The sequence below is a fragment of the Macaca fascicularis genome, chromosome 19 (genome assembly GCF_037993035.2).
Source record: "Macaca fascicularis isolate 582-1 chromosome 19, T2T-MFA8v1.1".
NCBI classification, from domain to species: Eukaryota; Metazoa; Chordata; class Mammalia; order Primates; family Cercopithecidae; genus Macaca; species Macaca fascicularis.
The window spans coordinates 65,330,624-65,399,750 of NC_088393.1; the positions used below are offsets into that span (position 1 = coordinate 65,330,624).

Here is a 69,127-nt window from a genome sequence, read left to right on the forward strand (position 1 = left end):
GGCTTTTGAGCGGGACGTCGAGCCTTAGTTAAAATTCCCTGGGCCGTTTCCTTTTTTTCTGATACATAAAGATTAAATGCCTTCCCTATGAGAAGACTGAGGACTGGTGTTTTAAGTAATACTAGTTTTTGCTGAGACCAGCTCAGTCAGGGAGACCCTAACCCAGCGGCGCTAGAGGAATTAAAGACACACACACATAAATATAGAGGTGTGAAGTGGGAAATCAGGGATCTCACAGCCTTCAGAGCTGAGAGCCCTGAACAGAGATTTACGCACATATTTATTAACAGCAAACCAATCATTAGCATTGTTTCTATAGATATTAAATTAACTAAAAGTATCCCTTATGGGAAACGAAGGAATGGGCTGAATTAAAGGAATAGGTTGGGCTAGTTAACTGCAGCAGGAACATGCCATTAAGGCATAAATCGCTCATGCTATTGTTTGTGACTTAAGAATGGCTTTAAGCAATTTTCTGCCCTGGGTGGGCCAGGTGTTCCTTGCCCTCATTCCTGTAAACCCACAACCTTCAAGCTTGGGTGTTAGGGCCATTATGAATGTGTCACAGTGCTGCAGAGATTTTGTTTATGGCCAGTTTTGCAGCCAGTTTATGGCCAGATTTTGGGGGGCTTGCTCCCAACATGTTTTAGCTGGTTAAAGGCTTTTGAGTTTTAAGTTTCCAAGTTAGGGAGTGAGTATTAGCTGCTTGAGTTTCTTTTATGAGGTGGTACAAAGAGCGAGGTATTTCACCACATCCAGGTATCCACAGTCTGCAAAATTCAGTAATGGCTAAGAATCCCCTTAACTGTTAAAGGAAATTGGCTTAATCCTTTCCTTACCTGGTGCTCTCGTCCCTTCGATAAGACTGGACCTAGGTACTTTACTGAAGTCTGACAGAGCTGAGCTTTAGATTTTGAGGTCCTATATTCCATTTCTGCTAAGAAATTGAGGAGAGCCTCAGTGCCTTCCCGTTACTTCCTTGGTTGGAGCACAGAGGAGGGTGTCATTTACATGCTTCAAAGGTTAAATGTGAGGGTAAGAAAAATTAGAAAAACATTTGGACAGGGCCTGTTTCAGCAACTTGCTTCTGATATCAGGGGGTGCCTGAGTAATAAATGTGCTCTTTATTGAATTGGGAGACAGGGAGTTGTGTTTCCCGAAGGCCTCTCTCAGCCTTTCCATAATGGCTGAGGGATTTTCATCTGGTTTTAATTTAGCATGGATTGTTTAGAGTAATTAAGAAGTTTTGTTTTGTTTTTTTGCTAACCTTTTAAAATGCACATCAGAAAGTGTTTTCCACTCATCTATGGGATATCTAGTCTCCACTTAGAGTTTTCAAGGGGAACTGCTTCTCTTCCTATTGGGAATGGGAATCCTGTCTCTTTTTTACCCTCTTTCCCTTTTTGACTGGGTTTCTTTTTTGACTGGCTATAAGATACATGCTGTTTGTCTCTGAATCTCTCTGCTGCCTTAGGGCTGCCTGTTTCTCAGCAGCAGTTAGAGTTTGGCTTAGGAGTAACATAACATCTCCCCATGCAAGATCAAACATTTGGGTTAGATTTTAGAAGGCCTCTATGTATCTATCAGGGTCATCAGAAAACTTGCCTAAGACCCCCTTTATTTGTCTAAGGTCCTGCAATGATATGGGAAATTGAATTCTAGTAGCACCACATCCATTGGGCATTTCCCAATGACAGTCAACAGTGAAGTTGGGGTTTCTTGTGTGGCACAGCTGGAGGAGCTGATGACTTGGCTATTGGAGGCCCCAGATAAGGCTGGGGAGGTAAAGCATCCAAAAGTTGCATTTGAAGGTTCCCCCAGGGCGTTTTCCGACTTTGGGGTGTTGTCCACTGTGGGCTTGTCTGATATGACTGTTAAGAGGGCAGAGTCAATTTTGTAGTGCTTACAAAGAGGTGGGCTGTTTCACAGGGCAAAGAAGGCTTGCAGATAGCGGACCTTAGAGTTTTTGCCCTCCCATGTACAGAAAAGATCTAGTTGTTGGATATTATTGAAATTAACACCTCCCTCAGCAGTCCAGGCCTATCGATCCTGGAGCTGGTAAGATGACTCTGTCCTTGTACAGAAGAATATAAGCCATTTTACTTTAGTCTCAGGGTTAAGAGAGTCTCGGTGTCTCAGGATGCACTCAAGAGGAGTGCAGACTGAAGATGGTTTGTTACCTGTTTTAAAAAGATTACGAGAAAAGGTGTCCCTTGGTCTTTTTCCTCTTTTTGGAGTGACCCAGGTTGGAGAGAAAGATCGAAAGTGCATCCCACTTCTCTTTCTTCCCATATTCTGGGTCCTAGCCACCATCATAGGCACCACCAATGGATGCAAGCATGACCTTCACTCGTGGATCTGGAAGAGCTCATCGGGTGTAATAGTCACACTTACCTGTATGAGAACCTACCTCTCCACCCTGCTGGTTTCCTAGTCCCACATGGCCCATAAGGCTCCCAGGGTACCCTAGCGATCTGGGAGATACTGTATTTGGGTGAGACCCTTTAATGGAGGGAGTGTTTTAATACTATCTTTGGCTTTCCTTGCTATAGCCCTAGTAAAACATTGAAATCCCAGAGAATGGGACCGATTGACTTCCAAATATGAAATCTCCTTTTTATTTAAATACCAATGTAGTTCAATGCAAAACAGGTGACTCAAAAGAACATAAGGATTGAATGGCTGTTCTCCCAACTGTTAAAAGTACAGCTTTGCTGTTAACAGATGGGACATGGAGCTTAGTCCCTAACAGAGGCACATAGGAGGGAGAGGAATTGGGGAACTAAAGGTTTTGCACAGAGGGCAGACAGGGCTCCTTATGGAGAAAAAATCCTATTTCACTTGGTGATGCTGTAAGATCTGAAATGTTAAATAAGAACTCTGACTCCAAATTCTTTCCAGGAAGAAGTTAGAAAGAGAGGTTTGGGGATTAATAGGTTGTCCCCATTGTATGCCTTCCAGAAGAAGAAAATTAACCTGTCTCATAATGGAACTGTCTAGATTCATTGAGCAGTCCTGAGTTTTTACATGGAGGAAAAACACAACCCAAATGGAGAGGGAAAAGAGCATTCACTCAGGGTGAAATATCCCCCTATACAGTGCCATGAATATCTATCATTAGGGACATAAAGCTCTCACTAGGTGAAAGTTTAGACAGAAATCCTCAAATTGTTCTAATTAGATCAAACCTCTATAGTAAACATTTCAAAAATCATAGTGTCAGGGAATCATCTTCATGGTTGCTGGACTTGTCATCAACATCCCCAGGATCTAGAGTTCCATCTTCTGGCCTATCTGGAAGATCTCACAGCCATCTACCCAGTACTTCTAACTAACCATAGCAATCCCAAAGTACCTAAACCCCTACTTATTCAGTGGAACTCTCCTCCACTTAATGGATTCCACCTGAACGTCCCCTTCCACACTTGCCATTATACCTGGACTTGAAAAGTTGAGTATATCTCCAGTGCATTAACGATTCTTTTGCACCCACTACTGTGTTAATGACACAAAAGCAGACGTTTCCTTGTGATGCTCTGATCTAACTATAGTTACCAAATTTCCAAGGCAAAAGCAAGGTAAATGGCAAGGAGACCATATATGCCGCTTGTAGGCAAGGAGACCATATATGGTGTCTTCTCTCAGACTAGAACACACAGGGAAAAAAACGACTGCCTAATCTAGGAGGGTTTGCTTCTGGAAAACAAGGTTTGTTTGACCACCCCCATTGGAACAGGGGAAGAATATCTCTATAGACCAAACTTGGCAGCAAAGGATAGACATCACACCCTGTAGGGCCTCTATTTATGCTCCAACTGGACTCATTTTTGTTTGTGGCCATGAATGAGAAGTCACCTGCTGTAACTACTCCTGGCTCCCCAGGGAGCCATCTGTTCTTTCAGGAGTAGCTTTCCCTTATATATCTAAAACTTGGAACAAAGATAAATGTATGTTGGCTACCCTTGCCCCTCCAAGGGTCACAGTCTATAACCCAATAAGGCCCAGGAACACCAGAAGTTAACAAGCAATAGGATTGGTTCTGGTGGGAATCAGGGCAGCCATAGGACTAGCAGCACCTTAGGGTGGCTTTGCCTACCACAAATCAACCCTAAAGAACTTGACTCGGCCAGGCGCGGTGGCTCAAGCCTGTAATCCCATCACTTTGGGAGGCCGAGATGGGCGGATCACGAGGTCAGGAGATCGAGACCATCCTGGCTGACACAGTGAAACCCCGTCTCTACTAAAAAATACAAAAAAACTAGCCGGGCGAGGTGGCGGGCGCCTGTAGTCCCAGCTACTCGGGAGGCTGAGGCAGGAGAATGGCGTGAACCCAGGAGGCAGAGCTTGCAGTGAGCCAAGATCACGCCACTGCACTCCAGCCTGGGCGGCAGAGCGAGACTCTGTCTCAAAAAAAAAAAAAAAAAAAAAAAAAAAAAAGAACTTGACTCAAACTCTAGAATCTTTAGCCACCAACACAGGTCAGGCACTACCAGAAATTCAAGAATCTCTAGACTCTGGCAAATGCAGTTCTCGATAACAAACTGGCATTGTATTATCTACTAGCAGAACAAGGTAAAGTCTGTGCAGTTATTAATAAAACCTGCTGCACATATATTAGCAACTCTGGATAGGTTAACATTCAAAAGCCCTATGAGCAAGTGACCCTGTTACATATTTTCTTTGACCCTTGCTTGTTTAACCTCTCAGTAAAGTTTGTGTCTTCTGGATCAACAGTCTCTAACCTTTTTGGCATCAGGGACCAGTTTCATGGAAGGCAATTTTTCCACAGATGGGGTATGTGGGGCTGGGGCTGGGGAGTGGTCTCAGGATGAAACTCTTCCACCTCAGATCATCAGGCACTAGATTCTCATAAGGAGTGTGCAACCCCAGTCCCTCACATGCACAGTTTATGTTAGGGTTAGCACCCCTATGAGAATCTAATGCTGCCACTGATCTGACAAGAGGTAACACAGGCAGTAATGCTCGCTCACTGACCACTCACCTCCTACTGTGCAGCCCAGTTCCTAACAGACCATGGACCAGTATCCACAGCAGAGGGGTTGGTGTATCTAGTTCCAGGTGAAGACAATGCTGGCACAAGTTTTCCAACCCATCTTTATCTACTGTCCCAGAGAATGAAAGTGTTCTGCCTTTGGGCACCTTAGATGTGGTATCCAGGGATCTTTACTCCTTTAGTGCTAGGCAGGGCCTATGCCCATAAAATCAGCAGCAAGCAGTCACAGAAGATGGACCTCTGCCCTTCCTCAGCCCCCTTAAGATTAAAGAGGAGTATCTAATCTCTGATGGGGGAGTGAGATAGGAGGCAGGACTCCATACGAGACTGAAGACTGGCTGAAACAAGGAACAGGCACTGAGAGCATCTCTACATAATACACACCCACCAGTGCCATGGCAGTTTACCATTACCTTGACAACACCTGGAAATTACCATCCCTTTTCTTGAAATTTCTGAATAACCCACCCTTTACTTTGCATGTAGTTAAAAGTGGGTGTAAATATGACTGCAGAGCTGCCCCCTGAGCTGATACTCTGGATGCAATGCCTATGGGGTTGCCCTGCTCTGTAGGAGCAGCCACAGAGCTGTAACCCTGCTGCCTCAACAAAGTTGTTTTCATCTACCACTAGCTTGCTCTTGAATTCTTTCCTGAGTGAAGCTAAGAACCTTCTTGGACTAAGCCCCAATTTGGCGGCTCAACTGCCCTACAACAATGCCACCTGATGTCATACCTCTGTGCTCTCTAAAACCATCTCCCTTACCACTGGACGAGTGTAACAGGCCTCAGGAAGTGAGGACAATTCATGCTGACACAAGGAGCGCTTTAAAAAAATAAGCAACTGGGCATGGTGGCTCACACCTGTAATCCCAGCACTTTGGGAGGCCGAGGCAGGTGGATCACCTGAGGTCAGGAGTTCAAGACAAGCCTGGTCAACATGGCGAAACCCCGTATCTACTAAAAATACAACAATTAGCTGGGCATGGTGGTGCACGCCTATAATCCCAGCTACTCAGGAGACTGAGGCAGGAGAATTGTTTGAACCTGGGAGGTGGAGGTTGTGGTAAGCCAAGATCATGCCACTGCACTCCAGCCTGGGGCGACAGAGTGAGACTCCAAAAAAAAAAAAAAAAAGAAAGAAAAAAAAAGGCAGCATTATATAATAAGATATCTGGGGGATAATGATGGACATGCTACCTTGGCGGTCTGCCTAACTCAGCCCCTTCTTTGAGAACAGTCCACCCTCACAGTCCTGTTAACTGATCTCTGGGGATACCTGACCCAACCAGGCTGGATCAGTAAAGTTTTCTTGCCTGAATTCTGGAATAAGGACCTCAAAGGGCAGAGTGTGCTGGGTACTAGGGTGAGGATTTGTGTTTAAAGGGCCGTTTCTACCCCAGTGATCCCCAGTGCTGACACAGGGAGACCAGGGAAAAGAATGTGAGACCAAAACAGAGAATACAGCAGGACCTGTGGGTAGAGGCAGAAGAGCTTGAGATGCCTTTCTCACCAGGCAGGTGTGCAACAGGATGGAATCAGAGGACTAGGGTCACCCAAATGGGACACAAATAAAGCTTTACCCAGCAAGACCAAGAGCCCACAGTTCTCCAGCCTCCTATCTTGGTGCAACATCCTCTGGGCCAGGCCCAAATATCCACACTTCTACCAGGTGAAGGTCAGAGCCATGACCTTGAAAGGCACCAATGCCTGGCAAGTCAGAGACAGAAAGTTGACCTCAGACTGTTGGATATTAGGACCTATTGCTTGGTCACTAGGAAAGTTGCAGACAGCCAAGACATCTGAGGGTTGAGCTCCAAGTAGGGCACGAGGGCAAAGGACTCTGCCTCTGAAAATGGGGTAACTGTGGCAGAGGGTAAAGCCTATGATGGGGGATGTCATTTCCAAGTTAAGGTTTCTGCTACCCAGGCTCCTTCTGATTCTCTACCTCCTGTGTGTCCTCCTGCACTCACATCGAACCATCCCATGGAAGCCCCCAGGTTGCTTGCCTGGCTCCACGCTCTGACAATCACATGCAGAATGGAGTTGTTCCCTCTAAGCCAGGCTGTGCCTACACTGTCACACCTTGTACAAGAAGATTGTGTTGCGAAAATAAAGACACAGCCAGTTACTAGATGTGTAGATGCACTTTTACCACAGGCACACTTGTCTTTTGCTACGGGCTCCTCCACTTCCTATTAATCATACCCAAAATTTCTGTACCAATTATGTCCAATGCTTAGCTCCCATCAGCTTGAGTCCCGCCATCTATGGAATCGTGGTCATCAGGGCACGTGGTTCCTTTGCAGAAGCTGGGAAAAAATTTTGTCTCAACAGTGCTGGGCATTACAGCCTGTGGGAACAATGCCACAAATCCATCTTATTCTCCAAAGCACAGGAGCCTGTCATAACAGCCGACTTGTCCTCAGAATGACTAGTCCAGAGAAAGTGTAGGGATACAGGCCAGAAATTAGGACAATAAAATTATTGCATTTTTCCCTAGGAGGCCTTGGGCAGCAAGGCAAACTGGACTAAAACCAGAATGAGAACTACTCTCTGTCGTTTTATTTTTCCTTCACAGGCCAACGACATTGGGGCCCCACAAAAGCTGTCCATTCCTTTATGTAAGAGCCCAAGTGTGTTTTCCAGCCACTTTACACAGTAAACCAAACCCTAAGACTACACAGATTTAAAAATAAGGCCTTTATTACCACGCAAACCAGAGCAATGTGAGGCAGCCAGTTACGAGGTGGTGACTTGGAGGCTGGAAAAACTACCAAGTGTCGTGTGAGAACAAGAATTTCCATGAAGGGAAGCCTTCCATATCAGCTTCCAGCAGAACCCAGGCTGGGTCCTTCTGGCCAAAACTGGTCAGATGTATGCTGTAATCAGTCAGAAAAGGAAAGGAATTCCCCTTAAAGGCTCAGACTGCTCAAGGAATTTCCTCCAAGGAATGGGAGCACACAGGTGTATCTCCCTTGCCTTAGTACGCAAGGGTGACTAATGATTTAACTCCTGCAAAGGCCTCCAGCAGTTTAGAACGTGCAAAGGAGCTCCTGCAAGACACATGTGCCTGGAACTCATGAGAGTCTCACCCATCTGGAGGTCTACCAGTATGAGGTTTAACTTTAGGCAGATGGCTCCTTCACAAAGACTCTCTATAGCCGTAACACTGAAGAAAGAGATGGCACATTCCCTGCAGGTCTAAGCCTTTTCTCCAGTGTGGAGTTTTAGGAGTTAAACAATGTTAGCTCTTGGGCTGTAGGATTTTCCGCATTTGCTGCTGTCACGAGGCCTCTCCACAGTGTGAGATTTCCGGTGGAGAATGAGGCCAGAGTGTTGTGTAAAGGACTTCCCACATTTGCCACACTCATATGGCCTTTCTCCCGTGTGAACCACCTGGTGTTGAATGAGGCTAGACTTTTGGATAAAGGATTTCCCGCACTGTCCACAGTCATAAGGCCTTAATCCAGTGTGAATTTTCTGGTGTTCAACAAGGGTATAGCTTTGTCTAAAAAATTTCCCACATTCACTGCACTCGAAAGGCCTTTCTCCAGTGTGAGTTCTCTGGTGACGAACAAGTTTAGATTTGAACATAAAAGCCTTCCCACATTCCCCACATACATAAGGCCTTTCTGCAGTGTGAACTTTGTGGTGTTTATTGAGGGTGGTTCTTTGGCTAAAGGATTTTCCACACTCGTCACACTCAAAGGGCCTAGCTCCACTGTGAATTAACTGGTGCTGAATGAGGCCACACTTTAGGCTAAATGATTTCCCACACTGGCCACACTCATAAGGCCTTGCTGTAGTGTGAATTCTCTGGTGTACAACAAGGCTGAAGCTTTGTCTGAATAATTTCCCACATTCACCACACTCATATGGCTTTTCTCCTGTGTGAGTTCTCTGGTGCCGAACAAGAGTGGATTTGGATCCAAAGGCTTTTCCACATTCATCACACTCATAAGGCCTTTCTCCAGTGTGAATTCTGCAATGTTCAATAAGGTTGGAACTTTGGCTGAAAGATTTCCCACATTTCCCACACTCATAAGGCCTCTCTCCAGTGTGAACTCTGTGATGTTTAATGAGGGTGGCTCTTTGGCTAAATGATTTCCCACACTGATCACACACATAAGGCCTTTCTCCTGTGTGGATTCTCCGATGATCATTCAGATGAGAGGTTTGGCTAAAAGTCTTCCCACATTCACTGCACTCATAAGGCCTTTCTCCAGGGTGGACTCTTTGGAGCTGAACAAGGGAGTACTCACAGCGGCAGGCTTTCCCACATTTGCTAGATTCATAAAACCTTTTTCCAGTGCAGACTCTAGGGTGAAAAAAAGTTTGTTTGTGGCTAGACTCTTTCCTGCATTCACTCCACTTGTAATGACTTATTCCAACATGAAAGACCTCCTCACATTTGCTGATTTTGTTGGGTTGTTCATAGATAGCAATAGCCTGAGGCTGAAGAACACCCAATGGGGCTAGGAAGTCCTTCCTAACCTCAATGCTGGTGAAAGGCATTCCTGACTCAGGGAATAGGCAGCACTGCACAAATGAGGCCTTGTCCATGTCACTTTCCAAGGGTTTCTCTGCACTATGATGCTTCTGTTCCTGGTGAAAGACTGCACATGCCCCAGTCAAGCATGGTTTCTGCCCAGGCAAATCGGTCAGGTGTAAAATGTCGGTCAGGAACGGGACACACATGTCACAGGATTGAGTCTTCTGGGTGGATGGACTGGCCTCTGGAGTCCTGACCTGAGATACTCTTTCTACAGAAACACTTTGCTCAGGTGTCTCTTCATCCTCCATCCCATGGCAACAAACTGAAAGCAGAGAAACACTGATGAAATGCACGTTGACTATGATGGCAGTGTATTAACCATTTAAAAAAAAACTATTTTCTGAATAATTAATGTTCTGATATCTTAAAAACTTTGCTGGCCTGAGCTCAGGAGTTTGAGACAAGCCTGGGCAATATGGCGAAACCCTGTCTCTACTAAAAATACAAAAAATTAGCCAGGTGTGGTGGCGGGTGCTACTCAAGAGGATGAGGCAGGAGAATTGCTTGAACCCGGGAGGCGGAGTGTGCAGTGAGCCCAGATCGCACCACTGCACTCCAGCCTGGGAGACAAGGTGAAACTGTCTCAAACACAAAAGAAAACAAAATAAAACACTTTGCTGGCTGGGGAGAGAATGGTGCTTCCAGAGTGAGCCAACTCTTAAGAGATAGCAAAGGGCTCAGCAAGGAGCATAACAAATACAAAATCAATTCAGAGCCCCATACTCCCAATCACATTTTCTCTGTGACTTGGATGTTTCAGGAGCTAATATTCCTCTGCTCTAATCATCCCAAGGTCAGGCAGCAGACAACTAAGCCCAGTGAGCCCCTTTGCCCCAAAGCAAACCACTCAAATTACCCAATCCTAACCTGTTTATCATGTCTTGTGTTATCTGCAGAGACCCCAATAAAGGCTGTGGCTTAATATTTTCCCTTCTCTCTTGTGGCCCTGCATGGCACAGTGCTCACATGCTCTTGCTATTGCAGGTGATAAATTCCTATGTCATTGACATTAACCTCTCTGTATTGGCACTCTACCACCTCCATTAATTAAAACCCTGTGGGTACATAATAGGAATGAATTCACAGTATTGCTTTGAAGCAACATTGAGGAGCTGAAAGCAGGATAAGAAAGGGGCTGCCTAGCAGTAGGGGGCCTCTAAAGATCACAAAATGGGGAGGCCTCACCAAACACAGGATATCAAGGATGGGGTGCAGCACATAAGGACAGACAGGGTCTCCAATCTACTCCTTTGCCAAATCCTGTGGCAAGATCTTGTCAGCTGGTGGCATGTGTATGCTGTGCTGAACGTTGGCATTATTCAGGCCCAAGATAATGCAATTGGAAGTGAGTGAGAGATTCCAACTGCGATCTTGTGTTCAAGAAATATTTAATGGCATGTGCACAACTCACAACATATTGGGAGTGGGTCAGTGTTGGAAAACATGCTGGGAGGCAGTGCAGAGAAACTGGTGACACATGGAGGGCAGAAAGATGGGGCAGCATGAGGCCAGATGTCCCAGATGAACCAATAAGCCAGCAAAGTGTCAAAGAAGAGGAAGAAAAACGTAGAAATGAGGTGTGTCCAGTAGCATTAGCACCAAACTCTGGATGACACAGGGCAAATTCCTGGTAAGATTAGAAAACAGGCTGGATGCCATGTCCTCACCCAGGTGCCACTGACTGAGGCCAGGCTTCCTCTGAAGCCATATTCCCATCTTCACCCTTTCCAACAACCAGGGCTTTCCTGGCACCTCTAGATGTGCCACTACTTGGGACTTGAATGAAGCAAGTCCTAAGGGACAGCTGGGACAGGTGAGTATCCTGCAGTGGCCCAGAGCAAGTCAGCTTCCTTGAGAACACAAGAAAGAAAATTAATATCACACAGATCCTGAAGGAGGTTCTGGCAACAACAGCTCATGGTCCATGTAAATACTGATGAGGAAAATTCTGCAAATTCCTAACACAGGTAGTCAAAGGAAATGTCATCAAGGAAGCAGAACCTGAGACACAAAGTACCATGAATATGAACACAGCCACCCAAAAAGGAAGTGAAGAAGTAAACTGAGATGCATTAGGCTGACTCAAGACACCTAACATCCAGACCCATCCCAGTGCGTTTTGGAACAGCAAATGTCAGGGCTGATTAAGGAGTGCAATGATTTCATTCCTTACACCACAGCACATATGCCAAGACAGTGGGGAAGTCAGCAGAGCCCATGGTCCGACAGAGCTGCCTCTGGGGAGAAAAAGGATAGACAAAGACCAGGAGACAAGAGTGGTTGTGAGGGCCTTACCCAGCGCAGTTATAAGTGCAAAGTTCTCCAGCATCACATCACGGTACAGGAGCCTCTGAGCCTCATCAAGGAGCCCCCATTCTTCCTGGGAGAAGTAAATGGCCACGTCCTCAAAGGTCACAGAGCCCTGCCATGATGGGGACAGATCTTTCCATGATCAGATTCTCTCCTAGGACCCCAAGTTCATGCCCCCACGCATCCTTCCCCTGCTTACCCCCAACCCTAAGCCCCACCTCAGAGGAGATACCAAGCCCTGGTGGCACTGATTCCTGCCCTCTCCTCATGGTCCCATCATCACTGTGTCTTCCCACAGCACCAACAGGCAGGTGGGCCAGGAAATGCCATTTAAACTCTGGGTCTAGCATATAGGGTTGGATTTTGTCTTGTCAGATAATTCTCCTGGAGTTTCCAAAAGTATGCCTCTCACATACAAGCAATGATGGGGTTAGCCATCATTCTTATATCCTCAATGCCATGGCCATGGGTTGTTCAGTTCACACTTCCTCTCCATATGCACATCACTCTTTGAAGCACACACCCTCAAACAATCTCACTTCCACAGCGATTTCCACCCTGTTGCTCCACACCATAGGCAGTTCTCTGGCATCCCCACGATATTTGGAACGCAACATCCAGAAAGTGCTTGGCAAACTGAAATGAGGTCCGGTGCTACTCAGAGGCTGAATGTCCCCACTGCCAAAGGCAGCCCTTCAGAGCCCCATCCTGCTCTGAAGGCCTCCTTGCCTGACTCTGTCCCTTGCTACATCCTCAGTCACCCAGAAATACCTGGGGTTCTGACACCCATGGCCCTCTTCCACTAGTGCTGCACTTGATGTCCTCTGTTAAGTCACAGTCTTTCTCTCCTGTTAACCCTCATTCAAAGTCTGCCCCAAGAGGACTCCCACACCTCAGGCCCAGTAACTCTCCCAGATGACCACCTGTGACTCTCAACTTATCCACCTCCCTAAAATTCCTGACACCTCAACGGTTACCACAAAACCCTGGTAGATAGATCCAGAGTGCTGAAAAAGCACTAGTTTTGGTCTCAGTGTCATCTTGTCTGGATTACTTCCAAGCATTGATCTCATGCCCACTCTTCTCCTAGATCCTTGGTCACTTGCCAGATCATCCTTGCTCTCACACCCTACCATGGCCACTTCTCTCTCATACCTGTCTTTGTGATTCCCACCATGATCAACCATGTCCCCCAGCAGAAGACCCAGTAGTGACCCCCAACCTCCCTTCCCTGGGCTGGTAACAGCATTACTAGAGTGATCAGGATTCCACCTCCTAACTGTGTCCCAAGCTATACCCCTAGGCAAGTACTGGCCACCTTTTAAATGCCTCCATCCTGAATCCCTCCCCACAGTTCTAGTCCTCTGGATAGACTATCCACTTGATGTCTAAACTAACTGTTCTTTGAACCATCTCAGACTCTAAAGATGTCCCATTGGGCCATGTTCAAATGATGATTAAAAAAAAAAAAAAATTTAAAAATAAAGATGTTCCAAATCAAAATTTCTGATTATCTCTAGAGATAACTGACTCTACTACCAATTTTACAATCCTCGCTAGTGGAGCTTCCATATTTCCAGCTGCTAAACCCAACTTGCTTTTACTCCTGAATCCTACTTTTCTATCTCTTGCCTTCAACATCTCAAAATCCAGGCTTCCCTACTTAAAAAACGGTTCCAGAATCCAACTACCACCTCCACAGCCACCACACAAGTCCTGCCACCAGTAACACTCATCTGGACTACTACAGCAGCCTTCTTCACTATCTTCCTATCTCATACCTCACACTCAGCCTGTTCTCTCAGCTTGGCCACACAGAGAACCTGATGAGACCTGGATCAGGTCACATACCTCCTCTGCCCCCAACTGTCATTGCTCGTCACACACTCCAGAAGAAACACCCAACAACTGAGAGCCATTTTTTTTGTCTGATTCCTGCATCCCAGCGTTCAGTTCCCATGAGAAAGAAAAAAGTTGTAGTTCACTAAACCAGCTCAGCTTGACTTTCAAGCACTTGCTCATCTAGTACATAAGCCTGAGACAACGTTCCATACCTTACTTTGCTGGTTTCCAGCAATAGGAACCGTTCTATACCAGCTTCCAGCCTGGATGTATGACCCCTGGGATTGATGTTTGTTCAGGGTTCCTAGAACCAAAGACCCAAAGAGTGCCAAGAGAAGAGTCCCAGAACACAATCTCAGAGACAAACACTGGGGTCAGCACCAGGGAGGCCCCGAAACACTCTCCACTCACCTGTGTGAAGCCCATAACTTTAGCTTCTGCAGTCACGGGAACCTGCGGGAAGAGGAAGGCTGTGAGACGCAGGTAACTACGGTGGAAGGTCCATGGGCTCATGCCTCCTTGTTTCCCTGCGCAGCCCTGGAGACAGGTGACTTGGTGATGACTAAATTATCATTGCGCCTCAGTTCCGTGTGACTCTTACCTGCTCTGGGACCTTGCACAAGGACTCAACCTCCCCGTGCCTCGGTGTTATCCCCCTTCCAGGCTGTTCTAACTCTTTAACTTTAGGAAAATTTTCAAAAGTCTAACTCAAACCATGTGCCGCAGCTGTTCATAACCACCCATGGCTCTCAGCGTCTTGAAAAGAGCGAGCCTCACTTTGCCATTCCGGCGTGAACGATCCTGGCTCAATCGCCCCAACAAGAGTCACAGAAACCGGCCCCTCCGCCTGCCACACCCTCCACAGCCCACGACACCAGGCTTGTAAACGGGAGCCCCACCCGCGAGGGCCTCACAGTCTTGGACTCGGGCCGGGCTGCAGGGACGAAAGCAGGCGCCCCTCACGCAGGGTGTTGGATTTCCGGCGGGGAGGGCAGGTGAGGCCGGGGGGACGTAGCACTCACCGAAGTCGAATCTCTCAGCACGGCCGCCGCCATCGGATTGTGAGTGGAGCAGGGCCAGGGAACCCAGGCACAGTTGCCACCAGCGACAACGACCCACGGGCTGCAGCGTAGCGGGGCGACCCCCGCTCTGTGCCGGGGGCAGCGTTGCTAACTCAGGCGGCGTGGGCCGAGGTAGAGAACCCCCAAAAAGACCATCTCGGAGCGGTGCCGGAAGTTCCGCCTTACCGTTTGCAACAAACGGAGACAGGCCCGATCCTGAACGTTGATTGGCTCCGCGTCTTTGCAGCTTGGCGCTCAGCATTATGGGTAATGTAGTTCTCAGTCGCCCAGGGTGCCAGTGCCCTCCCCAAGATTCACCCGGAACAAGGGCCAACCGGCCGCGCGGAAGGCGCTAGGAAAAGGCGCGACACCAAGAGCGAGACAGGGCCTTGCCGCTCCTTAAAGGGGCCGCTGGCCGATTTCCGCGGTCCCAAACCCAGCTAAGTGCCCACGTGGCTAGAGACGTTGATTCAGGTTCAGGAAGCAAAGGCTCCGGATCCACACGGACGCGTCACTCCACGGGGCCGCGTAGACACCGCGGCCGCAGCGCGGGAGGGTCTTTGCCTCATCCCCCTCACGTGTGGGCCCGAGGCGTTTGAGGCCGTTTCGGGGACCTCAGCGGTTACATAGGCGACAGAAGGGACCTACGGGTCAGGCTCAGGGTCGCCGGCCCCGGAGACCACTTGGGGGCCACGCCCCCGGCCGCTCCTACCCTGAGCCCCTTGATGGTCCCCAGGTGCAGGAGGCTGGGCCGAGAAGTTCCTGGGGCAGGGTTCCTGGGTAGCTTCACCCAGGGCACACCTCCTCCGGGGGGCCCTCCCTGGGCGAGCTGGGAAAAGGGCGTTTCCTTGACTAGCAGGCCACGTGAAACGCAGAGAATCGAGTGTCACCACGAATGAACACACAAAGGGACTGAACGCTGGGAAACATGAGGACAAAATCATAGAGGTGTCCACTAGCCACTGACCTGGAATAACAAATAGTCATCCAAACGTGCAAAAGAGAGGAGAGTGAGTAAAAGGAAAAAAAGGTGCTCACAACGATCAAAATGGTGCGTGTGGCTCTGGCCTCTTGAGAAGCTCTGAGGAGATTCTGTTGCTGTGAATGTGTTGGACTTGCTGCTTGTGTCTGTGCAGGAAAAGGACCATGGAGCTACTGACCCAGATCATGAGGCCCAAACTCATAAAGTCAGTTGCAGAGAATATGAATACGACTAGAAACTTTATACATCTAGCTGGTTTGAGCAAAGAACAGTATACACAATTTATTTTCACACTTACATTTTTGCTGTTTATTTGACTAGTCACATTCATAGAAACAAAGATATTTACCAACAGTTGCAGGATCTAGCAGAGAAAACAACAGAAGCCAGTGAACTTTGGGGATCCCATTCTGAGCTCCAACCACCTAGAGAAACAGGGACAAAGTTTTATGGACTGGAAGCCACTGAGGAGACAGGCGGTGCTGAGGGAAACCCCTCTGGCCACTCTGTGAAAATAGAAGAGAAGTTTGCATCCAGCCTTATCCAGGAAATAGTTCAATCCAAAAGCTGCTATTGTATGAGGGATCCCTCTAGAGAAAAGCACAAACAAATTGGCAAAGGCCAGCTGGTTGAGAATAAGATCCGTGGGTCTAATCTTGTGTCCAGTAAGCAAGGTGAAGTTACAAAGACAAAGAAAGAAGGAGTTTCCAAGGATTCCCACTCCCATCTGAGTGAGAAAGGTAAGCCCCATTTGCAGATTGGCAGGAGCTATCACGTTAATATCTATAAGACTTGATTTTAATTGGTACCAGAACAATGAGGAGTTCAACAAGCAAAAAGAAATATGTTGGCCAGGCATGATGGCTCATGCCTGTAATCCTAGCACGTTGGAAGCCTGAGGCAGGAGGATTGCTTGACGCCAGGTATTCGAGACCAGCTTGGGCAATATAGCAAGACCCCATATCTAAAAAAACAAATAGCTGGGCATAGTGACATTGAGGCCAACGAGCTATGATCACATCACTGCACTCCAGCCTGGGTAACAAGGCAAGACCTTGTCTCTTTTTTTAAAAAAGAAAAAAAAAAAAAAAAGAAAGAAATTGTCATACCATGCCCAATAACCTCTAGGACTAAACCTAACATGTATTTTTCTAGTTTAAGTGGGCCTTAAATATGTGTGCTTATGGGTGCAGAAGTTCTCTCCTTTAGTTATAAAAATATCTCTATCAAGTGGTTGCTCCACAGCCTGCTTGATTTCCTTTCCCTAAAAAAGAGGCTTTTTCTTTTTCTTTTTTTTTTTTTTGAGACGGAGTCTTGCTCTGTCACCCAGGCTGGAGTGCAGTGGCCGGATCTCAGCTCACTGCAAGCTCCACCTCCCGGGTTTACGCCATTCTCCTGCCTCAGCCTCCCGAGTAGCTGGGACTACAGGCGCCCGCCACCGCGCCCGGCTAGTTTTTTGTATTTTTAGTAGAGACGGGGTTTCACCGTGTTAGCCAGGATGGTCTCGATCTCCTGACCTCGTGATCCGCCCGCCTCGGCCTCCCAAAGTGCTGGGATTACAGGCTTGAGCCACCGCGCCCGGCCCTTTTTTTTTTTTTTTGAGATGGAGTCTTGCTCTGTCACCTAGGCTGGAGTGCAGTGGCCAGATCTCGGCTCACTGCAAGCTCCGCCTCCCAGGTTCATGCCATTCTCCTGCCTCAGCCTCCCGAGTAGCTGGGACTACAGGCGCCTGCCACCATGACCAGCTAATTTTTTGTATTTTTAGTAGAGACGGGGTTTCACCGTGTTAGCCAGGATAGTCTCGATCACCTGACCTTGTGATCCGCCCACCTCAGCCTTCCAAAGTGCTGGGATTATGGGCGTGAGCCACCGCGCCCGGCCATGGCTGCAAATTTTCTAATTTTTTTTCTCTGCTTCCCTGTTAAATATAAATTATATCTTTTGGTAATTTATTTGCTCTAGCATCTAGCACAGGCTTTTAGGAGTAGCCAGGCCACATCTTGAAAGCTTTGCTGCTGAGAAATTTCTTCCACCAGCTATCCTTGGTCATTACTCTAAAGTCCAAACTTCCATAGATCTTTAGGGCATAGGCACAATGCAGCCAAGTTCTTGGCTGAGCCATAACACATCTGACCTTTGCTCCAGTTCCCAATGCTTTTCTCATTTCCATCTGAGACATCATCGTTCTGAACTTCCCTGTCCACATCACTATCAGAATTTTGGTCACAACCATTTAACCAGTGTCTAAAAAGTTCCAAACTTTCCCTCAACTTCCTGTCTTCTTTTGAACCCTCCAAACTCATTCAACCTCTGCTCATTACCCAGTTCTAAAGTTGCTTCCACATTTTCAGGTATCTTTATAGCAATGCCCCACTCCTCTGTACCAATTTTCTATGTTAAGCCATTCTTGCATTGCTATGAAGAAGTACCTGAGACTGTACTTAGAAAAATTAGAAAATTTGCAGCCATGGAGGCTGGGAAGGGTAGCAGAAATGGAAGGGAAAGTGGGGATAGTTAATGGATGAAAAAATATAGTCAGGGCCGGGCGCGGTGGCTCACGCCTGTAATCCCAGCACTTTGGGAGGCCGAGGCGGGCGGATCACAAGGTCAGGAGATCGAGACCACGGTGAAACCCCGTCTCTACTAAAAATACAAAAAATTAGCCGGGCGCGGTTGTGGGCGCCTGTAGTCCCAGCTACTCGGGAGGCTGAGGCAGGAGAATGGCGTGAACCCGGGAGGCGGAGCTTGCAGTGAGCCGAGATCGCGCCACTGCACTCCAGCCTGGGTGACAGAGCGAGACTCCATCTCAAAAAAAAAAAAAAAAAAAAAAAAAAAAAAAAAAAAGAAAAAATATAGTCAGATAGAAGGAATAAGATGTAGTATTTGATAGCACAACAGGGTGACTACAGTCAACAATAATCTATTGTAGAATTAAACATAATTAAGAGTATAACTAGAATGCTTATAACACAAAAAAATGATAAATGCTTGAGGTGATGGATACCATTTATCCCAATGTGATTATTACAGACTGTATGCCTGTATCAAACTATGCCATGTAACTCATAAATATATACACCTACTCTGTACCCCTAAGGACTAAAGATAAGAAATAAAAAAAAAAATAAAGACAGGATGGAGCTAAACCTGGGCCCTCTGGTATGTTCTACCTGCAGGTGGAGCTGGCCTCTGCTGTCTTCAGTCCCTTGCTAGATGTCATGGTCCTTGAGGTTAACACTCCCCCATACCATTTGGTACCTGTGGAGTCCCTTGGGATTAACTGGGTGAACAGCAATAGAAGTTAGTAGACTTTATGAATGACACTGCCAAGCTGTACTTGAATAGCTGTGCCAAGGAGACACACACAGAAAGAAAACACAAAACAACCCATGCACATCCTAAGGGCTTCACACTTTCTTGCACTCTATCTTCAATGTTTTATAGCTTTCTCTTTAGATACTTATTGACTGTTGGTCTCACCTAAGTTTAGCTATAGATAGAGTTTATTACTGCTTTGTGATCACTGGCAGCCTCCCTCATCTCTGGCTGGGCTTCTCCCTGAAGGACTGGGCCTCAGGAGCAGGTGGGTCATTTAGTCCCCTGGACATGCCACACAGAGTAGGTTAACCTAGCTAGGCTATCCCTCTTCCCCAGGTTATCCAAGCAATCCCACTAGTTCTATGCCTAGATGGACACACATGCTTGAAGTTTGAGGAGCCATGTTTGATCTGATGTGGCAACTCTGAGAGGACAGTGAGGGTGAGGGCATGTGTTAGGTGGCCATTGTGGGGGCTGCTGGCCTCTGGGACCAGAGGGTAGTGAAGGGCAGAACGGTGGCACTGAGAGAGTGCCGGTGTTACTAAGGAAAAGGTTGCTGTCTGATGCACACAGAAGCCAGTACCATGGCACCAGGTTTTTGAGAAAAGCAAACCTTTGGCTGGGCACGGTGGCTCACGCCTGTAATCTCAGCACTTTGGGAGTCCAAGGCGGGCGGATCACAAGGTCAGGAGATCGAGACCATCCTGGCTAACACAGTGAAACCCCGTCTCTACTAAAAATACAAAAAATTAGCCAGGCTTGGTGGCGGGCGCCTGTAGTCCCAGCTACTCAGGAGAGAATGGCCCATGAACCGGGGAGGCAGAGCTTGCAGTGAGCCGAGATCGCCCCACTGCACTCTAGCCCGGGGGACAGAGCGAGACTCTGTCTCAAAAAAAAAAAAAAAGAAAAAAAAAAAAGAAAAGCAAACCTTTATTGCAAATCCACAAACAAGAAGACAGGAGTCCAGGTCAAATGCATCTCCCCAGTATAGGGTTTGGGGCAGCTTTTAAGGATTAGGAAGGACAGGTTGGTAAGCACTGGAAGGGTGGATTTTGATTGGAAGGACTTCAAACAAATCTATTGATGGCAAGGCGGGGACAGGGGTGTTATCACCCAAGATTCGGAGACAACAGACCCCTTGCTTTCAGAAGTGTTTCAACACTTGGGTTCCGGCCATAGCCCGGGATTTTGGTTTCCTGGTGGTGGCAGGGTGGAGTCTGGTAGGTGAGACTTCAGTTCCAGGTGTTGGGTCAATGTTTTCTTTTCTTTTCATTTTATTTATTTATTTATTTATTTATTTATTTATTTATTTATCGAGACAGGGTCTGGCTCCGTTGCTCAGGCTGGACTGCAGTGGCATAATCATAACTCACTGTAACCACGATCTCCCGGGCTCAAGTGATCCTCCCACCTCAGCATTCTGAGTAGCTAGGATTACAGGTGCACCACCACACCCGGGTAATTTTTTATTTTTTGTAGAGACGGGGTCTGGCTATGTTGCCCAAGTGATCCTTCCACCTCAGCATCCCAGTGTGCTTGGATTACAGGCATGAGACACCGCGCTGGGCCTGACATTTTTCTTTTCTGCACATTCTCTAGCTGTGTAACTTGCAACTCTCTTCAGCTCTGTGCCTGCAAAATAACTAGACATTCTGTTACCAACAGAGGATGGCCAGATGAGACTGGTCCAGCCGTTATACCTGCACCTTCGTGGAGGCCATTAAGAGTATCCCTATAGGCCGAGTCAGCTGCTGTAAGGCAGAGCATGGATTTCCCCCCGGGGACTAAATCCCATTCTTGAGCTCCAGAGGCTTTGTGCCTACCACTGTACGCCACCGCGTGGGGTGCCCTGGGAACCCACCTACCTCCCTACTGCCCTGAGGGCAGACAGAGATGGTCCTAGCAGGTGTGGGAGATGAGGTAGACGATGTCTTCAGTGGGGTCCAAGGCTCATCTGGACCCAGTTCTCAGCCAAGGGGCGGTGAAGGGGGCGTCAGAAAACGCAGGAGCGGCTCCCAGACCCTGGAGGGGACTCAGGGAAGCAGAGGCACTTTCCTCGGCCGCTCCGGGGCCTCCCCAGCTTGCCCTCCCCAAGAGAAGAAGTCCCCGGGGGAGAGCTGCCCAGGACCCCTTCCCATGGGACGTCTCAGCCCCGCCTCCCTCATCTAGGGACAGTCAAGGGGCTCAGAGCAGGAGTAGTGCGTGCGCGGCCCCCACGTGGCCTCCCGGAACACCTGCCCACAGTGCCACACCTAGATCGCTCCTGTCTTTCACAGAACATCCTCGGCCGTGGCACGGCCTCCAACGCCTTGACCCCGCAGGGGAGGGGGACGAAGCTCCTTCGCTCCCGCAGGAGCGTCAAACACCTGTGGATCCGGCCTCAGCTTCCCGAGCCTGAATCAATGCCTCTAACCACGTGGGCGCTCAGCCGCGACGGGACCACAGAAATGGACCAGCGGCCCGTTTAAGGAGCGACAAGGCCCAGCCCTCTCCTGGACTGTGGCGACGCCATCTCCCTGCGCCCCCAGCGCGGCCGCTTGGCTTTTGTTTGAGGTGACTCTGGGCCGCAGCATCCTTCCCTGCGCCCTGGGTACCGGCGGGACTACATTACCCAGAAGGTTTTGGCTCCAGCCGCAGAGATGCTGAGCCAATCCGCGCTGAGAAAAGGGTCGTTTCCGCTTTGGGACCAATAGGTCGGGGAGGTACTTCCTGTATCACTTCAGTGGCGGTCATTTTTGCAGCGCTTGGGTGCATCCAGACCGTTAGAGCTTTGGGAGCGCTTTGTTTGGCGAGAGAGTCGGAAGGCGCGAGGGGAGGGGTCCTCCCGCTGAACAGTCGGGGGTCTAAGGGTCGGCGGCGGCGGGGTTGACGGCTTTGCCCAGGTCCCTGCGCCCGTCGTTGTCAGGTCCCGGCCCCGCTCTGCCCAGACTCCGATGGCTGCGGCTGCGCTGAGGGCCCCGACTCAGGTGAGCGCTGCGTCCACTGGACCTCACCCTCCTTCATCCTCACTCAAATTCTAAAGCCCAGTAAGGGGTGCCTTCTTGGGTCGCTAGGGTCGAGATCCTCATGTCCAGTACAGTGGGGGCTCGTGGGTGGAGTCCCTATTTCCAGAACTTGGGTGATGAGGCATGGAAGAAGGTGACAGGCAAAGGGACCGGCGTTTCTAAACTGTTGGAGATGGAGTGAAGAAGGTTCATACCTGGAGTGCCAAAGTGAGGAGTTTTCCCTCAATTCTTAGGATGCTAGGAGCTGTGGAGGGTTGTGTACAGAAGCGGCGTATGGTCTGAGTTAGGTCTTTCAAAGTTTTCCAAAAACCTCATGGAGTTAGACTAGAACAGAATGGAATAACACAGAATCACAGGGAGATTGGGTTCTTGTGCAAGGTCCCACAGTTGCTAAGAGGTAGCACTGAGGACTGGAAAGCTGAGGCTCAGAAATAATGCAGACATCATCAGTCCATCTGGCTCTGTCCTGGTCAGGAATCCAGGGAAGCCTGAATCAGTAGAGCCCTGTATGGTCACCTGCCTTTCATGATCTTTGGCTTTCCACAGGTGACTGTGTCTCCAGAAACACATATGGACCTCACAAAGGCGAGTGGAGGGTGTCCCAGGCCCTCACTGGTCCTGGCCCCATCCTGGAGTTTCTTCATGTATCTTTTTTGCCACCATCCAGTTCTTTGACCTAAGGACTCTTCACAAACCCCAAGCTTGACATCCTGATTCTAGACTGGTGGTTATTTGTAGAAGTTCTTATTGCTGGCAGACAATGGAATGAGGTGTGAAAGGTTGTCCTGCCTAGGTACAATAATATGTAAAGTTGGCAGTGAAGCTGAGCTGGTTCAGGGGAACCCAACTCTCCTTTCTTTCTCATGGGAACTCAGAGCAGCAGGGCAGGACTCAGGTCTGGAATGGCTCTGAGAAATTGGGTGTTTTTTTCTGGAGGTAATGGGAACAATGGGAGGTTTAGAGAAGAGGAGGGAGGTTATCTGACACTGGTCTCATCAGGTTCACTGTTAATGCAGCATAGAGAATACTCTGTGGGTGTGATGGAGGCAACCAGGGAGGAGGCTACTGCAGTGGCCAAGGTGAGTTTTGATAGTGGCTTCACCAATGTGGTGGCTGTGAAGGTAGAAGAAGTGGCTGGATTCTGGGTCGGATTTTTAATTAGGCCTGCTTGCATTTTCAGATTTTGAGGGTAAGAGATAGTAGTCAAGCATTACTCCAGGCGTTTTGAGTTTAGCATCTGGGAGGATGGAAGCTCCATCAAATAGCATGTAATAGGATTGATTTTATTTTTATTTTATTTTTTTTTTAGACAGAGTCTCACTTTGTCACTCAGATCGAGCAGTGGCTCGATCTCAGCTCATTGCAACCTCCACCTCCCAGGTTCAAGCGATCCTCCTGCCTCAGCCTCCTGAGTGGTTGGGACTACAGACACATAGTACCATGACCTTTTTTTTCTTTTTTTTTTTTAGTAGAGACAGGGTTTCACCATGTTGACCAGGCTGGTCTCGAACTCCTGACCTCAGGTGATCCACTCGTCTTGGCCTCCCAAAGTGCTGGGATTACAGGCGTGAGCCACCATGCCCAGCCAATTAATTTTCATTAAGGATAACAGGAGTTCTGTCTTTAGCTATTATCATAGTCTGAGATGTTCCAAAGAATGATATATGGAGACATCAAGTGAGTAGCTGTCCATGTACATCTGGAATTCTAGAAGCGGTTTAAGACAGAGAAATCCAAAAGGTGGTGGCCAGCGTTTGGCCCAGAGTAGCTGTGGGTCACAATTAGGAGTGGGTAATCCTGGTCATGAAGGTAATGCTATTAATAACCCAGGAAAGGGCTGGGCGTGGTGGCTCACACCTGTAATTTCAGCACTTTGGGAGGCCAAGGCAGGCAAATCACTTGAGGTCAGGAGTTCCAGACCAGCTTGGCCAACATGGTGAAACTCTGTCTCCACTAAAAATAAAAAAATTTGCCAGGCATGGTGGCGGGCACCTGTAATCCCAGCTACTACGGAGGCTGAGGCAGAATTGCTTGAGCCTGGGAGGTGGAGGTTGCAGTGAGCCAAGATCACACCACTGCACTCCAGCCTGGGTGACAGAGTGAGACTCCATCTCAAAAAAAAAAACCAAAAAACAAACAAACAAACAAAAACAGAAAAGGAAAGGTCAGGGCTATGACTGTGTCTCGTGCTTAGACACGTGGTAGAGGTGGTGAACATCACAAACAGTTGTGGAAGAAAAGTGGTCATGGGAAGATTGTAGGAAAGTGGATAATCTGGTATATTAGTCTGTTTTCACGCTGCTGATAAAGACAAGTCTCTAGGAAGTTCCAGACTTTCCCACATTTTCCTATCTTCTTCTCAGCCCTCCAAACTGTTCCAACCTCTGCCTGTTACCCAGTTCCAAAATCACTTCCACATTTTCAGTTATCTTTACAGCAGAGCCCCACTTTACTCATACTGATTTACTATATTAGTCCATTTTCTTTTTTTTTTTTTTTTTTTTTTTGAGACGGAGTCTCGCTCTGTCGCCCAGGCTGGAGTGCAGTGGCCGGATCTCAGCTCACTGCAAGCTCCGCCTCCCAGGTTTACGCCATTCTCCTGCCTCAGCCTCCCGAGTAGCTGGGACTACAGGCGCCCGCCTTGCCCGGCTAGTTTGTATTTTTTAGTAGAGACGGGGTTTCACCGGGTTAGCCAGGATGGTCTCGATCTGCTGACCTCGTGATCCGCCCGTCTCGGCCTCCCAAAGTGCTGGGATTACAGGCTTGAGCCACCGCGCCCGGCCTATTAGTCCATTTTCATGCTGCTGATAAAGATGTGCTCGAGACTAGGTAATTTGTAAGGAAAAAGAGGTTTAATGGACTCATGATTCCACGTGGCTGGGAAGGCCTCGCAATCATGGTGGAGGGCGAAAGGCTCGTCTTGCATGGCAGCAGACGAGAGAATTTGTTCAGGAGAACTCCCTCCTTATAAAACCATCAAATCTTGTGAGACTTATTTACTATTATGAGAGCAGTATGGGAAAGACCTGCCCCCATGATTTGATTACCTCCCACCAGGTCCCTCCCATGATGTGGGAATTGTGGGAGCTACAATTCAAGATGAGATTTGGGTGGGGACACAGCCAAATCATATCATCTGGTAAGTGGTCAAGGCTTCCAAGGCATTGAGGACATAAGACAGACATGGAGACAAAGAAATAATTGGTGGAAGATGATACTGAAGCCAGGTACAGTGGACTGTGTCCCTGCAAAATTCATATCCTTAAACGCTAATTCCAGTGTGATGGTATTTGGAGGTTGGGCCTTTGGGAGATAATTAGGTCATGAGGGTGAAGCCCTAATGAATGGGATTAGTGAGTGCTCTTAAACAAAGAAGCCAGAGAGCTACTACCTAGTGCTCTTTCCACCAAGTGAGGATATACGAAGTCAGCAGTCTACAACCTGGAAAGAGCCCACACCAGAACCTGACCATGCTGGCACTCTGATCTCAGGCTTCCCGCCTGCAGATCTCTGAGAAATAAATTTCTGTTGTTGATAAGCCACCCAGTTTGTGGTATTATGCTAGCAGCCCAAACTGATGAAAACACTAGGACTAGTGCTTATTCACCATGGTAAAACCTCACCAGGAATTTGTTGTGACCCTTGATGTGTCTGGGGAAGGTGTCAATCAAGCAGTTGAATAAGTTTAGTAGTACAAGTGTTCATCTGTATGAGTCATTAGGTTGGAGGTAGAGAGCCACTGAGAGTCTGTGCCACCAAGGGCACTGATTTTGAAAGAAGGTTAAGAGGTGAGAGGAAGGTTGTTGACTGAAGAGGGGACATCAAGTGCAGCACAAGTGGAGGACGGTCATCAGTGTCTGACATCAGTGATTCTTGGTGGCTGAGGTTGAAGCAAGGAACAGAGTCAGGAAGATAGCCCTTCAGAGCAGGATGGGGGCTGTCTATGACAGTAGGAACCATCAGAGGTCTGTGTAGCACTGAATGCTGTCTCAATTTGGTGGGCAGAAGGGTTGAGGTGGCTATGGGAGTGAGACTGAGCGAGAATGGTTCAAAGAATGATGTGCACATGGAGAGGGAGTGTGAACTGAAGGACCCAGGCCCCTGGCATTGAGGACTTAAGGGTGAAAGGTGAACCCACATTTGATTGTGTCTAGGAGGCACTATCTGAAAGATTCTTGGGGAACTGCCTGACAAGAAGGGATACACCCCTACATACTGGGCCCAAAGTTTCGATGTGGTGCATCCTGCCCACCTCCTGGTTGGTACTGTAGAAGGATACAGTGATCACTGGACCGTGAAGAGAGAGTGGACATCTGTGTCACCAGGGTGTGTATTTTCTTAAGGTGGGGATGAATGAGTGGGTGGATGAACTTGATGTGGAGGCGTTGATTGTGGAGTGACCTGTCCCCATCATGACAGGGCTGTGTGACCTTTGAGGACATCGCCATTTACTTCTCACAGGAAGAGTGGGGACTTCTTGATGAGGCTCAGAGACGCCTGTACCTTGAAGTGATGCTGGAGAACTTTGCCCTTGTAGCCTCACTGGGTAAGGCCCTAACACCAACTCCAGTGTCTTGGTCTGTCTGTGCTCTTTTGCTGACTTCCCCATTCTCTTGGGATATGTGCTATGGGAGCCAGCACTGTGCACTGCCTGAGCAGCCCTAACACCTGCTGCCCAGTTGTCTGGGAAGTGGGTGTTCTTCAGTCAGCCGAATGGATCTCTCTTGCTTGCTTTCTTCTTGGCTGGGTGTCTGTGTTCAGATCCATGACACCTTGTGTCCCAAGTTCCCTGCACCCCCATCTGCTAGCTGACATTTTCTTGTGGCTACCTGTGTCATGATTGTAGTCATTGTCATGGTCTATACTTATGGGGACAGTGGGCTCTTCTTACTCACTCCTTCTAGTTTGTTTAATCGTAATAACTTTCTTTCCCATGGGCTGTTTTGTGCTGAGTCGTTCTGCATCAGTGCTGATGACTCACATGTTCTGTCTTTCTGGTAGGACTTAGCTTCATGAAGGTCCCACACAGCTAGACAACTGAGGGTGTGCGGAGAAACCTGGTTGCTTTAAAGGGTGAACATGGTCTCAGAGAAGGCCTGGGCTTGTTGACTGGCAGCTGGTTGGGGGCATGATATCCAGGCTGTTTTCAGGTCACATAAGGAGCCTGTCCTGTCTTCACCACTGTTTGGGTGCACATGCCACTGGCCAAACCTTATTTCTATATTTTCTTCCCTGTACTTGACACTTTTCTGTCTTATTATTTTTATCTATGACTTCTAGCACCTGGCTACCTCCACCTTTCTGATCTTCATGCATCATCTGCTCCTCTGCACTGCTCCCTCTGCAATGTTTTCCAACATTGACACAAACATAATGTCTTGTGAAGTATGTATATATGATTACATGAAGATATGTGATCATATGACTTGCTACTCAGTTTCAATTGTATTTTCCTGGGCTTGGGCACAGTCAACCTTCTGCACAGCATGCAGGTGTCACCAGCAGACAAAGTCCTCCTGAACACTATGTGGTGAGTTTTAGGAATTGGAAGGCTACTCAAGGATAACTTTTGAGGCTGTTGGTAGAGGAATGGTTTGAAGACAATGCCATTCCCTGTCCTCCATCCCATCCTTGTGTCCTTTATTTGGTGAGGCCTCCCTCATTCTGTGATCTTCAGAGATCCAGTATTGCAAAGCAACCCCTTCCTCAACCTGCCCTCAGCTCCATTATCCTCAAAACAAACCTGGTGAATCATTCCTTTGGTATGTGTATAATGGGGCTTCCTGCTCTCAGCATAGTCAATATATATTTCATCAGCAGTTCTCTGCTTTCAGGTTGTGGCCATGGAACAGAGGATGAAGAGACACCTTCTGAGCAGAATGTTTCTGTAAGAGTATCACAGTCAAAGGCAGGTTCATCCACACAGAAGACTCAATCCTGTGAGATGTGTGTCCCAGTCCTGAAAGATATTCTGCATTTGGCTGATCTCCCTGGGCAGAAACCATACTTGGTTGGAGAATGTACAAACCATCACCAGCACCAGAAGCATCACAGTGCAAAGAAATCCTTGAAGAGGGACATGGACAGAGCCTCATATGTGAAGCGCTGCCTATTCCGTATGTCATTGAAGCCCTTTCGCAAATGGGAGGTTGGAAAGGACCTCCCAGCCATGTTGGGGCTTCTGAGGTCCCTGGTCTTTCCTGGAGGCAAGAAACCCAACACAATTACTGAATGTGGGGAGGACGTTTGCAGTCAAAAAAGTCATTACAAGTCACGTGAATGTGGGAAGGCTTCCAGGCACAAACACACTCCTGTTCATCATCCAAGAGTCTACACTGGAAAAAAGCTTTATGAGTGTAGCAAATGTGGGAAAGCCTTCCGGGGCAAGTACTCACTTGTTCAGCACCAGAGAGTCCATACTGGAGAAAGGCCTTGGGAGTGCAGTGAATGTGGAAAATTCTTTAGCCAAACCTCCCACCTGAATGACCATCGGAGAATCCACACCGGAGAAAGGCCTTATGAGTGCAGCGAATGTGGAAAATTATTTAGACAAAACTCCAGCCTTGTTGACCACCAGAAAATACACACTGGAGCAAGGCCTTATGAGTGCAGCCAGTGTGGGAAGTCCTTTAGCCAAAAAGCCACCCTTGTTAAACACCAAAGAGTTCACACTGGAGAAAGGCCTTATAAGTGTGGTGAATGTGGGAATTCCTTTAGTCAAAGTGCCATTCTTAATCAACACCGAAGAATTCACACTGGAGCAAAGCCTTATGAGTGTGGCCAGTGTGGGAAATCCTTTAGTCAAAAAGCTACCCTCATTAAACACCAGAGAGTTCACACTGGAGAAAGGCCTTATAAGTGTAGTGAATGTGGGAAATCCTTTAGTCAAAGCTCCATCCTTATTCAACACCGGAGAATTCATACTGGAGCAAGGCCTTATGAGTGTGGCCAGTGTGGAAAGTCCTTTAGCCAAAAGTCAGGCCTCATTCAACACCAAGTGGTTCACACTGGAGAAAGGCCTTATGAGTGTGACAAATGTGGGAATTCCTTTAGCCAGTGCTCCAGCCTCATACATCACCAAAAATGCCATAACACATAGAGGCCTCATGAATGCAGCAAATGTGGAAGCGCCTTCAACTCAAGATCTATCATCATTTAGCTCCTGAAAGTCCACACTTAAGTAGAGCCTTAGACCTACAGGGAATGTGCTGTCTCTGTAGTACTGTAGCAGTAGAGGGCCTTTGTGAGGGAGCCATCTGCCTAAAGTTGAAACTCATTCTTCCTTGTTTGTCTGGTAGAAACCATCTACCCTCTGCCACCTTGCACAGTGGGCATTGGTCACACTGATGTGCTAAGGCAAGGCAGACATTTGTGTGTTCTCTTAGTCTTTGGAGGAAATCTTGAGCAATCTAAGCCTTTAGAGAAAATTCATTCTTTTTTCTGACAGATCACAGCATACATGTGACCCAGTTTTGGTCAGGAGGGCCCAGCCTTGGTTCTGCTGGACGCTTATGTGCAAGGATTCCCTTTATGTAAATTCTTGGTCTCACATGACACCTGGTCATTCTTCTAGCCTCCAAGTCACCACCTGGTGAATGGCTGCCTCACATTGCTCCAGTTTGTGCACTAATAAAAGCCTTATATTTGAATCTACTTGTAGTCTTGGGGTTTTGTTTACTGTGTGGGGTGGCTGGGAAACAGACTTCAACTCTATATGAAGGAATGGACAGCTTTTGTGGGCCTCTGCAGGAGAAGTAAGATGATGGAGTAATTCTCATTCTGGTTTTGGTCCTACTTGCTTTGCTACCTAAAATCTAGGAAACAATGCAAGGTTTTGGCTATTCTTTGTGGCCTGGATCCCTATTCTTTCTGTGAGACTAGAGGTCATCCTGAGGAGAGGCCAGCTGTTATGACAAGCACCTGTGCTTCAGGGAATAGGACAATTTTATTCCATTGTTTCCAGAGGATGTCATATGATGCCCAGCGCTGTTGAGATTTTCATGGGGTTCTATAAGGAGACATGCCCTGATATCAAACATTCCATAGGCTGATGTCGCTCAGAAGACAACGGGAGTCACGTATGAACTGTAATTGGTACAGAAATACTGTACTCTGTGTACTGTAGCAAACTAGTTGGAATGTGCCTCTTGTAAAAGTACATTTACAAATCTTTCCGTGACTGTGGCTTTGAGCAGTCATAGGACCTAGAAATCTCTGTATGTCCAATAACTTAGGTTATTGTCAGCAAAAATAAAGGTTTTTTTGTTTGTTTGTTTGTTTTGTTTTTAATTGTTGACTTTCTAGGTTGTTCACCTCAAGTTCATTGCTGTAGAGGTAGAAAAAGGAGGATAAAGATAATAGAAGTCCTATAGGCCAGGGATATATTGATAGGTCTTGTGATTTCCACCAGTGTTGCTGTTGTCTCAAATTGCCACAGCCTTCATTGCTTGCCAACATTTCCTGCACGGAGGGACGCATGGTTGCCCTTCCCCAGGCCTGAAGAGAGAGTGCGGTCAACATGAGATTGCAAGGCATTCTGGTTTTTGAAAGGTGGAAGATCAGATACTTTACTTTGAAACATGTTTTACAAACTTTCTTGATGTATAAGTGATGTGCCATAGTTTACATCCATTTATGGTGTATAATTTGAAGAGTTTGTCATATAAGCCTGTGAAACCATCATAATCATGATCATGAACATATTCATGATTCACCTTTTGTTGTTTTACAATCTCTGCGTGCACTTTCCAGGCCTTCAGGAGTCCCGTCATTTACTTTCCCTACAGGAGAATAGTTTGTGTTTTCTAGGATTTTATGTGAATTGAATCATAAAATACTACATTTTTCCTGATGATGCACAATTTTTTTTTTTTTTTTGAGATGGAGTCTCACTCCGTCACTAGGCTGGAATGCAGTGGCGCGATCTTGGCTGTCTCCAACCTCTGCCTCCTGGGTTCCAGCGATTCTCCCGCCTCAGCCCCCTGAGAAGCTGGGACTACAGGCATGCGCCACCATGCCCAACTAATTTTTGTATTTTTAGTAGAAATGTGGTTTCACCATGTTGGCCAGGATGGTCTCGATCTTTTGACCTTGTGATCCGCCAACCTTGGCCTCCCAAAGTACTGGGATTACAGGCATGAGCCACTGTGCCAGCCGATGCACAATTATTTTTAAGATTTACCAGTATTGCTTATGTGAATAGTTCATTTGTATTGCTGAGAAATATTCTGTGGCTATGTCAAAATTTGGATAAACAGCTGGATGCTTTCCAGTTTTGGGCTGTTGCAAATAATGCTACTATGAACATAGGCATATAATTCTTAATATGCAGAAGTGCTTTATTTCTCCTGTGTTAGCAGTACAGTGTATGTGAATGCTTCACTTTTAAAGACACGACCAGACTATAACCTGACTCTACCATCTGCATTCCCATCAATAGTATGTGAAGCTTCCCATTTCTCTACATTCTTGCCATGCTTGGTATGGTTAGTCTTTTTAATTTTAGTTGTTTTAAGCTGTATAATAGCATCTCTCTGTGATTTTATTGCATTTTTCTGGTATTTTATGGTATTGAACACTTGAACATCTTGTGTCAAGTTGCCACCTGTATATCCTCTTTGGAAGAATGTTTATTAATGTCTTTTGCTTATTTTTAAATGGATGTTGGTGATATTTTCTTTTTCATTAATAAATAGACATGTATAACAAAGACATGTTGGAACTTTACTCACTCTTCAGTAATGTGATGCACTTCTTTGCTAAATGATAAAATTGTTTTCAAATACTGGGAAAATACTTTCTCAATTTTTTGGTCTATTATATTCACAGTGTAACAACCTCAGCTGGGCACAGTGGCTCACGCCTGTAATCCCAGCACTTTGGGAGGCTGAGGCGGGTGGATCACCTGAGGTTGGGAGTTCGAGACCAGCCTGACCAACATGGATAAACCCCGTCTCTACTAAAATTACAAAATTAGCCGGGTGTGGTGGCGCATGCCTGTAATCCCAGCTACTAGGGTGCTGAGGCAGGAGAATCACTTGAACCTGCGAGGTGGACGTTGCAGTGAGCTGAGATTGTGCCATTGCACTCCAGCCTGGGTGACAGACCGAGACTCCATCTCAAAAAACAAAAACAAAAACAAACCAAAAAAAAACCTCAGACACTATATACCTGAAACACTACCTTCATTTACAAATTCTCCTTCACTTTCTTAGGTCTAACCATTCAATGAAACAAATAAGCCCTGGCTTTTAATATTTGCCAATTTCCCTGGTAAAATTCTCCCACCATGGCCAATTGTAAGTTGTCAAAATAATGTCATTGAATATGAATTGAGAAGAAGTGGGTAGTGTCACACCATTGTATTCTATTTTCACCATGCCGATACAGTAGCCACAGATAACCCCAAGAACATGTATGTAGGAACATACAGCCTGTGGTGTGGCAAGACTGATGCCCTCTTGAAGTGAAGATGTCATAGTCACCTATGTTCTGAAGCAGTAGCATAGGTATCATCAAAATGCTTCTCTCCCCCAGTGGTCATGAGTCTTGGCAAGAAAGTCTGAAGATGTCAGCAGCTTCACGTTTTACCCTAAAAACTCCAGGCCGGGCGTGTTGGCTCACGCCTGTAATCCCAACACTTTGGGAGGCCAAGGTGGGTGGATCACAAGATCAGGAGATGGAGACCATCCTGGCCTCCATCTCTACTAAATGGTGAAACCCCATCTCTACTAAAAGTACAAAAATTAGCCAGTTGTGGTGGCCCACAGCTACTGTGCCTGTGATCCCAGCTACTCGGGAGGCTGAGTCAGGAGAATCACTTGAACCCAGGAGGTGGAGGTTGCCGTGAGCCAAGATCGTGCTATTGCACTCCAGCCTGGCAACAGACAACAGAGGTGAAACTCCGTCTCAAAAACAAAACAAAACAAAACAAAAAAACCTCCAGCCTTGTTGACCACTATAAAAAGAGTCCTAAAAAGGATGTAAAGGATACTGCTTTCTGGAGGGCGGATACAGGGATCCATTGTCTCACAGCTGCACAAGACATCACTTCTGTTCATGATTCCCTATGAAATGTTTCTGAAAACAATTTCTTTTTTTTTTTTTTTTTTTTTTGAGACGGAGTCTCGCTCTGTCCCCCAGGCTGGAGTGCAGTAGCCGGATCTCAGCTCACTGCAAGCTCCGCCTCCCGGGTTTACGCCATTCTCCTGCCTCAGCCTCCCAAGTAGCTGGCACTACAGGCGCCCGCCACCTCGCCCGGCTAGTTTTTTTGTATTTTTTAGTAGAGACGGGGTTTCACCGTGTTAGCCAGGATGGTCTCGATCTCCTGATCTCGTGATCCGCCCGTCTCGGCCTCCCAAAGTGCTGGGATTACAGGCTTGAGCCACCGCGCCCGGCTGAAAACAATTTCTTAGCCTCTTTCTCCTTCTTTGGCCTTTCACCTTCGTTGGCCTTTGGAATAGGCCTGCTCACTATAGAACAATGTATATATAAGAGTAAAACAGGCCGGGCGCGGTGGCTCAAGCCTGTAATCCCAGCACTTTGGGAGGCCGAGACGGGCGGATCACGAGGTCAGGAGATCGAGACCATCCTGGCTAACACAGTGAAACCCCGTCTCTACTAAAAAATACAAAAAACTAGCCGGCCGAGGTGGCGGGCGCCTGTAGTCCCAGCTACTCGGGAGGCTGAGGCAGGAGAATGGCGGGAACCTGGGAGGCGGAGCTTGCAGTGAGCTGAGATCCGGCCACAGCACTCCAGCCTGGGCGACAGAGCGAGACTCAGTCTCAAAAAAAAAAAAAAAAAAAAAAAAAGAGTAAAACAGTAAAATGATTAGGAAGTGACAACTTTTGAATATTTATTACTTGTGTTTTTACAAGTGGCTTAAGTGAAATCTAGTTGTCTTAAGTTCTGCATATTTAAAGTACACAATTCCTATGTTAATACGTACTTAAACCCCTGAAACTATAAGTTTCCACCTGCCCTTTTTAGTCCATCCCTCTTAACAAGTAATGGGTACAAAAACATATTTTTCCTCTTCTAATGGATATTTTCAAGTATATACACAAATGGAAAAGACTATGTTCAGAAGCACTATGAAACCTTCCTAAATCGTCCATATTACTTATCATTTAGTAGCTGTTCTTGTTTCAACTCTTTTCACACATAATTATTTTACTTACAATTCCCACATCTTGTCATTCAATGCTGCATCTCTTCAGAATGCATTTCCAAGCATAAGAGCTCTTTCATAATTCCTATAACTTTATCAATCATTATTTAAGGCATCATAAAATATATCATCAGTGCTCAGTTGCCTCGAATTGTCTCCAAAATTGATTTTTAAGACAAATTCATTGCAATCAGATCCAAAACGAATCTATATGGCTATTAATAGTTTCATCTGGTGAGTCTATAATAATATATAGCTACCACTTTTTATTATTATTCTTGAAGTTGATGAGACATTTGTCCAGAATTTGCCACATTCTGGAATGGTGTGTGTTTTTGTTTTGTTTTGTGTCTCTCTGATGTCATTTAATATGCTGACCCTTTCTCCATATTCCTGTGCACTAGATATTAAGGAAATGGGTAATTGAACTCTGGTCCTGCAGATAGGTGTGCAATAGTAACACACTTACGCAGTGTGTGACTGTGTTGTGTGTATATGTGTGTCTATTCACAGGGTGACATTCACAGACATCTGGAGGCTTAGAGATTATTGAAAAAGGAAAAAAGGAAGAAGCACTTTGTTTCTGCTTCCTCTAAGACATCTGAGAAAGTTTCTCAACTGATTTGAAATGTGAAACAATGCCAAAACAATTACCATAGATCCAGTAATAGTGCTTCTTGGTTTTACTCAAATGAGTTAAACACTTATGTCCACACAAAATCTTGTACATGAATATTTATAGCACCTTTGTTCATAATTGGCAAAATTTGGTAGCAACCAAAATGTCCTTCAGTAAGTGAATAGATAAGTGTGGTACATCTAGAAAATGGTATATTTTTCCACATTAAAATAAATAATAAAAGATGTGGAAGAATCTTAAATACATATTTCTTTTTTTCTTTTTTTTTTTTTGAGACGGAGTCTTGCTCTGTCACCCAGGCTGGAGTGCAGTGGCCGGATCTCAGCTCACTGCAAGCTCCGCCTCCCGGGTTTACGCCATTCTCCTGCCTCAGCCTCCCGAGTAGCTGGGACTACAGGCGCCCGCCACCTCGCCCGGCTATTTTTTTGTATTTTTTAGTAGAGACGGGGTTTCACCGTGTTAGCCGGGATCGTCTCTCGATCTCCTGACCTCGTGAGCCGCCCATCTCGGCCTCCCAAAGTGCTGAGATTACAGGCTTGAGCCACCGCGCCTGGCCTTAAATACATATTTCTAAGTGAAGGGATCTGATATGGTTTGGCTGTGTCCCTACTCAAATCTCATCTTGAATTGTAACTCCTACATGTCATGGGAGGAACCCAGTGGGAGGTGATTGAATTATAGGGGTGGGTTTTCCCCCCGCTGTTCTCATGACAGTAAATTAGTCTCACGAGATCTGATGTCTTTAAAAACAGGAGTTTACCTGCACAAGCTTATTCTCTTTGCCTGCTGCCGTCCACCTAGGATATGACTTGCTCCTCCTTGCCTTCATTAATTGTGAGGCTTCCCCAGCCATGTGGAACTGTGAGTTCTCCATTAAACCTCTTTCCTTTGTGAATTGCCCAGTCTTGGGTATGTCTTTTTCAGCAGCACAAAAATGGACTATTAAAGGATCCAAACTAAAAGGACTACATACTGTGATTTGAACTATATGACATTCCAGAAAAAGCAAAACTATGGAGACAGTAAAAAGTGAGTGGTTGCCAGGGGCTTGGGCTAAGGGAGGAAGGGATGAACAGGTGGAGCATGGAAGACTTTTAGGGCAGTGAAACTACTCTGTGAAACTACCATGGTGTGTACAAGTCACTATACACTTGTTAAAACCCATATAACGTCCAGCTAGAGTAAATCCTAATGTAAACTATAGATTTGGGATGATAACTATATGCCAATGTACCATAAATTGTAACAAATATACTATTCTAGTGGGGAATGTTTATAGTGGAGAGGCTGTAACATGCATAGGGGCAAGGGATATGTGGAAGCTCTGTAATTTTTTGCTCAATTTTCCTATGAACCAAAACTGCTCTAAAAAATAATCTATTAAAACTTTACCAGCCTGAGCAACATGGTGAGACCCCGTCCCTACAAAAAATCAAAAAATTATCGGGGCATAGTGGTACAGGTGCACACCTGTGTTTCCAGCTACTCTGGAGGCTGACGTGGGAGGATTGCTTGAACCCAGGAATTCAAAGCTACAGTGAGCTCAGATTGTGCCACTGCACTCCAGCCTGGATGACAGAGTGAGACTGTGTCTCAAAAAAAAATTAAAATTAACTAATTTGTAAATCAGTTTAAAATATTTATTTAGCAATGTTTGTGCTGTGTATGTATTTGTATAACCCAAGGAAGATTCATGTTAACAAATTGAATTTGGTAAGCCAGTTATTTCCATGAGCAGCCTAGTTAATTTATCTACTTAAACAACAAAAACAAGTAGATATACAGATTTTTCTGGCACTTTTCAAGCTTACTATTTCCCTATTTTGACTATTAGCCTAAGAAATTGCCATAAGAGCTGTGTGTACCTGTAGCCCCAGCTACTTGGGAGGCTGAGGCGGGAGGATCACTTGAGACCAGGAGTTTTAAACCAGCCTGGGCAACATATCAAGAACCCTGTCTGTATACATATATATATATATATATATATATATATATATATATATATATATATATATTTTTTTTTTTTTTTTAATTAGCTGGGCACAGTAGTGAGTGCCTGCAATCCCATACACTCAGGAAGCTGATACAAAAATGTCGCTGGAGCCCCAGAGTTTGAGGCTGCAGTAATATATGATCCTGCCACTGCACTCCAGCCTGGGCAACAGAGCAAGACTCTTCCTCAAAAAAAAAAAAAATTACCATTAGACACTCAAATATGCAGACAAAATGAGTCCTTTGTGGAGTCACTCAGAAGAGCTCCCCACCTACCTTTCTATATGAAATCATGCTGGAGCCAGACCTTCTCCCTTTCTTTTCAGACAGGACTTCAATTCAGCAACTGAAAAGCTATCTGCTCTACATGTCTTCAGGGTAAACTTTTCCAGAGTTAAGCCAAATGTACTCATAGACTTATATATGAGTGCACTAAAAAAAGCAAAGTAAGTCTATGTTCAGTTCAATTAATTATGTTCAATATTCTTTTTTTTTTTTTTCCTGAGACGGAGACTCGCTCTGTCACCAGGCTGGAGTGCAGTGGCGTGATCTCGGCTCACTGCAATCTCCACCTCCTGGGTTCAAGCGATTCTCCTGCCTCAGTCTCCCAAGTAGCTGGGACTACAGGTGTGTGCCACCACACCCAGCTAATTTTTGTATTTTTAGTGGAGATGGGGCTTCACCATGTTGGCCAGGCTGGTCTTGATCTCTTGCCCTCATGATCAGCCTGCCTCGGTCTCCTAAAGTGCTGGGATTACAGGCATGAGCCACCACACCCGGCCTAGCCACAAGATTATTAATAGTTGTGATGTTTAATGTTTTGTGCCAACTTGCCTGCATTAAGGGCTACCGAAATAGTTGGGAAAACCTTAAAATAGGATGTGTCTGTGAGAATGTTTATGGAAGATACTAGCATTTGAGTCTGTAGACAACGTAAAGGAGATCTGGCCTCATCAGTGTTAGGGGGCAACATCCAATGCTTTGAGAGCCAAAATAGAACAAAAAGGCAGAGAAAGAGCAAGTTACTCTCTTCTTGTCCTGGGTCATCCATCTTCTTCTGCTTTCCAACATTAAAGTTCTTGAATCTTGGGCCTTTGGACTCTGGAACATACAAGAATGACCCTCACCCCGTTCTCAGGCCTTCAGCCTCCAACTGGGAATTTCACCATAGGCTCCCTTGGTTTTCAGGCCTTCAGATGCAGACTGAATACCACCCAACTTCGTGATTTACCAGGTTGCAAAAAGCATATCCTGGGACTTCTTAGTCTCCATAACTGGATGAGCCAATTCCCATAATAAATCCCCTCTTGTACATCTATGTACCCTATTGGTTCTGTGTTTCTCTGGAGAATCCTAACACAATGGCTTTCAGCAATTTTCATTTCACAACTGTTTTTCTGAGATAATCTCAACTCCCCTCGCAGGCACTGTCCCTGCAGTAACAGTATCAATGATCAAAATTTTCCATCAAAGAGATGAAAGCTAGGTGTCCCTAACTTTTATTCTGGCATTCTGGTGTCCCCTTTGCACAAGTGCTCTAACTGTGAACACTACAGACACTGTTCTACTTTAAAATGACATATGCTAAGTGGCTCTTTTGTTTAGAAAGTTGCTACAATCCTAAAAGAAGCATATCTAAGAATATGCAGGAAGAAATATTATATGAATAAAACACTGTTCCTTACAGGATTAGACACACTTACTGATTACACAGGCAGGAGAGGCATTTTCTGTGAGAACCAGAGACAGAATTCCACTTTCGTCCACCTGCTTTGGTGCGATCTAACGGATGTTTTATCATTCCTGTCGTGGCTCTGTGTAAACTCTATTTCCCTCATTCCTTACTGAGCATAATGAAATTCACAAAGCTGACTCTAACGTTCTACTCTACATAAATGTGTGGAGAAAGAAGGTAATGTTTACTAGGTTCTCACCATGGATAGAGGCATTTTGTATCTGAATGACTCCGACTACCTAGGTGACTAGTTGTACACAATACTCTCCAAAAATCTCTGTATGGTACCTTACAGCAGCGAAGCTCCTCCCTGGTCCAAGGAGGCTGGAGACACCACCTCTCAGGCTTCCCCTCCACAGCACGGGGCCATTCCTCCCTGAGGTCCTGGAGAAGAGCAAGCTCTGCCAGCCCAGGAAGCGGTGAGAACTACATTACCCAGAGGCCCGTGCGCCAGGCACTTGGCGTGGAGCCAATGAGGCCCAGGTGAGGGACTTTTCCGCTCTGCCCAACTTGTCTGGGCGGGACTTCCGGCGTCCTCCCAGTGGCGGGCACTTTGGCTTGTGTCAGTTCCATCCGCGGGTGCCGGATCTGGACCCAGGTGCTGACAGCGAGAAGGCGCGAGGAGAGTGGTTTTCCCAGCTGCACAGCCGGGGCCTGACGGTCGCCGGCGGTGGTGATTGCTTTGCTCGTGTCCCCGCCCGGATCGTCCACCGCTCCCGGCCCGCTGTGCGCAGAGTCCGATGGCGGCGGCAATGAGGGCCCCGACCCTGGTGAGCGCTGCGTCCTCCCGGCCTCCTCCGCCCTCCCCACCCGAAACTGAGGGGCGCGTGAAGGGTTTTCTGCAGCCGGACCGCATTGTCCAGCACAGTGAGGCTCTGGTGCTGGGTCTCGTTTCTGGTAGTGTAGCAGGGAGCGGGAGAGCGACGGCTTGGAGCTGCGCCTGAGCCAGGAGGCAGGGGAGACCCAGGCCGGCCTCACGCGGGCAGGGAGCAGAGGGTGGGGCAGCGCCACGCTGCATTGGCCCCAGAGTTTCGCCAGCACACTGAGGGCCACAGCGCGTAGGACAAAAGGGGCACGGACCCAGTCACGCTTCTAAAAGTTTCACAAAAGCTGTTCAGAGGAACTCACTGGAAGGGCAGTGATGATAGCAGGCATGGAGGGACCTAGTCTCTTTACGAGGTCACAAAGCTGATAAAAGTCAGCACCAAGGACTGACACCCAGATATAAAGCAGTCATCCCAGGACACCTGGCTTTGGTGTTACACATTGGAACCAGAAGCCCATGGAGCCGCAATGTGGTCACCTGCCTCTCAGAACATGTCTCTTCCCACAGATTGCCACTAATACTTATAGGTCTGTAAGAAGAACTTACAGACACTACAAGGGTGAGTGGAGGAAATCCAGAACCTCACTGATTCCAGCAATGGGATCTCTGGGACTGGGACTGTGGTGACCTGGGATTCCTTACCGCTTTTCCAGGCTTTGAGCCTAAGGACTCTGAACAAAATATGCCCAGGGTGGGTGTTCTATGAGGTGGTACCTGTTGCTGGCAAATAATAGAATGAATGTGGAAGTTCGTCCCAGAGATAAGTACAGGTGTTTGGAGCTGCTTGGAGTGAGGCTGAGCTGGTTAAGAGAACCTCAAGTCTCATTTCCTTCTCATGGGAACAGAGAGCAGAGGTACAGGAGCTAGAAATTAAATGACTATCTCGGATGTCTTTGTTCTGGAGATGATGGCAGCAGCGAAGATTTGGAGCAGAAGAGGGAAGTGATCTTCCCCAGGCCTCATGAGGCTCCTGTGGCTGAGCACAGACAACAGACTGTGGGTTTAAGGGAGTTGGTAGCAATACCAAAGAGGAAAGAGGAGACTAATGCAATAGTCCAGGCGAGTGTAGATGATGTGGGCCAGAGTAGTGGCCACAGTGTGGTAGAAATGGTTGAATTTTGGATTGTAAGTCGGCTCTGATTTTCTGGTATTGGGACTGACAGATAAGAAGGGATGATTCAAGGCTTTTTGGGTTTAGCAGCTGGAAGCATAGAAGCTCCATCTACTGGGAGAGCCAAGTAGATAGTAGGATTATTTTTCACTCAGGATATCAGGATTGTGTTTTGTCCATGTTAAAAATATGAAATGTTTTAGAGAATAAGTAAGTAGCTGTATCAAGTGGCTAGGTGGACACACAGGTCTTGGACTCTGAGGAGGGGTGCAGGATAGAAACTTCTACAAAGAGTGGAGGATAGTATTGAACTAGGATGGAGCTCTATGTCTGTTAGGCCATTTGAATTACTATAAAAAAATACCTAAGGCTGGGTAGTTTATAAAGAAACAAGGTTTATTACAGCTTATAGTTCTGCAGGCTGTACAGGAAGCTTAGTGCTAGTGTCCACTTCTGGTGAGAGCCTCAGGAAGCTTCCATTCGTTGCAGAAGGCAAAAAGGGAGCCAGCAAGACAGAAGGGAGGCACCAGTCTCTTTTTAGTGACCAGGTCTCATGTGAGCTTATTACTGTGGGGAGGATACTATGCCATTCATGAGGGATCCATCTCCATGACCCAGATAACCTCCCACTAGGCCCCACTTCCAACATTGGGGATCACATTTCCAGGTGAGATTTGAAGGGGACAAATATCCAGGCTATATCAGTGTCTTACTTTGGGTTGATAATGAAATAGCCTATATTGGTGGCTTAAACAGCAAAAATGTGTTTCTCACAGTTCTTCAGGCTAGGAAATTCTACATCAGGGTGCCTATAGATTCACTTATTTGTGATGGGCTGCTTCTTGGCTTGCAGTGGCTGCCTTCTTGGTTTGTCCTCACATGGCCTTTCCTGGGAGGGAGTATGTGAAGAAAGCAAGGAATCTCTTTCTATTCTTACAAAAGCATTAATTCCATCATGAGGGCTCTTTTGACCTGATCTAAATCTAATTACCACCCAAAGATTCCATCTCCAAATACTATCACACTATATTACGCTTCATTGTGTTAGTGCTTCAACATAAGCATTTTGTGGGTGGGCATGGGGCAGAAACTTGAGCCCGTAACATCATAGATCCCATTTAGTAGTGGGATTTCGGGTCATGATGATAGTATTAATAGCAGGCCCAGGAAAGGGAGGCGTGGGAGCCACAAGAGGGTACCATACTTGGGTATCTGGATGGATGTTGTGGAAATCACAAACACAGGTTATAGAGGGAAGTGGGCCTAGGAATAATATAGAGAGAGGATACCAGGCAGGTGGCCAGGTTTATGAAGGATGAGTGAACATAAGATGGATGTGGAGGCTGCAGTAGTCCGTTTTCATGCTACTGATAAAGACATACCTGATACTGGGAAGAAAAAGAGGTTTAATGGACTTACAGTTCCACATGGCTAGGGAGGCCTCACAGTTATGGTGGAAAGCAAGGAGGAGCAAGTCACATCTTACATGGATGGCAGCAGGCAAAAAGAGAGTTTGTGCAGGGGAACTCCTCTTTTTAAAACCATCAGTTCTTTTTTTTTTTTTTTTTTTTGAGATGAAGTCTTGCTCTGTTCCCAGGCTGGAGGACAGTGGTGAGATCTCAGCTCCCTACAGCCTCCACCTCCTGGACTCAAGGGATTCTCCTGTCTCAGCCGCCCAAGTAGCTGGGATTACAGGTGTGCGCCACCACACCTAGCTAATTTTCATATTTTTAGTAGAGACAGGGTTTCGCCACATTGGCCAGGCTGGTCTCAAATTCCTGACCTCAAGTGATCCGCCTGCCTTGGCCTCCCAAAGTTCTGGGATTAGAGGCGTGAGCCACTGCGACCGGCCTTAAAACCATCAGTTCTCGTGAGACTTATTCACTATTGCGAGAACAGCACAAGAAAGACCCACCCCCATAATTCAGTTACCTCCTACTGGATCCCTCCCATGACACATAGGAATTGTGGGAGTTACAATTCAAGATGAGATTTGGGTGGAGACACAGCCAAACCATATTAGAGACCTAGTGGGATTTCAGACAAGATGAGGCTGAAGCCAGACCTCATGCTTTACTGCTCTATGGCCTCACCAGGATCTTATGACTGCTCCTGTGCCTACGGAGTTTCATGCAGGCTGGTGGATAAGTTTAGGGGCAGAAGTAGTCATCTGGGAGCATCACTTAACCTTGGGTGGAGGGCCACTGGAATGAAGGGTAGCAAGAGAGGAAGGCAGTTACTGTTTAGTGCAATATAAGTTGGAAAGGGCCATGTGTATCTGACATATGTATGTGGTTCTGGGTAGCTGAGGTTGATGAAAGGAATAGACTCAGGTAGGGAGGGCTTCAGAGCAGGATATGGGGCTACCTGTGGCAGTAGGGACCATCAGAGGTCTGGGTAGTCCTGGAACTCGTTTGAATTTGCAAGCTCTTTCTAGATGTCTTGTGCTGAGTAACATATAGGAAGGCAGGAGAGATGCCTGTGTTGTGGGATCGGGGTGGAGGTGGCTGAGGGAGTGAGTTGGGTGAGAGAGGTGTGGTAGAAAGAGTGATGCACATATGAAGAGGGAGTGTGAGCTTTTGTTTCATGAGTCTGGACATTGAGGACATGAGAGCGAAATGTGAACCCAGACCTTCAGTTGTGTTTGGGAGCCATGGTCTGAGGGATTCCAGGAGAATTTATAGACATGAGAATGTGGTTTCTATCTGTCCACCTGCCTGTTGTTGCTGTGGGAGAACACAGTGACCAATGGGACCATGAGGAGAGAGTGGGCATCAGTGGCATCAGGGCCTGTTGTATTTCCTGAGATGGGGAGATGGGGAGGAGGGTGAGCCAGGGATGGATGTGGGGGGAATCAATGTGTGGGGGATGGACATATTCTCTGAGGTGGGGAGATGGGGAGGAGGGTGAGCCAGGGATGGACCTGTGGGGGAATCAACTTGGGGTCCTAGGAAAGATGCTGATCATGGAATGAACTGTCCCCATCATAGCAGGGTTTTGTAGCCTTTGAGGATGTGGCCATTTACTTCTCCCAGGAGGAGTGGGAGCTCCTTGATGAGACGCAGAGGCTCCTGTACCACGATGTGATGCTGGAGAACTTTGCAGTTATGGCATCCCTAGGTAAGGCCCTCCTATTCCTCCCCGTGTCTTTTGTGGGTCTCTCCTTTTCCCCTGTCCCTGAGGCAGCTCTGTCCTTTCTTCAGTTAGATCCTGAGCTCTACAGACCTTCCCACTTTCTTGGCGTATGTATTCTGGGGGACATCACCAAGCAAGGCACTCTCCAGACTATCCTAACACCTGTTGCCTCTAGGCATGCTGTGAAGGGTCTGGGAGACAGGATCTTTCTTTCAACCTAAAGGATTTGTCCTTGCCTTCTCCATGACAGGATGGCTTTGTCCACTTCTAGGATGCTGTTTGCTCCGTGTTCTGCCTTTTGCTTCTAACTAAAATCTCAAGCTGCCTGTTTCAATAATTGCAGGCATCATGATGGTAACTACTGATTGGTCCATAGGCTTTTCATAAAGATCCACCTAAAAGATTTTCTTGTAACATTATTTTTCACTGCTGTAGTTTGTTATGTGCTGAGTTGCTCTGTGCCAGTGCTGGCTGTGCACCTCTCTGGTCTACCCTTTAGGGCTTGCATCTTACAGGCCCAGTATAGTTGCACAACTGGGATTGGGGGATGGCTCTGGTTGCTTTATGGGGTGCAAATGGCAAGATACTCTCAGAGGAGTCCTGGCCCTGATGAGTGACAACTAAGGGAGGGCAAGACGCTAGGGCTGTTTCTAATCACGCCATAAACCTGTCCTGAGTTCTCAGTGATTGGATGCCAATTCCATAGGACATACATCATTTCTATCTTTTTTTCCTTTTCTTTTTTTTTTTTTTTTTTTTTTTTTGAGACAAGAGTCTCACTCTATTGCCCAGGGTGGAGTGCAGTGGTGTTATCTCTGCTCACTGCAAGCTCCGCCTCCCGAGTTCACGCCATTCTCCTGCCTCAGCCCCCCAAGTAACTGGGACTACAGGCACCCGCCACCACGCCTGGCTATTTTTTTGTATTTTCAGTAAAGACAGGGTTTCACCATGTTAGCTGGGTTTTCACCATGTTAGCCAGGATGATCTAGATCTCCTGACCTCGTGGTCCGCCCACCTCAGCCTCCCAAAGTGCTGGGATTACAGGCATGAGCCACAGCGCCTGGCCTTTTTTTTTCTTTTCTACACATGTTCTGATTTTTATTTCATCCATGACTTCCAGCCCTTAGCTGCTCCCAATTTCTGGCCTCCATGTGTTACCTGTTCCTTCCCAGTGCGACTTCTGAGTGTTCTCTAACACTGACCCACGTGTAATATGTTGTCAGATGTGCACATGATTTTAAATAGTCCTTCCACACCTAGTATTCAGTTCCCATGGGTTTCTCCTGGGCCTGGACACCAATAATCTTCTGTGCAGTGTACCGAAGTCCTCTCTTCTCATCAGGGGAGGAGGTCCTGATAAAAGCTTCTGGAAGAATAGTGAGCCAGAGACCCTACCTCTTCTGAGTTGTGCCCCAACTTTGTGTCTTTCATCTCATAAGGCCTCCCTTGTTTTCTGTGACTTGTAGAGCCCTTTTTCCCCAAATTGCCACCAGCTCTCGTATCCTAAGAACATTTTCTTAGACTCATTCTTTGTCTGACACACATTTTTGATGTAACTTCTCACACCATAGTGAACCTGTATTTTCTCAGCATTTCTCTTCTTTCAGGTTGTTGGTGTGGAGCAGATGAGGGGGCACCTTCTGCAGAGAGCATTTCTGTGTCAGAACTGTCACAGGGCAGGACTCCAAAGGCAGATACATCCACTGATAAGAGTCACCCCTGTGAGATTTGTACCCCAGTCCTGAGAGACATTTTACAAATGATTGAGCTCAAAGCCTCACCCTGTAGACAGAAATTGTACTTGGGTGGGGCATCAGATTTCTGGATGAATTCAAACCTTCACCAGCTCCAGAAGCTTGATAATGGAGAGAAGCTCTTTGAAATGGATGGGGACCAGGCCTCATTTATGATGAACTACAGGTTCCATCTGTCAGGAAAACCCTTCATGTTTGGGGAAGTTGGGAGGGACTTTTCAGCCACCTCAGGACTTCTCCAGCTTCAGGTGACTCCCAGCAGTGAGAGACCACACCGCAGGATTCGACACTTCAGAGTTCCCACTGGACAAAAGCCTCTCAAGTACACTGAATCCAGGAAATCTTTTAGAGAAAACTCTGTATTCATTCAACACCAAAGAGCTGACTCTGGAGAAAGGCCTTACGAGTGCAGTGAATGTGGGAAATCCTTTAGTCAAAGTTCTGGCTTTCTTCGACACAGGAAAGCACACAATAGAACAAGCACTCATGAATGTAGTGAATGTGGGAAGTCATTTAGTCGCAAAAGTCACCTAACTCAACACCAAAGAGTTCACACTGGAGAAAGGCCTTATGACTGCAGTGAATGTGGCAAATCCTTTCGCCAGATATCTGTCCTTATTCAACATCAACGAGTTCACACTGGAGAAAGGCCTTATGAGTGCAGTGAATGTGGGAAATCTTTTAGCCACAGCACTAACCTCTATCGTCACAGGAGTGCCCACACTAGCACAAGGCCTTATGAGTGCAGTGAATGTGGAAAATCCTTTAGCCATAGCACTAACCTCTTTCGACACTGGAGAGTTCACACTGGAGCAAGGCCTTATGAGTGTAGTGAATGTGGGAAATCATTTAGTTGCAATATCTACCTCATTCACCACCAAAGATTTCACACTGGAGAAAGGCCTTATGTGTGCAGTGAATGTGGGAAATCATTTGGCCAGAAATCTGTCCTCATTCAACACCAAAGAGTTCACACTGGAGAAAGGCCTTATGAGTGCAGTGAATGTGGGAAAGATTTTAGCCAAAGCTCTGGCCTCTTTCGACACAGAAGAGCTCACACTAAAACAAAGCCTTATAAGTGCAGTGAATGTGAAAAATCATTTAGTTGCAAAACTGACCTTATTCGGCACCAGACAGTTCACACTGGAGAAAGGCCTTATGAGTGCAGTGTATGTGGGAAATCTTTTATCCGAAAAACCCACCTCATTCGACACCAGACCGTTCACACTAATGAAAGGCCTTATGAGTGCGATGAATGTGGGAAATCCTATAGCCAAAGCTCTGCCCTCCTTCAGCATAGGAGAGTTCACACTGGAGAAAGGCCTTATGAGTGCAGCGAATGTGGGAAATCTTTTACCCGCAAAAATCACCTCATTCAACACAAGAGAGTTCACACTGGAGAAAGGCCTTATGAATGCAGTGAATGTGGGAAATCCTTTAGCCAAAGCTCTGGCCTCTTAAGACACAGAAGAGTTCATGTGCAGTGAATGTGGGAAATTACTTTGTCACTTTTTTTTTTTTTTTTTTTTTTTTGAGATGGAATTTCGCTCTTGTCACCCTGGCTGGAGTACAATGGTGCAATCTGGGCTCACTGCAACCCCCGCCTCCTGGGATCAGGTGATTCTCCTACCACAGCCTCCTGAGTACCTGAGATTACAGGCGCCTGCCGCCATGCCCAGCTAATTTTTGTATTTTTAGTAGAAACAAGGTTTCACCATGTTGGTCGGGCTGGTCTTGAACTCCTGACCTCAGGTGATCCACATGCTTCGGCCTCCCAAAGTGCTGGGATTACAGGCATAAGCCACCATGCCCAGCTTGTGTTGTCACATTTAACACAAGATTTCCCAAAGAAGAAAGGCCTTATATATGCTGTGAATTTGTGTGTTTTTTGTTTGTTTGTTTGTTTGTTTTAATTTGGTATGATGGCGCTGGAGGCTAGCCTTTGAGAAGAGCCTTCTCCTGATGTGACTCATGTATCCAAACATCTATGGATTCCCATAAATTTGAGGTATGTGGGAAGCATGTGTAGCTATGTTGTACTCTCTAAACCTGCCCAGGGACCTTACCAGATTCATATCACTGCCAGTTTCTGTGGCTGAAGCCTTTTCATCTCTACCCCCTGGGAGACCCACAGAGTGTGCATCAGTCACCACCCTAGCATGCTCAGGGAGGCAGCCTTCTTCCATTAGTTGGAGGAAAGTATGAGTAGTCTAAGCTCTTAGGGGGATTTCTCATTTCCTCCTCTGGCTACATAGTGCATGTAACTACCCCATTGTTGGCCCCAGGACCTGACCTGAATTCTGCTGGCAGCTTCCAGAGGACTGCGTTTTTTGAGGACATTGTTGATCTCAGGCAATGCTTGTGATGAAGCGTTTTTTAGCTTCCACCACGTACCAGGAACTGCCTGTTAACTGGCTTGTGCAATGATAAAGGCCTTTTGTGTAAGAACCTTTAATCTTGTAAGTTGTATTAACTGTGGAGTAGTTTGGAGACATAATAGGACTCTGTCAGCTTAAAAGGGTATATAACATTTGTGGGGATTCAAATTTTGTTTGCCTCAGATGGGACAGTATGCTGACAGAATATAGCTTTTGCTCCATTTTTGGCCTGTTTTGCATGGCTACTGAGGCCTTCTAGGAGACACTGCAGGGCTTTCTGGTTCTGATTTTTGCCTGCATGTGGGCTCAGAGGTCATTCTGCAGAGGGGGCAGTTGTGACAACTTCCATTGTTTCTGGAGACAACACAAAGTTTTTCTTGTTGATTGAGGATATCACATAATGCCCTGCAATGTTTAGAATCCCTTAATGAGGTCCTGTGAAGGAGCTGTGTCCCTTGAAACACAAAATTCAGTGAGCTAGTGTCCCTAGGTATAAAACTATGGGGCTGGAGGGAAACATAATTGGTAAAGAAATGCTGTGTTGAATACTAGGGAATGGAGGAGACTGCAGCGAATTACATGGACTGTTCCTCATATAAAGCTTCATCCGGCTGGGTGCAGTGGTTCACACCTTTAATCCTAGCACTTTGGGAGGCCGAGGTGGGTGGATCACGAGGTCAGGAGTTCAAGACCAGCCTGGCCAAGATGGTGAAACCCCATCTCTGCTAAAAATACAAAAATTAGCTGGGCATGATGGTGGGCGCCTGTAACCCCAGCTACTCGGGAGGCTGAGGCAGAAAATTGCTTGAACTTGGGAGGCAGAGGTTGCAGTAAACCGAGGTCGCACCACTGCACTCTAGCCTAGGCAACAGAGCGAGACTCTGTCTCAAAAAAAAAAAAAAAAAGATCCATTCAGGCCAGTCACAGTGGCTCATGCCTGTAATCCCCACACTTTGGGAAGCCATGGCGTGCAGATCACTTGAGGTCAGGAGTCAGAGACCAGACTGGCCAACATGGTGAAACCCCATCTCTACTAAAAATACAAAAATCAGCCAGGTGCAGTTGTGCATGTCTATAATCCCAGCTGCTCAGAAAGCTGACACACCGCGAATAGCTTGAACCCAGAGGTGGAGGTTGCAGTGAGCTGAGACCACGCCACTGCACTCCAGCCTGGGTGATGGAGAGAGACTGTTTCAAAAAAAAAAAAAAAAAAAAAAAGACCGGGCGCGATGGCTCACACCTGTAATCCCAGCACTTTAGGAGGCCGAGGCGGGTGGATCACCTGAGGTCTGGAGTTCGAGACCAGCCTGGTCAACATGGCGAAACCCTGTCTCTACTAAAAGTAAAAAATTAGCTGGGTGTGGTGGTGGGCACCAGTAATCCCAGCTACTCAGGAGACTGAGGCGGGAGAATCTCTTGAACCTGGGAGGTGGAGGTTGCAGTGAGCCAAGATCACGCCATTGCACTTCAGCCTGGGCAACAATAGCGAAACTCCGTCTCAAAAAAAAAAAAAAAAAAAATTATCCACAAATGTTCCAGTGACTATGACTGCAGGATCACTGTGTGCAGAAATCTCTAGAAATGTGTGTCTTGTAGCTCAAGTCATTAGAGACAACACGGGTTTTACGGATTCCTGTAGCCTCTCTGGCCTGTTTACTTCAAGGCCATTGCTACATAGACAATAAAAAAAGATGAAGTCAAGAGAGATTCAGTTGTCCTTGGTCTGGCTTTTGTCATCCAGTAGCAATACTCTTAATGCTGGTGGAAATGGCCTTCATTGCTCACCTGTATTTCCCGCCACTGCCTCTACGTGGCCTGGGAGCTAGACGGTAGAGTCAATAGAGACTAGAAAACCAGACTTTTTGAAGTGTCAACGACTGAGATTGTTAATTGCACCCATTAAAAAAAATTATCAAGTTATAACTGATGTGGAATAAATTGTACATATTTAAAGTGTACAACTTAAGTTCTGACATAAGTGTAAACTCATGGAAGCATTGTTGTAATCATGAGAATGAGCATATCTCATCTGCATATTTTACTTTTGCTCTTTTATAATACATTCCAGAATATGCAGGCACCTTTTGACATTCCTTTACAATTGATTGACTTGAATTTTCTGGAATTTTATTGTAGACATTATAAAGCGTGGTTTTTTTTTTTTTTTTTTTGTGGTTTTATTTATAAAACTTCTCCTTGGGTAAAGGCCTGAGGTTAACTTTGGGGGTGACAGATATGTCCAACACCATTGATAGGGTGATGATTTCAAAAGGGTATATACGTGTGTGTGTGTGTGTGTGTGTGTGTGTGTATATCTCAAGACTTACTGTTACACTTTAAATATGTGTAGTATATTGCATGTTGATTACACCTCAATGAACCTATAAAAAGTTATTCCATTTAAAAATCTGGGCCTCCCACTTCTGTTGGAAACTGGACAACTTGACAGCCTGCAGTGTTTTGAAACAGCGTGGATTGGGTGTCTTGTTTCCAGCATATGTCCCATGTTCCCCAACACTGTTCCTCAGGAAACAGGGAGGAACAGCTATTCCTCAGGAAACAGGTGTTCCTCAGCACCTGCTGAGTGGCCATATTCCCTGAATGTCAGAAAAGTAACACGGTGACTGTTTTGGACAAAATTCTGAGCTTAAAACCTTGCCTGAATCAGTAGCCACCAAATTCATTGTGCACATCTTATAATTTCCAAGAACATACATATTAAGTGAATATTTTTATAATTGTGAAATGGTCTGTTCAGGGCCCTCATTCCTCAACCTTTTTTTCCAACCACCCTCTCATTAAGAAGGCATATGTATTAATCATGGTTTTTGTTTTTTGCATTATATGTCTTGACATCTTAAAATTCTTGCTGGTTACAGAGAGACTTACCCTACCAGAGGTAGCTAATTTCTAAAAATAGTAAACAACTATCTTGGGAGCAAGGCAAGCCAACCACCCTCTTTATCTAACTCTTACTCACCAAACCAATACTTTCCCTGCACTAAATCATCCCAGCATTACTGCCAGTGAGTTTGCAGCAGTCTGCAGCAATTTTGGTCCTTGCCTTCTCAGAAGAAAAGTCAACTGAGGAGGCAGAGGTTGGTTTAAGGCAGAGGAAGAGACCAAGGCAAGTTTTTTTTAGCAGGAGTGAGAATTTATTAAAATGTTTTAGAGTAGGAGTGAAAGGAATCAAAGTACACTTGAAAGAGGGCCAAGTGGATTACTTGAGAGGTCAAGGGCCCCACTTGATCCTTGGCTTGGGACTTTATACATTTGCTCATTTCCCAGGCTCCCTGTTCTCCTCCCTTGGGTAGGCTGTTGCTTGACTACTGCATGCACAGTGGTCTGCCAGCACTTGGGAGGGGCCGCATGCAGTAAACATGACTGTTTACTGAAGTCATACATATACTCATTTGGGGTGATTTTCCCTTACGAGTCAAGCACCCCCAGAGGAAGGTCAAATACCAGTCAAATTTTGCCATCTTGCCCCATTTTGTGCAGGCTTGAAACCTTATCAGAGATTGCGGTTCACTGGCTCCGGGTGTCTTCTATCTGTTGGAAAACTCTTTTCCTTCCTGGTACCAATCATGGCCGCTTACCATCTCAGAGGGATAGTTTTATGCTCTCCTGTCCTTCACCCAATGAGAGCTGGACATCTCAGGGGTCCCTCTCTTGTTCTGTTTATTATCTCAGAGGAAAAGATTTATGGATTGCCCATCCTTAATGCCAAAATTGCCTGAAATTCCTGGGGTCCCTCTCTCCTGCCCTACTCATATCTACCTACTCTAACACCAGGGTCAGGGTATGAGGCCACTATAGAGACCACCCCTGTAAATCAAAGCCAACCAGAATTATTCAGACTAGCCAGTACTTAGCTGTTTGCTCTGATCTGCCTTCCCTTTCCCATGGAAAACACAATAAAGGATCTGGCCTAGGTGCTCCCCTAGCTCTTGCTTCTTCCTTTAGACTAAAACCTGTTCCTCCTGTGGCCCTGCATGGCGTACTGCACTTCTCATTTCTAGAGGAATTCTGAGTAACATTAAACTTTTATTTCAGTGGCATTGAGCTCTCCATGTCCTTTTCCAATAAAGACCCATCCACAAATTGGCCTCTCTTGGCTATGTAATATTACATATCATTCCAGCACTTCTCAGTGCTTTCACCTCTTTTCTCCATTATGCCTGCCACATTATAACACTCCATATAATTTAGCATTTTTTTCATATTTCCTCCTCTGTCTTTCTTGAGTATAGTGTAAGCTACTGGGGTCTGTCTCTTGTTGTGTAAATGTCCCATGCAGTTAAGATAGTGTCTGAAATACAGTAGGTGTTCCTTGAACATTTGTTAGAACTATGAATAAGCATAATACTACAACATCCCTGTTCACATTAACATTCTGATAGCACTTTCTAAATGTTTTCTTTACTTCTCCCTCCAGGTATTACTGAGTGTTTTCAAGAATGAAAAGAGGCCTGGCATGGTGGCTCACATCTGTAATCCCAACTTTTTGGGAGGTTGAGGTGGGAGGATCCCTTGAGCCTAAGAGTTTGAGGCTGCAGCAAGCCATGATCATGCCACTACACTCCAGCCTGTGCAACACAGCGAGATCCTGTCTCCAAAATTAAATAAATAAAAAATATTACATTTTGGAGACTAAACCCTGCTTGTGGTCATAGTTATAGCACAGCTGTGTGCTCAGCTTCATTTGCTCACTTCTCGGAATTCAATGTCTCCTGCTCAAATTTTGCTGTCATCTTAACCGTTTTCACCTATGACAGATATGTGTCTCCAGGTCCATTTCTTCATGTATCTGTGAATAACTACAGAATTATTAACTTTGAGTAATTTGGCCAGGCGCGGTAATGCCTGTAATCCCAGCACTTTGGGAGGCCGAGGCGGGTGGATCATGAGGTCAGGAGATCGAGACCATCCTGGCTAACATGGTGAAACCCCCGTCTTTACTAAAAATACAAAAAAGCCAGGCGTGGTGGCGGGCGCCTGTAGTCCCAGCTACTCGGGAAGCTGAGGCAGGAGAATGGCGTGAACCTGGGAGGCGAAGCTTGCAGTGAGCCGAGATCGTGCCCTGCACTCCATCCTGGGCGACACAGCGAGACTCTGTCTCAAAGAAAAAACAAAAAAACTTTGAATAAACAATTCGCAAATGTTTTTGTCTTTCTTTCCCCATACATTCCCCCTTCTTTCATTTTTTTAAACCATAAGTAATTCTCCATTCAGACACTGTCCGCGTAATTGCAGGTGAAATGAGAATCACCTCCCAGCCAAGAAATGTGATCCCAATTTTCCAAATCTTTGTTTCTGGTTTCAGACAACACCTTTGCAGCCCCTGTCTTGGCACATAAAAACATTTATAATGCTTCTTCTTTTCAGATAAGAAACATTCCCAAAAGGAAATAGATATATCTCAATTTTTGGGCTAGGAACTCTCATTTGGATAAAAGAGTATTGCTCCCTTGGTTGGACATTAGTGACCATACAGGCAGGAAAGGTGTCTTCCTTGACCACCTTCTTTTGCCTGTCTTCCTCCTCATGGTTCTCTCAGGTATTTCTTTTCTGAGGAAACCAGAGGAAGAGCTCTATATTAGTCCACTTGCCTCGGGGAGCTCCAGCATCCCTCCACAGCCACTGTCTGGAGACCATTCTTCCACTCCATGGCCCTGCCTGGGGACAATTCTCTGTTAACCCAGACCCAACCGAGGCTCACAAAACTGACTCAAAGCTTCCCTCTACAGTACACATATTTTTTTTAAATGAAGGAAATTTGAGTGGACTCAGAGTGACATTGGATGTCGTGTGTCCATTCGGTGGTGTGACTTTCGGGAACATATGTAAGACTATATCCCAATATTTCGGGGATCCCTGAAGACTTCATTACACAAGACCTGGTTGAGGGTCCTTTAAGAGGAGCGAAGCCACACTCTGCCCTCCGAGTCTCAAGGCATAATTTCTCAGCGCCCCTCGCAGTACCATTTGGTCTTTGCCCAGCGTGCAGGGGAGTCGCCACGGCCACGTGCACATGAGAACTACATTGCCCAGAAACCTCTGCGCCGCGCGTCAGCGGCACTCAGGGGCGTTTCCCTGCGGACGGAAGCCCTCTGGGCGTGACTTCCGGCATCTTCCCCGCGGCGGACATCTTGTCGGCTCTTAGGTGTAACCATCGGAGCAAAAGCTCGGGGTTGCTGGGCAGTTCCGAGGTGACGGAAGTGGGAGGGTGCGGGAGGAGTCGTTGTTCGTCCTGCAGAGTGGATCGCCAGCGAAGACCCCGCCTCCACCCCCGGGGGCGAAGGACCGCGGTGCCAGGGTCCCGCGACCTGGGACCCCCCTCGCGGCTCTGTGAGGTCTATGAACTATGATGGCGGCGGCCGCGGTGTTGAGTCCGGCGCAGGTGGGTGCTGCGTTTCCGAGACTTTCGCCCGCCCGGAATCCTGAAGTTCCGAATGAGGAGCGCCTGTCTGAGTCCTTGCTGCGCAGGCCCCAGTGTCCAGGGCAGCGGGGCGCTGGTGGGTGGGACCTCGTTCCTAAATCTGGCATGTAAGGTGGGGGCGAGTGTGACGGGCAGAGGGGCAGCCTGAGCACAGGCTTGGAGCTGGACTGAGCCCGTAGCAGTCGGGAGCGTGTGTGAGCGGTAGTCACACCTGCAGTGTCGCGGGGAGAAGTTGCATCTTCATTGCGAGGACTATAGGAGCCATGGCGGGTTTTGAAGGGTGGAGGGAAGGGATTTGATAAAGGATTTTTAAAGTATTCCAATGTTTGCTGAGGAGGAAACAGACTAAAGTGAGGTAGATACGGTGAAGATGGAGGCAGAGCAGGGAGACCTTTGAGGAGGCCCCTGCAGCAATCTCCAGAAGTATTGCCGTGGTGGCTGGGCCAGAGCAGTGGCAGGAGGGATTTGGGTGAGGAAGTCGTGAGATTCTGGATAGATTTTTAAAGATGGAACCAACGGGGTTTCCTGCTGCATCAGATGTGGTCATGAGTGAATGTAGGGAGGTGAGGGCTATCCAGAGTTTTTTTTGTCTGTTTTCCTTCCTGAACATGTGAAAGAATGGAAATTGGTAAGTCACAGCAGGGAGCACCTTTCAGGGGGATCAGGAATTGGGTTTTGGACTTGGTAAATCTAAGGTGTTCTGCGTTGGAGGTTCACATGGGTAGCTGAACATGCAGGTCTGGAGTTCTGGAGAGGGAGTTGTGCTAGAGACCTTCAATGCGTGAGGCATAAGGGTAAAGCCTGTAGTGGATCAGGTTTAGAGGGTGGAATATTAAAGATATTATCTTATGTGGCCTCTGAAGTGAGAGGTAGGGTTAGGGTGGAAGGCCAGGGATGAAGGGGTGGACACTTAAGATTCCTTCCAGAAAGGAGGGGTCCTGGCATGTGAAAAGATTCTAGATGGTGGTGTTGGAAGTAAATGCTCGGTGCTGCAAAGTGAAACCAGCACTCAGGCAAAAGTTTTCTCAGCAAGGCATTTTACTTCTGCGCAAGTGTGCTGCCTGCGTTAATCACGATCACAAGAGCACACTGAACAAAGGAGGGAAGGGGGTTTTATCTCTAACCCGTAGTCCCTACCTTCCTCTGTGTCACTCCCCCTTGGGCTGGGGTCGAACTGCACAATCTAAGCTGACCCAATTGGGTATATTTTCCCAAATAAGGAAGAGGGAAGGGGAAGGTGAGTTACAGTGGTGGGACATGTGGGTTGTGTGGGACGTGTGGTTTTGGTGGGGGGAATGGGTGCAAAGTGAATAAAGGAACCGATGTGAATTAATGATTAGTGCTGACGGGAAGGTTGTTTACAGTAACTAGGGGCAAGGAGGCATGGAGAACAAGAAAATTAGGTTGGAGAACAAGAAAATTAGGTTTGAGAACAAAGAACAAGAAAGTTAACGGTAAACCTTTGAAGAGCAATTTTATTATATCTTATAGTGTCAGCAAGAGGAGAGGGCTGTAGAGCATACGTAGCGTGGCCTGCACTGGAGACCAAGGTGAGGGATGCAGTAGATTTGCCATGAAGGCTCAGCGTGCCTTCATGGGCGCTGCCTGGGGAGCAGTTCCATCCCCAACCAGTGCACTGGTGCCTCAGTTACCCAAACCCTCAGGTAAGCAGAATTGATGAACATCTCTAATGAAGGAGCACTGCAGCTCCCCTTCAGAGGAATATGTATCAGGTAGGCTGGTTTAGTGCAAGGACTAGTGTACACCTTGCAAGTACACAGAAGTAGGGAACTAAAAAATGCATATACAAAGTAAGGTAAATTTATACTAGCACTTAATGATTGGTCAAAATATTAATTTGCCTTGAAGTATGTTGTTACAATGGAAAATCTTACCAAATTTTCTTAAAAACTTTTAAAGCAGGCAAAACAACCTAATTTTTTAAAAACTCATCAGTTCATTTGCATGGATAGTAGTAGCTGTTTTAAAGGCACTTGAGATGTACAGACAATCCTGATACAAACAATAGCCCTATGAGGTAGGTGCCGTTTTTATCCCCACTTTTAAGGTGAGGACACTCAGACACTGGTCTTTGTTTATATTCACACAGCTGGTAGGAGCCAGCACTGAGATCTGAGTATCTGAAGTTAGAGAGGTGACCCAAAATCATTCCTGCCAAAGGGCAGGGTAGACAGAGCTTAGGGAAACAGTTCAGTCCATGAGATCCCACTGTGGGAACCTGCCACTCCCAGCTTCCCTCTTCTTGTGAGGTTGCCATGGTGGCAGAAACTTGTGATTCCTACCTAGATGAGTGCAGATTGTCTCATGCCCTCACTTAGCCTGACACACCCCCATTATCTCAGCAACTCAGTATGAAGAATGATAGTGTTCTGGGACTCTTCAGTGTCCCTTCTGCCTACTGTTTGAGGAGGTCCTGCAGTCACCCAAAGCTCTGTGTTGTAAATTCTGTTTTGGAGTTATGTGGAGTTTCCATTTCTGGCAAGCAGTGGGATGAAGTGTGGAACATTATCTCAGGCACAGGAACCAGCATGTGCATATACTTCGCTTGAGGCTAAACTAGAAGTGTTTGGGGAACCTCAGGTCTCCATTATGTCTAGTGGGATCAGACAGCAGGGACAGGGTTCGGCCCAGAAATGGCAGCCTGAGGATCTGGGTTTCTTTGCTGAGAGAATTGGGAGCCACTGCAGGTTTGGAGCTAGGAGGGAGTGATCTGACTTTGGTCTTAACCAACTTTCTCTGACTGTACAGTGAAGAAAAGACTGTGGGAGTGAGGATGAAGGAAGGAATACCACTGAGGAGCTTAATGCAACAGTTCAGATTGGACCACAGTGGTGGCTGTAGAGGTTGGAGATGTGGATGGATTTGGAATCATTTTTCTTAAAGTGGGACCAACCAGATTTTCTGATGTGGAGGATGAGAAAGCAAAGGGGAGGGGTGAAGGATGACCCTGGATGTTTTCGTCTGAGAAGATATAAATATGCCATCAACTGAGGTGACAAAGTTGGTGGTAGGAGTACCTTTCAGAGGTAATATCAGTAGTGCAGTTTGGCTATGTGGAATCTACCGTGTTCCAAAGACACTTGCGTGGAGGTGTCAAGTAGACAGCTGGACACAGAGATCTGAAGTTCAGAGAAGGGATTCAGGTTGGAGCTATCCACAGGGTGGCTGCCCAGCACGTGGATCAGGATTGAGGCTTGCTACCAATTTAGAGAGAGAATCTTTAGGTCATGGTGACAGTGCCATCAGCACACTGTAAGGACAGGCACAGCAGGGTGGAGGTAGGGGCCATCTTAGAGGATAGAAGAGGGAAGGAAGTGTCCTTGGGAGGAAGGAGAATAATAGGGTCCCAGGCCAGGTGGCAAAGTGTTCCAGAGAGAGAGTGGGTGTGAGGTGAACCACTGTAGTAATAGAAGGGAGGTGACAGTGAGGCCAAAGCCGTGCTTATTCAGCTCTTTATGTGCTCCTCAGGCTTCCATGGTGACCTTTGATGGGACCTGTGGAGTTTCAGTCAAGCTAGTGAATTAGCCCAGAGACAGATTGGGACAGTAGGCAGAATCAGTGTGCTTGGGGTAGGTGCCCAGTGAGTGTGGGTTTTGAATGAGTTAAGTGTTGAGTAGAAGCCTTTGACTGACCTCAGTAGTACAACAGCAAAGCAGAAAAGGGCTGAGTTTATCTGAGATCTGCACATGGTTCTAGATTGCTAATTGACCCGTGAAATAGAGCCAGGAGGGGGGGAATTTAATAACTGGATTCAGGGTAACCCATGGCAGCGTGTCCATTGATCAGGACCAGATGTTATCCTGGATGTTTTATCCAAGCATTCTCTGGATGCTGTGTGCAGATTTGCATGTAGGGAAGCCGTGGAGGTACCTGTGTTGTGGGTGTCATAGATGTAAAGGAGGTATGGCCAAAAGGGTGATGTGCACATGGAGATGGAGTGTAAATTCATGAGCCCAGAGCTTTGGTACCGAGGGTTTCTGAGACAATGCTGAGCTCAGTCACACCAAGGCCTGTTATCTCATTTGAGTTAGATGTGACAAGGAGTCCCAGAGAGAGAGGCTGCTCTTAAGCTCAGTTGTCCATCTCACACAGGGCTGTGTGACCTTCAAAGATTTATTTGTGTACTTAGGAGGAATGGGAGCTGCTGGATGAGGCTCAGAGACTCTTCTATTATGAAATAATGGCTTCTGTGCTTTGCATTTATAGTCTCCCTGGGTGAGGCCCCAGTATCCCATTTTTCTGGACTGGGCCCTACTCTTCCTTTTTCCCCTAGGGATTGCTCTTTCCTTTCCATAGCTAGAGCATGGGCACTGCTGTCTTCTGATTCCCTCACCTAGGTCCCCTGGGTGCCAAGGCTCAGCTAGATGCATTGCCTCCTCTCTTCCCTGTGTTCCTTAACTCCTGCTGCCCTGAAGCCTTGCCAGGAAGGGTTTGGGGGTCAGGAGTCCTAAGGTGACCGACCCAGTGAATCCTGCTTGGCCTCTCCCTGGCCAGGTGACTGTCCACAATCGTGACACCTCTGGACTCCGGGCTCTACCCGCTTCCTCTAATTGTAATTTCCTTGAGTCTGCCTGTGTCAAATCATGGTCACCACTTGTGGAGCCATTGCACTGTTCCTGCAGGACAATTTTCTGAGGTTCATTTTGTAGTATTTGTTTTCTTGCAGTTTTGCATGGGTGGGCTACTGTGGGCTAGTGCTTTCACACTCAGTCTGTTTCATCTTTCCCCTATGCTTTGTATCTTCCAGATCCTTTGTGGTCGCTGAATTGTAACGAGAGAGAACCCTGGGTGCCTGAGAGGGCATGACTCTAGTCACAACAGGAGGGGCTTGGACAGGCCCTGGTGAGTGGGAGCTGAGGGATGCCATAACCTCAGGGCTGGGTTCCTGTAGTTCCAGAAACCTATGTTGTGCCCATTACAAGTGTAGTGGCCCTAACTTAGTTCTAGAGGCCCTAACTTAGTTCTACCTTTTTATCCCCATTCTGTACACTCTTGTCATTTCTAATCTGACTTCTGACCTAGGGCTGTCTTCTCCCATTCTCTACCAGAGGGGCTCTTAGTAGAGCAATAACTCTCTCTCTGCAGTGCTTTCCAATATTGGACTACACTTACACTGATGTATCATAAGATGTGTGCATATCCTTAAATAGTCCCTGAACACGTTACTTGTTTTTAATCACATTTTCCTGGGCCTGGACACACATTTCGGCATAGCACTCACCTGTCACCCACAGTCAGCCAAGGTCCTGCTAAAAGTCATTGCAGAGGATGAAGTTGGAGACCTTGTACTACACCCCATCCTCGTATCTTTGTTTCTTGTGAGGCCATCTCCATTCTGTGACTTTTAGATTCCAGTACTGTACAGCAGCCTTTTCTTCAACCTGATCCTAGCTCTGTTCCACCAGGAAACTTAGGTACTCAGTCCTGGGTACAACAGACACACATTTGTGATGGAGTTGCCCCACCCACCAAAGTCAGCATGTACATCAATAGTATTTTTCTGCCTTCAGGTTGTTGGCATGGAGTGAAGGATGAAGAGTCATCTTCTGAACAGAGCATTTCTATAGCAGTGTCAAATGTTAATACTTCCAAGGCAGGTTTGCCCACACAGACAGCTTACCCTTGTGACATATGTGGCCCCATCTTGAAAGATATTTTGCACCTGGATGAACACCAGGGTACACACCATGGGCTGAAACTTCACACATGTGGGGCATGTGGGAGACAATTCTGGTTTAGGGCAAACCTTCATCAACACCAGAAGTGTTACAGTATAGAGAAACCCTTAAGAAGGGATGAAGGTGAGGCCTCAATTGTGAAGAACTGCACAGTTAGCAAAGAACCTCACCCATCAGAGAAACCCTTTACGTGTAAGGAGGAGCAGAAAAACTTCCAGGCTACTTTGGGTGGCTGCCAACAAAAGGCCATCCGCAGTAAGAGGAAGACACACAGGAGCACTGAGAGTGGGGATGCATTTCATGGTGAACAAATGCATTACAAGTGCAGTGAATGTGGGAAAGCTTTCAGCCGCAAAGACACACTTGTCCAGCACCAGAGAATTCATAGTGGAGAGAAGCCTTACGAGTGCAGTGAATGTGGGAAAGCCTTCAGCCGCAAAGCTACACTTGTCCAGCATCAGAGAATTCATACTGGAGAAAGGCCTTATGAATGCAGCGAATGTGGAAAAACCTTCAGTCGAAAAGACAACCTTACTCAGCACAAGAGAATCCACACTGGAGAAATGCCTTATAAGTGCAATGAATGTGGGAAATATTTTAGCCATCACTCCAATCTAATTGTACACCAGAGAGTTCACAATGGAGCAAGGCCTTATAAGTGCAGTGATTGTGGGAAAGTATTCAGACACAAATCTACACTTGTTCAGCATGAGAGTATTCACACTGGAGAAAATCCTTACGATTGCAGTGATTGTGGGAAATCCTTTGGCCACAAATACACCCTCATTAAACATCAGAGAATTCACACTGAGTCAAAGCCTTTTGAGTGCATTGAATGCGGGAAATTCTTTAGTCGAAGTTCTGACTTTATTGCACACCAGAGGGTTCACACTGGTGAAAGGCCTTTTGTGTGCAGTAAATGTGGGAAAGACTTTATCAGAACCTCCCACCTTGTTCGACACCAAAGAGTTCACACTGGAGAAAGGCCATATGAGTGCAGTGAATGTGGGAAGGCCTACAGCTTAAGCTCCCACCTCAATCGGCACCAGAAAGTTCACACTGCAGGCAGGCTTTAGAAGTGCTTTGAATACAACAGGACTCATCAATCAGATGTTGAATTTCATATATCTGAACATTGACACAAAGGAGATTCCTTATGGTGCCAGGTATGTAGGAAGCTTCGAGGGATACGTTGCACTTTCTGACCTGCTCAGGTTTTTTGCCAGAGTTTTGTCGCTGTCAATGCCTGTGGCCGAAACCATCTTAACTACCAGCTTAGATACCCCAGCATTGGGGAACGCAGGGTTTTGTATTCTCCAGTCCCTGGAGAAAATCATGAGATGCCTGAGTTCATTGGGGGTCCTCATTCCGTTCTGTATGACAGGTATAGGTATGGACATGATCCATCTTTAGCCACGAGGGTCTGAGCTGTATCTGCTGGTGGCTTATACAGAAGGTTTACTTTCTTCATGGATATTCTTGGTCTCACATACTTGTATTGAGTTTTTCCAGCCTCCAAGTCACCTGGCCTGGGAAAGTACTTGCCTCATGTTGCTCTGGTTTGTGATAATAAAGGCTTTACAGTTTAAGCCACTTTTAATCTTGGGGGTTCTTACTGTCTGGAGTGGATTGAAAACAGACTCTGCCAAACTGAAGACAGCCTTTGTGGGGCACCTCCAACTTTGCCTCAAATGGGACAGTGGGTTGAGGGAGAACAGTTCTTAGTTCAGTTTTGATGTTAACTTCCATAGCTGACAAAGCTTGTTAAGTAAGAATTCAGATCTTGTGTAGACCTGATTTGTCTGGATTATTTGAGAGCCCATATTTCACCTTGAGGAGGGTGCCGCTGCTGTGACAGCCTGCAGTGTTTTGAAACAGCATGGATTGAGTGTTTTGTTTCCAGCATATGTCCCTTGTTCCCCAACACTGTTGAGGGAAAGCTGTTCCTCAGGACCTGCCGAGTGGCCATATTCCCTGAAGGCCTGAATCTGGTACACAGGCCACTGTTGGTAAGATCTAAAACATCCAGTAGGGAAACAAAATTGATATATATTGGGTGTGGATAATTGGGATTGGGGAGATTGCGGCGAACTAGAGGGGAAGTACACATTGTAAAAACACATCCACAGACAGTCCAGGCACTGAGGCTGGATGGGATCAGGTATCCAGAAATCTCAGGATCTCCAGGGCCGTGTTACTGTTAGGTCAAGATCACTGGTGCAGCAACGAATGTAGTTTTCCTAGATTCCTCTGCCTCCCTGGGCTCTTTACCTAATGTCTTTGCTGCACAGGCAGTAACCCTGGGAGTAAAGAGGTGTGGTGGTCCAAAGAAGTAGCTTTTGTGACCAGCTGGGGTTTCTGGTGATTCTGTTGGCAATGGTCCTCATTGTTTGCCAGTTTTTCTTACTACTGAGGAAGAGATTGTCTTCCCAAGGTATTTGGAGTGATAAGAGTCACCGTAGTGACGTAGAGTCACTCTTAATGATGTCCAGTTGTCCAATTTCCAATAGAAGTGGGACACCCAGATTTTTTAAAGGGATAACTTTTTATAGGTTCACTGAGGTGTAATCAACATGCAATATATTGCACATATTTAAAGTGTACCAGTAAGTCTTGATACACACACACACACTTGAAACTATCACCCTATCAGTGGTGTCGGACAGATCTGTCACCCCAAAGTTAACCTCAGGCCCTTAACCTTTATCTCAGTGCTCTCCTTCCCCCAAAATCCCTAGGCAACCATTGAGTAGTTTTCACTATAGGTAAATTTGTCTTTTCTAGAATTTTATGTAAGTCTGTCTATAAAGTGTTAATTTTGTTTGTTGTCTTCATGCAACAGAATTTGAAATTTGTCCATGGTATGTATGAATAGCCCATTTTAAAATTACTGAGTCATATTCTGTATGGATATACCACAGTTTATCCATTTATCTTGATTGGTGTCTGCACTCCACACCCCATTTTTAAATACTAAAAAGCTGCTGCAAATATTGATGCATGAGTCTTTATATGGACACTTAGCTGAGAACTTTTTTTTTTTTTTTTTTTTTGAGACGGAGTCTCGCTTTGTCACCCAGGCTGGAGTGCAGTGGCCGAATCTCAGCTCACTGCAAGCTCCACCTCCCGGGTTTACGCCATTCTCCTGCCTCAGCCTCCTGAGTAGCTGGGACTATAGGTGCCTGCCACCTCGCCCGGCTATTTTTTTGTATTTTTTAGTAGAGACGGGGTTGCATCGTGTTAGCCAGGATGGTCTCGATCTCCTGACCTTGTGATCCTCCCGTCTCGGCCTCCCAAAGTGCTGGGATTACAGGCTTGAGCCACCGCGCCCGGCCAGCTGAGAACATTTTTAAGCAGAGGTTTTGAAGGTGTGGCCATGTTTCTTACTGATTATAGTAAAATATATTGGAAAAGAGATACATACAGGGAAGAATTGCGAAACAGAAAAGACCCAAGATTTGATGATTTGGGAAAGTCTCAGCTCATCTGAATTGGAAAAAAAAAAAATTTGAAATTAAGAGATTCATTGTCAGGAAAGCATGTTTTAGAGAGATAGGCAAGGATGTTTGCTATTACCGAGATCAAAACATACATTAGAACACTCATTTCTTTGAAGAGATTAAACATGACTTGTAGATACCCTCAATACAAACAATTTATAAGAAGTTTAAACTATCAGTCATCTCAGCAAAAGCCAAAAATATAGATAGGGGATTCCCTAGGGGGAATAATCTGCATAAACCTCTTTTCTAATGGTGTGAATTTCAGTGACATACAGGAGACTCACAAAATTCTTGAAAATTTTATACAAGTGAAAATGCTCACCTTGGGTCTAAAGGAACCTTGAAAGTATGAAGTTAAAGGGTGTAGACATGTAAAGTGTGAAGTTAAAGGGTGTAATATTCTATACATGGGACTGGCTGCAGAAACAGGTGCAAGCCCTTTCTACCTTTCATGAGAAAGGAAGGATGACTCAGAGCAGAGGGGACTCCATTGGGCAGAGTCCTGAACCACGTGATATTCCCATGTCTTGACTCCCAGTGGCATTTGCCAAAGTAGATTTCAAATTTTCTTGGGATTAGTGGTTCCATTTGTTTGTTTTCCCCCCTTCCATTTCCTCCCTTTTTGAAACAATGCATATACATATAACTATTACCCTAGGTCTTTCCCACCCTTTTGTTTGGGAGCAGATAACTAGTTTTCTAGTTTTACGGATCCAGACGAGACAGGAATAGCACTGGGTGGTCACAGGAGGATGGAAAATTTCAACACCCTGGTTTTGGTGCGGCTGAAAAAAAAGAAAAAACCCAAACAACAGCTAAAACAGGAACTAGGCAAAGAAACCATGGGATAATAGAAAACCCAAAACGAAAGAGAAAACTGCCAGAACCCCAGTCAGGGTGACATGTCCATGACTCTTCCAGTCAAATGCAAATAAGGGAGGAGGGGTGGTAATCGGGGGTCCCTGAAATTCCCTCCTTTCCCAGAATACCTAATGATTACCCCGATTAGAGGAACACCCATACAATTAGAAACCCAAACTTCATTTTGCATGACTTGCTCTCAGGAGCACTCCCACACTTCTCTCTTGTGTATACTTTTGCTTCACAATAAAAGCTCCTTGCCTTTGCTTCATTGTGACTCGTCACTGAATTCTTCGATGGTGTTAAGAACCTGGATGCTGGCTGGGTCTGGGGTCTCACCAACAATGTCCAGTGAGCCCCCCCAACAACACAAGAATTGTGCCCCAAGATGAGATTATACCTAGAGCCCCATCCGTACCGGACTTAGATAATTTAGATGAGATTGGAGACTTTAGCTCAGTGTGGAGGCGCACACCTGTAATCCCAGTTACTCAGGAAGCTAAGGCAGGAGAATCGCTTGAACCCAGGAGGCAGAGGTGGCAGTGAGCCAAGATTGCACTACTGCACTCTAGCTGGGCTATAGAGGGAGACTGTCTCAAAAAATAATAATAAAAGACATCAAATTTTGGAGGGGAAATATTGGCGAACTGAAAACAACAGTTCTGGTATGTGGGATAACATATATCAATAGCCTTGATCATTTTGAATTTCATAATCATAAATGGGATTTTGTTTTGTTTTGTTTTATTTTTTTTGGTTTTCAAGACAGAGTTTCACTCTTGTTGCCCAGGCTGGAGTGCCATGGCATGATCTGAGCTCACTGCAACCTCCGCCTCCCGGGTTCAAGCAATTCTTCTGTCTCAGCCTTCCGAGTCGCTGGGATTCCACAGACATGCGCCACCACGCCCAGCTAATTTTGTATTTTTAGTAGAGACGGTTTCTCCATGTTGGTCAGGCTGGTCTTGAACTTCTGACCTCAGGTGATCTGGCTGCCTCGACCTCCCCAAGTGCTGGAATTACAGGCGTGAACCACCATGCCCGGCCTTTTGGGATTGGTTTAAAGAGCTGTGGAAGACAATTGAGCAATTACCACAAACAGATTAGCGACGGAGTTCCTAGTATATTTGAAAATGAATAAAATTGTTCCTGAGAAAATTAACAACAGTGATCTCAGTCTAAATTATAGAGTAAGTGATTCAGAGAGGATAATATGCCACATATGCATAGATTTGTTTAAAACAGTAGTAAATTAGCACTGTAAAAATTGAAAAAAAAATAGTATTAGAACAACAATTAGGTTGATGAAGCACAATAAGAGACTAATGAAAAGGAAAGAAATGAAATTAATATCAAAATGTATAAAATAAATTTAAGCCATATACAAGCATGCCAAATTAACTTGTGAGATTAACAAAGATTATATTAATTGGAGAAAAAGACTAGGAGTCTGCAGATCCTAAAATTACGCTTAACACTAAGCCTCTTACAAACTTCAAGTTTTCAAAAAGGCTCAAGGTTTTCTGGTACAGAGGTACTGTGGGAGCACAGTTCAGATTTAACTTAAGAACATTACATTATTTAGGCCAGGCGTGGTGGCTTAAGCCTGTAATCTCAGCACTTTGGGAGTCTGAGGCGGGTGGATCATGAGGTCAGGAGATCGAGACCACCCTGATTAACACAGTGAAACCCCGTCTCTACTAAAAACACAAAAAATTAGCCGGGCATGGTGGCGGGCGCCTGTAGTCCCAGCTACTCGGAGGCTGAGGCAGGACAATGGCTTGAACCCGAGAGGCAGAGCTTGCAGTGAGCCAAGATCCTGCCACTGCACTCCAGCCTGGGCGACAGAGCAAGACTCCGTCTCAAAAAAAAAAAAAAGAAAAGAAAAGAAAAAGAAAATTACAGTCTTTAGGAAACTAGCTATTTATCAGAGACTGTATGTGACCAGAGTAAATTTTGCCAGAATAAGCCATCTTATGATGTCTAGATGACATACTAAATACTTAAACTGATTCAGAATTACCTGAGCTACTTCAACATAGGACATAGCAAAATACTGATAATTACATTGCTATATACTTATAAAAGATACTTTCAGCCAGCAGCAGTGGCTCACACCTATAATCCCAGCCCTTCAGAAGGCGGAGGCAGGCGGATCATCTGAGGACAGGAGTTCCAGACCAGCCTGGCCAACATGGCGAAACACTGTGTCTACTAAAAATACATTAGGCAGGCGAATCGCTTGAATCTGGGAGGCAGAGGTTGCAGTGAGCAGAGATTGTGCCATTACACTCCAGCCTGGGCGACGAGCAAAACTCCATCAAAAACAAAACAAAAAAAAAAACATGCTTTCAAATCTGCCTAACAATTATAGCCTGAGTCCTTATATTCAGGATTATCTATTTGTAACTTACAGCTTTTTACAAATATTTTTCTTAAACTAAACTAGAAAGAATGTTTGGTCTTGCAGGTGTCTGAGAATCTTTAGTAAAATACCCCTACAGATTCTATTTTGAAATCATGATTTTTTAAAAAGCAAAAATGTTTATTTCCAATTAATTGCTACAGAGATGCCAAATGTCCACTCAGTAGTTGTGAGTAAAACAATTTGTCTTATTGCTCTTCACTTCACAGGCAAATAAACTCTTTGAGTGATTGTGTGAAGTTCAGAGTATTTGGTCAGGGATGAAATGGAGGCTAATAGGAGAAAACATAGGTTATAAGAGAAAACATGGAATAGAGATTCTAGGGGCACTAAAGCAAATGCATGAGGTAGTCTATGCTTCTGGGTACCTCATAGTATGTTCCTTCTGAGTATTTGTATTCCAAACCTCTAAATTACAATTTTTTATATAACATTTCTTACTGGATTCTCCAAGATATAGTCTACTTTTTGAAGAATATGACATTATGTAGAAATAGTGGTTACTTACCAAATGGTATTTGCTACTAGGAAAGTAGCATCAGTTTTTGGCATGGGCATCTGAACTCTGAGAATAAGGTTTGGGATTCCATGACCTCATCTCCTTGCTGGGAAATGATGGTAATTTTATTCTTCCGCCTGTAATTGCAGTGACAGTGTCTCCAAGAGGATTGGAGACAATCTCTAAAAAATATTTTTTTGAAGTTAGAAAATTATAGAAAATTATTAACATTAATTACTGGAGTTATCCATTTAGAATGATATCATACCTAAAAGAGAAAATTATCTGTGAAATGAGAAAAAATAAAGGTCGATAGAGGAAACAGTTCTAAGACATGAAACATGTAAGTTGAACCCTTGGCTATGCTAGAATCTTGGCTCCCATGAAATTCTTTTTTTTTTTTTTTTGAGACGAAGTCTTGCTCTGTCGCCCAGGCTGGAGTGCAATGGCGCGATCTCGGCTCACTGCAACCTCCACCTCCCAGGTTCAAACAATTCTCCTGCCTCAGTCCCCCGAGTAGCTGGGATTACAGGCGCCCACCACCATGCCTGGCTAATTTTTGTATTTTTAGTGGAGACAAGAGTTTCGCCATGTTGGCCAGGCTGGTTTTGAACTCCTGACCTCAGGTGATCCACCCGCCTCGGCCTCCCAAAGTGCTGGGATTACAGGTGTGAACCACCACACCCGGCCTAAATTCTTATTTCTACAAAGTGTGACATTTTTTCATTCATATGAATGGTGACAAATAACAAACTTGTAAGGAAAGAGTAAAAAGAGAGTAAGAGTACAAAGGTGGAAGAGTTGAGGGAAAGCATTACTCAACATCTTCTCTGGTTCACAGGCTCTTCTAGATTTGTATTTACAGCAGTGAACAACCTACAAAGAAATGTATTCTCAAGTAGTCTTTATTCAAATTGAGAGATGTGGTCTGGAAATAAAGAAAATATTGGAAAACATACACTAAGTTATTAAGAGACAGATTCTATGGAAAATATCAGAATATCAGCACCAAGTAATAACAAAAGTGAAGTAGGTAGAATTTCTATAGGAAATAGGTCAGGGTTGTCCTTGTAGTGGAGATAATATTTGAGCATGTATTTAAGCAGAGCAGAGAGAGAGAGTGATTTGTAAACACAGGGAAAATGTGCTATGGAAAAGAAATAGCCAGTATAGTGTCCAAAAAGCAGGAGCTTGCCTGGAAGTGAAACAAATCATGTGGTCAAAGCACAATTCAAGAGTGGCTGGTGATGGTTTTTATACCATAACAAATCTCCCCAGTGTGCACAATTACCCGTATATCCATTCACATGTCATTATCTCAGACTTCCTTGTCAGCTATCTTCTCAAACATATTCTTCCTTGCCGTTGATTACACTGCCAGGTCACTGACTGCTATCCTGTGAAATACTTGTTATTTGGACACTTATTCCTCCGCATAAAAGGGTTTACAAGGTATGCCACTTGTGGCTTCATCTGCAGGGAAAATTTTGATCCCCAACTATCTTTCAAGAGGACGCAGAATATGACTCTGAGGCAGCCACAATTTTTTTCTTTTGAAATTTATCTTTTTTCCCACCCTGCCTTATGGTGCTGACACAATCTTTTTTTATTACTAAGTTTTTGTTTGTTTTTTGTTTTTTGTTTTTGTTTTTTTTTTTGAGACGGAGTGTCGCTCTGTCGCCCGGGCTGGAGTGCAGTGGCTGGATCTCAGCTCACTGCAAGCTCCGCCTCCCGGGTTTACGCCATTCTCCTGCCTCAGCCTCCCTAGTAGCTGGGGCTACAGGCGCCCGCCACCTCGCCCGGCTAAGTTTTTGTATTTTTTGGTAGAGACGGGATTTCACCGTGTTAGCCAGGATGGTCTCGATCTCCTGAC

The 69,127-nt window shown here is 46.1% G+C and overlaps 5 protein-coding genes across 16 annotated transcripts; 3 read left to right on the top strand and 2 right to left on the bottom strand.

Annotated features, from left to right (window-relative positions):
- Positions 1–7,144: 7,144 nt before the first annotated feature.
- ZNF416 (zinc finger protein 416) lies at positions 7,145–14,962 on the bottom strand. 3 transcript variants are annotated; one of them, XM_074024946.1, is made up of 5 exons: positions 14,745–14,962; positions 14,134–14,175; positions 11,866–11,992; positions 11,238–11,420; positions 7,145–9,832 (listed from the first exon to the last, which is right to left on the bottom strand). In XM_074024946.1, the coding sequence occupies exons 4-5, from the start codon at positions 11,284–11,286 to the stop codon at positions 8,250–8,252; spliced, it is 1,632 nt and encodes a 543-aa protein (XP_073881047.1). In that variant the 5' UTR covers positions 11,287–11,420; positions 11,866–11,992; positions 14,134–14,175; positions 14,745–14,962; the 3' UTR covers positions 7,145–8,249. The 3 variants fall into 3 exon arrangements, with proteins under 3 accessions (XP_073881047.1, XP_005590592.3, XP_065391134.1); XM_005590535.5 differs by lacking the exon at positions 11,238–11,420; XM_065535062.2 differs by lacking the exons at positions 11,238–11,420; positions 11,866–11,992.
- Positions 14,963–15,427: 465 nt separating this feature from the next.
- On the bottom strand, positions 15,428–18,985 carry VN1R1 (vomeronasal 1 receptor 1). The gene is given in 5 exon segments (XM_065535126.1): positions 15,428–15,767; positions 15,769–15,868; positions 15,871–15,962; positions 16,188–16,355; positions 18,936–18,985. Coding segments are annotated over 5 exon segments (750 nt in total).
- Positions 18,986–21,804: 2,819 nt separating this feature from the next.
- ZIK1 (zinc finger protein interacting with K protein 1) lies at positions 21,805–31,797 on the top strand. 6 transcript variants are annotated; one of them, XM_074024947.1, is made up of 5 exons: positions 21,805–22,049; positions 22,635–22,673; positions 26,243–26,414; positions 26,508–26,634; positions 27,923–31,797. In XM_074024947.1, the coding sequence occupies exons 4-5, from the start codon at positions 26,601–26,603 to the stop codon at positions 29,185–29,187; spliced, it is 1,299 nt and encodes a 432-aa protein (XP_073881048.1). In that variant the 5' UTR covers positions 21,805–22,049; positions 22,635–22,673; positions 26,243–26,414; positions 26,508–26,600; the 3' UTR covers positions 29,188–31,797. The 6 variants fall into 6 exon arrangements, with proteins under 6 accessions (XP_073881048.1, XP_045234335.1, XP_073881049.1 ...); XM_045378400.3 differs by lacking the exon at positions 26,243–26,414; XM_074024948.1 differs by lacking the exon at positions 22,635–22,673.
- Positions 31,798–39,144: 7,347 nt separating this feature from the next.
- Positions 39,145–52,486, top strand: ZNF530 (zinc finger protein 530). Of its 4 annotated transcripts, none has more exons than XM_074024962.1 (4): positions 39,145–39,394; positions 43,552–43,681; positions 45,304–47,458; positions 52,267–52,486. In XM_074024962.1, exons 1-3 carry the CDS (start codon positions 39,365–39,367, stop codon positions 46,935–46,937), a joined length of 1,794 nt encoding a protein of 597 aa, XP_073881063.1. In that variant the 5' UTR covers positions 39,145–39,364; the 3' UTR covers positions 46,938–47,458; positions 52,267–52,486. The 4 variants fall into 4 exon arrangements, with proteins under 4 accessions (XP_073881063.1, XP_073881064.1, XP_073881065.1 ...); XM_074024963.1 differs by having other exon boundaries at positions 43,555–43,681; XM_074024964.1 differs by lacking the exon at positions 52,267–52,486 and having other exon boundaries at positions 43,597–43,681; positions 45,304–47,089.
- Positions 52,487–53,947: 1,461 nt separating this feature from the next.
- Positions 53,948–64,604, top strand: ZNF134 (zinc finger protein 134). 2 transcript variants are annotated; one of them, XM_074024970.1, is made up of 3 exons: positions 53,948–54,346; positions 59,039–59,133; positions 59,802–64,604. In XM_074024970.1, the coding sequence occupies exons 2-3, from the start codon at positions 59,094–59,096 to the stop codon at positions 61,043–61,045; spliced, it is 1,284 nt and encodes a 427-aa protein (XP_073881071.1). In that variant the 5' UTR covers positions 53,948–54,346; positions 59,039–59,093; the 3' UTR covers positions 61,046–64,604. The 2 variants fall into 2 exon arrangements, with proteins under 2 accessions (XP_073881071.1, XP_073881070.1); XM_074024969.1 differs by having other exon boundaries at positions 53,948–54,231.
- Positions 64,605–69,127: the final 4,523 nt, after the last annotated feature.

Bases quoted from the DNA above. Each gene is read 5' to 3' on its own strand.
- ZNF416 (XM_005590535.5), bottom strand. From the start codon at position 14,777: ATGGCGGCGGCCGTGCTGAGAGATTCGACTTCG. The intron at 14,176-14,744 runs GTGAGTGCTACG...CTCTTCCCGCAG, and splicing joins TGCTGAGAGATTCGACTTCG to GTTCCCGTGACTGCAGAAGC. The intron at 11,993-14,133 runs GTGAGTGGAGAG...CCATCATGGCAG, and splicing joins AAGTTATGGGCTTCACACAG to GGCTCTGTGACCTTTGAGGA.
- ZIK1 (XM_045378400.3), top strand. From the start codon at position 22,017: ATGGCTGCGGCTGCGCTGAGGGCCCCGACTCAG. The intron at 22,050-22,634 runs GTGAGCGCTGCG...GGCTTTCCACAG, and splicing joins CGCTGAGGGCCCCGACTCAG to GTGACTGTGTCTCCAGAAAC. The intron at 26,635-27,922 runs GTAAGGCCCTAA...CTCTGCTTTCAG, and splicing joins TGCCCTTGTAGCCTCACTGG to GTTGTGGCCATGGAACAGAG.
- ZNF530 (XM_074024962.1), top strand. From the start codon at position 39,365: ATGGCGGCGGCAATGAGGGCCCCGACCCTG. The intron at 39,395-43,551 runs GTGAGCGCTGCG...TCCCCATCATAG, and splicing joins CAATGAGGGCCCCGACCCTG to CAGGGTTTTGTAGCCTTTGA. The intron at 43,682-45,303 runs GTAAGGCCCTCC...CTCTTCTTTCAG, and splicing joins TGCAGTTATGGCATCCCTAG to GTTGTTGGTGTGGAGCAGAT.
- ZNF134 (XM_074024970.1), top strand. From the start codon at position 59,094: ATGACTCTAGTCACAACAGGAGGGGCTTGGACAGGCCCTG. The intron at 59,134-59,801 runs GTGAGTGGGAGC...TTCTGCCTTCAG, and splicing joins AGGGGCTTGGACAGGCCCTG to GTTGTTGGCATGGAGTGAAG.